At 42.7% G+C, this 71,199-nt stretch overlaps 1 protein-coding gene and 1 long non-coding RNA gene across 8 annotated transcripts; one reads left to right on the forward strand and one right to left on the reverse strand.

The window, feature by feature from the left end:
• Window positions 1-5,753: 5,753 nt before the first annotated feature.
• On the reverse strand, window positions 5,754-9,901 carry LOC138921479 (uncharacterized). Of its 2 annotated transcripts, none has more exons than XR_011434095.1 (3): window positions 9,777-9,851; window positions 8,643-8,782; window positions 5,754-6,277 (listed from the first exon to the last, which is right to left on the reverse strand). It is a non-coding gene; the product is annotated as an uncharacterized lncRNA (long non-coding RNA). The 2 variants fall into 2 exon arrangements; XR_011434096.1 differs by lacking the exon at window positions 5,754-6,277 and adding an exon at window positions 8,017-8,160 and having other exon boundaries at window positions 9,777-9,901.
• Window positions 9,201-48,439, forward strand: ACBD3 (acyl-CoA binding domain containing 3). Of its 6 annotated transcripts, none has more exons than XM_070255628.1 (9): window positions 9,910-10,190; window positions 17,664-17,849; window positions 30,527-30,668; window positions 31,305-31,445; window positions 34,189-34,347; window positions 36,118-36,292; window positions 39,978-40,164; window positions 42,090-42,374; window positions 46,289-48,439. In XM_070255628.1, the coding sequence occupies exons 1-9, from the start codon at window positions 10,142-10,144 to the stop codon at window positions 46,498-46,500; spliced, it is 1,536 nt and encodes a 511-aa protein (XP_070111729.1). In that variant the 5' UTR covers window positions 9,910-10,141; the 3' UTR covers window positions 46,501-48,439. The 6 variants fall into 6 exon arrangements, with proteins under 6 accessions (XP_023488447.1, XP_023488448.1, XP_070111729.1 ...); XM_070255627.1 differs by having other exon boundaries at window positions 9,942-10,190; window positions 42,090-42,386; XM_070255629.1 differs by lacking the exons at window positions 9,910-10,190; window positions 17,664-17,849 and adding exons at window positions 26,326-26,370; window positions 26,582-26,821.
• The last annotated feature ends 22,760 nt before the right edge of the window (window positions 48,440-71,199 follow it).

Consider the following 71,199-nt stretch of genomic DNA (forward strand, 5'->3'; position numbering starts at 1 on the left):
CCAGGCTCTTCCCAAAGCGGGAATCTGTCTTTCTCTGACGGAAAGCCCGGATGCTGGGGCGTGATGGGGGGAGGGCCTGATCCCCGAGGGAGGGCTGGCTGGTCTGCTGAGCTGGGGCACTTGGGTCAAGGATGGGTTCTTCCACCAGCTGACGGGGACTTGGGCCAACCCTTACCGCTTCAGCTTCCTCACCGCTATGGTGTGGGCACTGGACTCCTGGGTGCCTTTCAGTTCCATGACTCAAGCCCTTCTCCAGCCGGCACAGAAGGGACCATCGCTCAGCAGGGCAGCCTGCTGGAAAGTGGCGCTGCCCGCTCCATGGGCCGAGAGTGTGTGTGTCCCGCCCCCCCCACACCCCACCGCCAAGGTTCCAGAGGGCCCCTGCTCCCCGGTTAAATAAACGGGGGGACATTGGTTCAAAGGAAATCTAGACCCAACAAAAAGCATGTGTAGCTCTAAATGTGCTATCGTGGAAAGAAGTCCCCCAAGGTATTGTGAAATGAGAAAAGCAAATTGCCAAACAAGATGTATACTCTGAGCACATTTGTATGTCTTTAAAAAGGCTCCAGGGACCGGCCGTGGCTGAGTGGTTATGTTTGAGCTCCGCTTCGGCGGGCCAGGGTTTCGCCTGTTCGGATCCTGGGTGCAGACATGGCACCGCTTGTCAGGCCATGCTGAGGTGGCATCCCGCATGCCACAACTAGAAGGAGCCACAACTAAAATATACAACTATGTACTGGGGGCATTTGGGAAGAAAAAGAAGAAAAAGAAAAAGAAGATTGGCAACAGTTCTTAGGCCAGGTGCCAATCTTTAAAAAAAAAAAAAAGGCTCTATACGGTACGTACATGTATATATTTGCATATGCAGAGAACAAATTCAGGGAAAGACACACGAGAAACTCACACCTCTGGGCAGTGGGAGCTTCAGGATGAAGGAGGGGAATTTTACTTTTCACCTTATAACTTTCAGTGCTGTGTGAATATTTTTTAACAGCAGATATGTTATTTTGTGATTAATTAAAAACTAAATATATTAGAAAGAAGTTAATAAAGAATATACCATGTATTGAAATCTATTACTTATAATTAATATTAGTAAGGCTTAATAAATAAAATTCACAAGGAATAACAATAATAAGAAGAAAATATTGGGGGCTGGCCTGGTGGTGTAGTCGTTAAGTTCGCATGCTCCAACTTGGTGGCCTGGGGTTCATGGGTTCAGATCCCAGACACGGACTGACACACCACTCATCAAGCCATGCTGTGGCAGCATCCCACATACAAAATAGAGGAAGATTGGCACAGATGTTAGCTCAGGGCCAATCTTCCCCACCAAAAATATATATATATATATTGTCTGGTCCCCTTGTCTGGCTTTTGACTATCAGTATGTTCTCTGGGGCTCTCACCCTCTCCCACACTCTGACACAAGAGCTGCGGTGGCCCTGCTGCCCAGGCAGCTTTAAAAATGTCGTTGTTGTTTGTAGATAAATAGATGTAGCCTGGCACCCAGCCCTGTGGTGGGGGGGAGGCAGAGCTGGCGCACCCTTCGTGCTTGTTTTAAGGTTCTCTATAAAGGAGGTTTTGTTTGATTGTCACCTTCATGTCTCCCTCAGCCAGAAGCCAGATGTCTGACACCTGGAAAGTCAACACCCTGGTCCCGCTCTGGGGCTTGCACACCACATTTTTCCCAGGTGTCAGGCCCTCCTGCTGTTTGCAGATATGCGGTGTGACTGGGCTGCTTCTGGAACTTCAGAGTTACTGCCTCTGAAGCCTCACCTGGGAGTCTCTGCATCCCTGGCCAAGAGACTGGATTCAAATCTTGTCCTCGCCCGGCCAACCCCAGGCAGAGGGAGGGGAAGGAGGTGGAGAGTTTGCCTCTCAAATAGCAACCTCTGCTGGGCCAGGAGAGCGAGCCATTATGAAACAATGCTAATACCGTTAATAGAACCTGTGTTCATAGTGGCTCTCTGGGTGGCAGAATCCTGCATGATTCTTTTTCTTTATGTTATTCTATGTCGATGAAATTTTCTACAACAAACATACTTTTATAGGAAAAAAAAAGGCAACCTAGAGATGATCTTAACTAGTTTTACAGCACGGTCTAGGAAGGTTGCGTTGCATGAGCGTGTGCGTGCTGGAGCTGGAAGGAACCATGGCTGGTTGCAGGACCAGTGGGTGACCGAGTCATCCCAGAGGTCGGGTCTCTCCACTTCAGTTCTATGTTCCTTTGAGAGCAGCCCTCAAATATACCCAAGCAGGGGCGCATCGAGACTTTGTGGGACCCGAAGCTGATTCAGTTATGGGGGAGAAAGGGCATTCTTTAAAATAGAAAATTAGGTACAAAAATGAATGTTTATTTAGAATGAGAAAAGAAACCACAATGAATCACAAATGTTAATGCTAACTAGCATGACAAAATTCAAATAGCTTAGTAATAATAACAATTATTATTATTATTATTTGACTTCCTGACACATCTCTATACTTATTTTTCTTCCTACAATTTTTTGGCTGCATATTTCCTGGTCTCCATATGATAATAGCTTCATCATTTAATTTTCTACTGAAAGAATGGAAAGATAATTCAGTCTCTCCTTAGCGTGACTGATTAAACTTCGGTTTTTGTATCATCATTTAGAAAAGTTTCATCATCCGCGCTGTCTTGGCTCGGGCAGCCATGCCCAGAGCTCCAGTCTTTGCCCTGGCTCTGCAAGTCCCAAGCGAGGCCACAGCGGCTGCCCCTCTCCGCCCCTCAGTCGCTCTTGCTGTGGCCGCCGAGCCGAATCTGGCAGCTCCGGCAGCTCCGGCAGCTCCGGGTGTAGAGAAATAAGCCTATCTGGGGCAGCACTACCGCCTCCGGCCAGCAGGTGGGGCTGAGGGGCCCTGAAGCTTAAGGGTCAGTCGCTGAGCATCTTTTCCACAGATCCTTGCAATCAGGGACCTCCCTCCTTTCCTAAACTTTTCACTTCTTCTCTCTGTAGGTTGAGGACATTATTGGACAATAATTATCAGTATTATTATTATATCAATATTAGTATTTGCAAGACGAGTGGAAGACTGTGCCCCACATTGCTAATGTTGGTTAGATCTCAGTAATAGGATCATGGGAGACTTGTTTTCTCAAATACAAATTTCTATGTCTTTGATTTCTTTTGTTAGAATAATTTTAACTCTTTTTCTTTTTGAGGAAGATTAGCCCAGAGCTAACTGCTGCCAATCCTCCTCTTTTTGCTGAGGAAGACTGGTCCTGAGCTAACATCCATGCCCATCTTCCTCTACTTTATATGTGGGACACCTACCACAGCATGGCATGCCAAACGGTGCCATGTCCTCACCCGGGATGCAAACCGGCGGACCCCGGGCCGCCAAAGTGGAACGTGCCCGCTTAACCACTGTGACATCGGGCCAGCCCCTAACTTTTGAATCTGAAAAAATATACATAATTTCATAGTGGCTGTTAAGAGTGTTTGGACACGAAGGCCAGAGAGGAATGGTGACAGCAGCTGTATGAATCGTACCTTAGCTGTTCACGGTATTTGATGGTTTCTAAAGCACTTTCTCAGACATAACTTAATTTAGGCCTATCAACATCTTGTGAAGGAACCAGGGCAGAAACAATTTCTACTTTTACACATAAAGAGACAACGGTCCAGAAAGTGGGCCTAAGGTCACGGCAGTTTCACAGTCCCTTCCCTCACCCACACCTGCTGGCTATGGGCTCTGTCGCACATCTCTTTGGAATCCGTCTCTTCCTTGTCATCGCTCTGTGCTCTCCTCTTCAGGGTCTCATCATCTTCGCCTGGGCTGTAACAGCAGCTTCCATTCTGAGTTCCCTACTGCCAGCCTCCCCTCCAGATTCTCCTTCCACCCTGCCCGAGTTACTCATGACCTTCCCTTGTGTAAAATCCTCCAGTGGCCCCCACCACCTTCAGGACAATCTCTGGTCTAGGCTTCTAGGCCCTGCACTTCCGTGCCCTGCCTGCCTCTTCGGGCTCATCTCCCGTCACTCCTCCCCTTCCAGTTCCTGCTAGACCAAGGCTAACTAAACATGCTGGGTTCTCTTAACCCTCAGGGCTTTTGCAAATGGTATTCTCTTTGCCTAGAATGTCGTTTCCATGTTATTTAAACCTAAAGATGCACAGTGATCAATCAGGATGATCTCCTCTCTGAAGTCATCCCCAAGCCTTCCAGGCAGTATGCTGTTCTCTTTCTTCTATATCAGGGGGTCATGAACACAGATGCCTACTGTGGCCAGGCAGGTAGCAATATAAATAGATGGAGTTGGTGTAAAAGGAGAAATAGCACCAGATACAGGCCTGTGATAAATAGCAACAACAGTGTCTGTCACAGAGGGCCGGGGGTAGGGGGATTGTCACCAACCTGAGAGCCCACGTCCCTCCTCAAGCAGGCAGCCTCTACACAGCTCCAGCTCGTTGCTGTCTAGCACCAAGGCCAGGCCAAGTGTCACCAAATTTCTTAATTTTTTAAGGTAAGTCAGAAATCTGGATTTTTACATTAAAATTCCAGATTTTAAGATGCTAGCAACCAGTTCAAATTTCCAGCACTGTAAGGGGCCAACTCTTACAAGCCAAGTCAGAGACATCAGTGGGCAGGCTTTATCCAGTGAGCCGCAGTGCGCAATCTCCCTTCTACTTTTTGATGGAACGTGGTGCATAATGGTGGCCCAAATTTATTAAAAGCTCACTATGCACCAGGCAGATCCTTTTCTAAGTGCTTTACGTGTATTCACGTATCCAGTCTTTTCAGCAGCCTAAGAGGTGGATGCTATTATTATCTCCTTTTTACAAAGGAGGAGACAGAAGTTAAGCAAGCTGCTCAAGGTCACAGAGTCGGTAAGTGCATTCCAGCACTGGCGGCCCGGCCCTAACATAGTGCTCCTTGCATGGTCTTACCTATGGGACCACAAGTCCTTTGTTTAGATACCACAGCCACTCACCTTGGTATTTCCTGCAGTGTCTGGCGTACGAGGCACTTCTTACATGCACAGTGAGCTGCCTTGATATTGCATGTAATACATGTCATTACACTTTCATTCATTCACTCAGTGAAACATTCTGAGTGTCCACCACAGTTCCCGTCGGGTGTTAGGGACTCTGGGAGTCCAGGGACATGGCCTTCGCCCTCCAGGTGCTCGCAGTTAAGGAGCAGAAAATAACTATCGCTACTAAAGTGTACTGCATTGCTACATATGACCAACCGCAAAACGTTGAGTACGGATTATTCATTCACCAGATAAAGCAGGAAACGGACAACTGAACGAAATCTCTGTCTGGTGATCTAACAATATTTCACAGAGAAGATGAAGATACGTGGAGAGAACAAAGGGGAAGGTTGATTTTAGGGAAAGCGTTTGGGAAATGGTAATACTTCTCTGGCCAATGACTGAACAGAATGGAGCATGCCTGAGTGCACACAGAAAGTTGGTTGGTTGAAAAGTACCCTCTTTTGTCTAAGAACAGACGGGGAGAATATTTGAAAGGTTTCAGAAAATGCACCATTTTGCTAACTCTGTGTGTGCACTCACACATAAAAGACAGGAGTATGGAAATGCAGGTCGTTTCTCTGACCTGTTTACAGAAGTCAGATTCTATTGTGACGAGCATGTTATAACAAATGTCTATCAAAGTCTCGGGGCAGGAGGGATTACAGAAGGGGTGATGGATATGTTTGTAATCCTGATTGTGGTGATGGTTTTACAAGTATATGAGAATGTCAAAACTCATCAAATTGTAAATATTGAATATTTTCAGTTTATTGGACATCAGTTATATCTCAGTAGAGCCGTGAAAAAAGCTTCTTGGTTTTCAAAATGTGGTCTGCAGACAGCAGCAGCGGCCAGAAGCTTATTAGAAATGCCGGCTCTCAGGCCTCTCGTGAGTCAGAATCTGCAGTTTAACGAGACCCTCAGGTGACGCTCATGCACGTAAAAGTTTGACCTCTTATTACGGTGAACGTCTGGAACTCATTTCCCACAACAAGTTGTTAAAGGGAAGTTACATTCTCCAGTCTTCTTTAGGTCACTAAAAGCAGCTCCCTGTAGGACATTCCTTGATGGCTCTATTAGAAAGAGGTTTAGGGGCCCGCCCTGTGGCCGAGGGCTTAAGTTCGTGCGCTCTGCTTCAGCGGCCCAGGATTTTGCCGGTTCGGATCTTGGGCACAGACATGGCACTACTCATCAGGCCATGCTGAGGCAGCATCCCACACAGAAGAACTAGAACGACCTACAACTAGGATATACAACAATGTGCTCGGGCTTTGAGGAGAAAAAATAAGAAAGAAATAGGTTTAAATGTTTGATCTAGAGGATGGGCAGGTTTTTCAAGAATATTCAATATGTTAAATTCCAAAACGATAAAAAAAGTCAGTAATGATTAGTTTATCATATTTACCTACCCATCTTCTTAAGTGTATTCTATAGGTTTTAATATTTATACTGTTTGATGAATAAGTAAAAAGTAAAAGGATATATTGGAGTATAGGAGGAAGCCATTTGGTTTAAAGCTAATTTGGCCTGGCCTTGTTTTTCTAGAAAGGGCTGATGTGGCCTACTGAGCATGCCTTGTACATCCGCTTTGAACAATTATGACGTCGCAAAGTCAAGAAAGATGCCCTTAAAGATAGGGATGTTGCCTCCCCCATATCAGCGTTTCTTTAAGGATAAGCGTTTCTTCCCAGAAACTCAGGATTAGTTACTGACCTGCTGACCACTGACCTGCTGTGCTAGGAAAACATCCTGAGACTGTAGTAAAAGAGATATTCCCGTCACACGTGATGCATGCTCTTTGTTCTAAGACGGCACATAACTGCTCTGTGCACCCCACTTCTTCAGAGAGCTTCCTTCCCTGGCGTGGGCTACAGTCCTCACTCTGGCTCATATAATAAACTCACCCCAGTTTTGATTTATAGGTTGATTATGGATTATTTGTGTTGACACTTTTAAAATTTTTTTCTGATTACAAAAGAAATGCTTTTTGTAGAAAACTCGGAAAACAGAATTTATAATTCCATGAAATAGAGTTATATTTACGCATCTCATTACCACCCTCAAAGGTTATTGAATACCAAAGGCACACTGAGCTAGACCCAATAACGTAATATATTTATCATGTCTGGGAGGTTAGGTCTTGTAATACACATATTTTTTAAGTAATTAAAGCTAAATCTAAAGATCCAGGCTAAGTGGAAAAACCACTGCACCTGGACTAGTAGAATTAGTTGTGAATCCCCTACAACTAGAAGCGGGTTTGCCATAAGTGAATGAAGCTTAAGCTTCAGGCCCCTCGCTTACACAGGCCCCTTCCAAGACGCTTGGAGGAGTCCTAGCAGTACATTCACCGGGTCAAATGTTTCTGTAAACGTTTCTAAAGCAAGATATTTAAGACCACCGTCTCGCTGCATTCTGACTTCCTTCCATCGCTCCTCCTTCATGCTAGGAGGTATAGGTATGGACGTGGGTCTTCCTGGGATCTGGCTAATGGGACAACGATTGAATAAGGAATACATTTAATTTGGCTTTAGTGACATGCATTTATAGGGTTTGCAGTCACTTCCGCATATTGTTAAATGAATGCTCACTGTGGGTGTAGGAACGGCTTTCTAGAACACACCTACGGCCCATTATGCCAACTCAGCACCATGTCCCAAAGGTGTAGGGCCACAGGGCAAAGGAGCTCTGTGATGCCTGGCACAAGAAATACATGGGTAGTGGAGGAGAAAAAAGATTGGAAAGAAAAGGAGAAACTAGGGTGTAGAAAATCCTTCCAACCATCAGAAGTAAAATACTATAAGTGGAGGGATCCATTCTTTCAAGGCCTAATCTAAAATGCCTGACCTAGGATGGAGGTTGTCACTCGTCAGGAATCTACTAAGTAATGTCATACACAATTATAAATGCATCATACTTATTTTTGTGTTTATGTGAATCATGCAAAAGGGGATATATTAGAATTCCTGTGTTTATGGGACACAAACTTTTAGTTGTACTACAGTGAGTCTGTGTGTATGTGAAGTCACATGTTTTATTCATCTTAATGGATTAGATTGTGCCTTAATGTAGCCAGCAAATCTCGTCCTGAAGAACACTGGGGATCCAGTAAAAACCAGACACAAAATTGCCATTCCAGTAGCCAAACAGCCCTGAAATAGTATAGCTCATATGAGAAAAACTTTATACGGGTTTTCCCAAACTTGACAATAATCTTAAAAAAGTACACACCAATATTAGTAATAAGTTGTGAAGCCGAAACTCATAAACAACACACACAAAACATTTTTGATCATCATGCTAAAAAAAGGCTGATCTGTTTTCTTTACGGAAAATATTACAAAAATTATCATAGGAAAAGGCGATCAAAAGTATGCAGCCAAAAAATGTGGGGAAAATGATCATAAATGGTGCCCATACAGTCTGGAAACACAGGTGAATATACACAATGTCATTAAGGGCATTTTCAATCTTAAAGAAAATAAAATAATTGTGTTTCTGGACTTTGGACATCCTGGAGAAGTGTGTCAGGCAGTTAACAAAAATTTTATGGTTACGTGTGTGATATTTGTGGGTTAACTTTTCCAAATGTCATTTGTGACTTCTTTCTCATTCTAGATATTCACTCTCCTACCTTTCTGCTCATAATGTTTCGTACTTTTTTCTTAATGAGGGCCCCACAAACTGTACGAGCTTCATTCAGTTCCCGCAAAACGAGGATCTGCCCGTTGATCTCAGAGAAGCCACTGAATTTCTCTGCAACCTCAGTTCCCTCTTAAGAAAAAAAAAAGGCATTTGCCCTGTATTTGCTGAGTTACTGTGAAAACCAAACAACTGTGATGGGCAATAGAGTCCTGCCAACTACACGACTCTACGAAAGGGAGGGTCTCCGACTGGGGGCGGGGGAACCTGTCCTGTCACCCTCCCTGCAGACCACCCGCGGGGCTCGCCCGACCCCGCCCCGCCGGACCGAGCGGAGCGGCGACGACTGCGGGGACGGCGGGGGCGCGGACCCGCCCACCCGGTAGAACTCGGGCTGGAGGGGAATGGAGTGGGGGTGGGGCAAGGCGCTGGGGACCCTGGGGGAGGGGGAGGCGGGGCGGGTGGTCCCGGAGGGGCGGGGCCCCCGGCCTCAGCCGCTCTCCAGGAGCCTTAGACCCTCCTCCGCGGCGGAAGTTCCGGTGTCGGGACGCGGAGGTCAGAGGTCAGCAGGAAGTCGATACGTGGCCGCCGCCTGTCCCCGCCGAGGAGGCGCAGCAGGGGGAGATGGCGGCGGTGCTGAACGCAGAGCGCCTGGAGGTCTCCGTCGACGGCCTCACGCTCAGCCCGGACCCGGAGGAGCGGCCCGGCGCGGAGGGCGCCCCGCTGCTGCCGCCGCCGCTGCCGCCGCCTTCGCCTCCCGGGGCGGGCCGGGGCCCGGGCGCCGCCGGGGAGCAGCCGGAGCTCGGGGAGGCGGCGGCCGGGGGCGCGGCGGAGGAGGCGCGGCGGCTGGAGCAGCGCTGGGGCTTCGGCCTGGAGGAGCTGTACGGCCTGGCGCTGCGCTTCTTCAAAGGTGAGCCGCGCCGCCCGCCCCGCCGCCTCGGGCCGGGGTCTCGGGGGGACCGGACCCGCCTCGCCCGCACCCACCCGTGTAGGGACGCGGCGACCGGAGCACAGCGCCGTCCTTGGGGGCACCCGAAGTTGTCACTACCCGCTTGGCCTGGGTCACACCCCTGCAGGGCCTGGAGCCTCCGAGTCCCGCCTCCCCGAGGTGACCAGGGCGTTGTACCTGATTCAGCTTCTCTGTTTCCACGAGCCGGGGTGGGAGAAGGAGCCCTCTCCCTCCCGGAGTGTCACGTTTTGGGATTGGTTCCCCCCCCCCCCCCCCGTCATATTCCTTTTCCTGTTTCCTGTGTCTTGGCACATCAGACCCCAACGATTTTAACCGTCTTCCATCGTGGAAGAAATCTTTCCATCGCTTCCCTACAAACCCTTTCCGGTCATTCTGGGGAGCCATAAACTCGAATAGGACCTCATCCACCGGGCAGTATTGATTGGCAGAGACGAGGACATAAAGTCTTAAGCTAATACATTCCCTCTGACTTGTCAAACAGGAAGGAGAAGGGATGTCCACTATGTTCTAGCAACTTCTAGATGGTTATATTTTTACCCTATGAGCAACGTGCAAGACTGAATTCTCAGAGTAAGGCCTAAAAGAACCCTCTGTGCTTCTGGCAGAATTAATCGTAAAATGTCTCTTAGAGCAAGATTGTGGCGTGTGGGTTTTTATTGAGTGATTCATTTAGTCAGATGGTGGTGATACCGGTCACATGATCTTGTCAGTGGGAAAGACTGATAAGCCCGTTGGTTTGATTCTTAGAGCTATTTAGATCTCGTGGGGTGGTTGGGCAAGGAGAGAGACTTCGGAAAAGGAAAGTTTAAAAGTGGTTGCTAGGTTCCGTGTACATTACAGAACAGCATATTTATGACACTTCTCCCAGAGGGAGTACCTTTTGGAGTACATATTTTACTAGCTGAAGTTGAGCAGTGCACTGTAGTGATACATGCAAAAGCTACTTGTTTTCTTTCAAAATAACTTTAATTATGCAAACTAATGAAAGTCTTGACTTTTAAAAATTTTCCAGAACATTGGATTATTCCACATTCATTGCATTTTTTATGAAAAAGTTAACCCTTGAGATATTCATCATCATTGTGCAATGAGTTCAGCACTCTGTGCACTAGCTAGCTTGGGGAGTTGGTCATGGCTAATGGGTTTTGGATCAGTTGACCCTTAGGTCACTGGCTTGAATTTAGAGTTTCCTTGGTGACAATATAGGACGACTGATGTAAAAATCTGGTGGTTTCTGTACAAGTCATGTAACTACGTTGTACCTTAAGTTTTTATTCTGGGAACTTAATTTTCCAGTGTTCAATAAGATTAAAGTATATCGTAGCAGAAGAACGTATTAGAATAGAAAAGAACCAACTTCTAATCCTAGCTTTTGCCACATGACTAACAACAAAAAAATGGGTAGTTTCATCTTCTGAGCCTGTCTTATTTGAAAATAGTAGTAATATCTTCTTTGAAAGAGTAAAACACTGTATAATATTCAGTATACTTAGAATTGCTTTGGGAGTCAGAAAGCCCTGGATTCTGTTTACTGTGTAAACTCTTAGACAATTAACTTTTCTCTCCCAAGTTCAATTTCCATATAGACGCATATGGAGCCGGATCAGGTGAAACTTGTCTCTTATTTAAGATTTAGTCGTCTAAATCTAACATTATTTTAACATGTTTATTGAGTAGTAGGACTCTTAGGGGAACCTGTCATTTGGGGGGCTAGTTATCAGTCACCTTAGAGAAAAAAGCTACATTGATAGGCATGGTTCTCTCACTTTCTAAGTTCAGCTCTCAAAGCGCTATCGACATACCTAAAATGAGACATGGCATGTAGCAATTAAAGGCTGCCTTTCTGCACGGATCGTTTCATAGTTAGCAATGAAGAGGCTGCCGGCATATGAGATGCCTAATTGGGCAGAACAAAAAAAGGAAGGCTCTAAAAGCAGTCAGAAGAATTATGGAAAGTGGGATGAGTCAAGTGTTGCTGCCTTTGTTTTTTTTTTTTTTTTCTGCTTTATCTCCCCAACCCCCCCCTGTACACAGTTGTATATCTTAGTTGCAGGTCCTTCTAGTTGTGGGATGTGGGATGCCGCTTCAACGTGGCCTGACGAGCGGTGCCATGTCCGCACCCAGGATCCGAACCCTGGGCCGCCGCAGCGGAGCGCGCGAACTTAACCACTCGGCCACGGAGCCGGCCCCCGCTGCCTTTGTTTTAATGTGAGTTTTTGCAGGGTAATACTTGACATTTTTATCAGTCCTGCATGGACTTCTAATAGATCAGTGTTTTGTGGTTTTTGCACTAACTAGTATCTCACAAGAATTAGAAATAATACTACATTTTATCTTCTGCTGTAGAATAAATAAGAATCTTGAAAACGTGGATATCTTTTCCATTGAAAATAACTTGGCTTGGCAGTCAGGAACCTTGTTTCTCATTGCGTCCCTGGGACGTGGTCATGGGCCAGTGACTGAACCCATTATGTCAACTACCTACCCTCTTAAATTTATGAAGGTAAAAGTAAAATAATCGATGAAGATATGGGTAAATGTAAGTTAGCGTTTGACCATCTAAACCCAGACATTGTTGAATCCTTGTTATGGATCAAGTTTTATATCAGGTTACCACTGCAAGTGAGTAGTACATTCCCTTTTGCTAGTAAGGAACTTGGAGTCCAAAAGAGGAGTTAAAGACCCATGACAAATGCAGTACAATGTGGAGGATCCAGGGAGCAGATGCCGTTCCAGAGAGGCAGGAGGGCCAAGAGCCATAAAGGGCAAGGCCCATGTGTCTGGGAAATGGCAAATGGGGAGTGAGTAGTTTGATGGAGGGAGCTAGGAAGGTAAGTTGGTGTGAGATCAGTGGAAGGATTTGAATGCCATTGTAAACAGCCTTTTTGTCAGTAGACAGTGAGGAACCATTGAAGGTTTTTAAACGGAGGGTCCAAGTTACCCAATTCTAGATTAGCAAGATTAAGCTGGTCTTCTTACCTCCTTGGGTAAGAACTAAACTGGTTGGCTTTATTGTGGCCTTTATACCTCTTGGATAGAGTTAACCTGGGGAATTGTATTTTGGTTTTTAGAGTTCTTGAGGGTGACTTTTTCCGTCTCCAATACCTGATTACCTCATTACATTAAGCTGGTGGATGGTTGCTTTCACTTAAAATTCCAGAGTAATAATCGCCACCAGTTATTGAGCAGATGTTCACTAAATGTCAGGACTGTTTTGAGAGCTGTACATTCACACTATTTTGTTTCATCCTCCGCAAGCCCTCCAGAGAGGGTGCTATCCTGGTTTCTTGGTTGGAGGACTTGCCTAAGGCCGCTCAGTTATTATTAGTAAGAGGTAGGGTTGGTTCTCTGTCTGATTCCAAAGACAGTTCTTCCCACCACAGGAGATGAAAAGCAAATCAGAACCCTGCTGATAGCGTTCTGAGGAAAATACTCAAAACTACCTACCGTGTTGCCTTACCACAATTTGGAACTTCTTTAATATATTTGCTTGAAAATATTAAGGGCTAATAGAAAGACTCATATTATTTTTCTACATTTGATTACTTTATTAAGAGTCTCTTCAGATATCTGGAAAAGTGAGAGAGAACCATCTACTCTGAGTTCCTGCATAACATTGCTGTCAGGTTTGAAATTTTGGATGTAATGGGGGAAAAGTTGCCTTCAAAGGAATTAATAAGTATGCCCATCAAAAATACGGATATGCTAAATCCCATTGCTACTGCTGCAATATTAGACCTTTTGGGAGGCCTGTGTTTAGCTAATATAATGATTTTTTTTTTACTCTTGTAAATTGAAAATGGACATATTAATTCATTAAGTATTGAAAAATGGTGATAATCTAATTGTCTTTCCTTCACTGGAACAGTTGTCTTCTTATACTATTTGGTTTGGGGTACAAGTTCACATAGGGAAAAAAAGATCAATGTGTCTTGCCCTTTATGTATTAGTTTTCAAAATAATGAATTGTTTCCCTAGCAGCCTCAAAAGGTGATAATTTTTTTAAATGTCATTATGTACTCATATTTTTAAACATACTTGATTAAAAAATTTTTTTTTTTTTTTTAGCTATTACTATTATTGATGTACCATCTCATCGCATTGGCTCCTAACTTTCTTTGACATGACTTCCATAGCTTCCTTGCTGCCTGGTGTGATGAGATATTCCAGGTTCACCTTATACAGTTTCTGCCTCGGCCAGAATCATCATTTCTCTGAGACATGGTTCCTTTTGGTGGGAAATGGCATTTGAAGAGCCATAATCTAGGTGGTAGAAGTAGGTGCTCATTGCTGCTGGATTGGTCATTATTTCTAGGTCTTTGCAGTAGACAGATCTAGGGTGTGTACGTGTGAGGGGGTTATTTTTGAGGGAGTGATATGTAAAAGGAAGCTGTGGTTGAATTTGGGGGAACTTAAGTCTTGGACTCAGTTTCTTTATGGAATTGTTAATCATTTCCACTAGTGTTGATGTTGATTACACTCAATTATATTACTGATAACAGAGACGTATGTATGGACATGCTGAAATGGTTCCATCTCCTTTTGTTTTGTTTCTTTTTTTTTGAGGAAGATTAGCCCTGAGCTAACCATCCTCCTCTTTTTGCTGAGGAAGCCTGGCCCTGAGCTAGCATCTGTGCCCATCTTCCTCTACTTTATATATGGGACACCTCCCACAGCATGGTGTGCCAAGCGGTGCCATGTCTGCACCTGGGATCCGAACCGACAAACCCTGGGCCACCTCTCGGGCCGCCGAGAATCAGAACGTGAGAACTTAACCGCTGCGCCACCGGGCCAGCCCCCTCCTTTTGTTCTCTTTAAACATATGCATCTACAAGAACTTTTATAAATAGCCCTATTAATGTTTTAAAATACTGTACAGCTGTAATTTATTCTTTGGTAACATACATAATTAGTGTGTGCCTTGTGGACTTAAGTGGTCTAGCCTCAGATAATTTCAAGTTTAATTGTTACTATTAAACATCTGTTACATTTTGAGTTTATTTTTCCTTTATTGTCTTTACCTTTAGACATAAGTGTCTAATAATATAGAAGGACGGGGGGCCTGCCCCGTGGCGCAGCAGTTAAGTTTGCATGTTCCGCTTCTCGGCGGCCCGGGGTTCACCAATTCGGATCCCAGGTGCAGACAAGGCACCACTTGGCATGCCATGCTGTGCTAGCCATCCCACATATAAAACAGGAAAATGGGCACCGATGTTAGCTCAGGGCCAGTCTTCCTCAGCAAAAAGAGGAGGATTGGCAGCAGTTAGCTCAGAGCTAATCTTCCTCACAAAAACAATAAGTAATATAGGAGGACATATAGACCTAAGAGACCGTTGTAAGAAAGAAAATTATAGCCACTAAGAATAGGAATACCTCTCAAACATTTGATTTTTTTATTTGCTGGTTCATAGTTTTGAGCTGAACTAAAATTTTCCTTTGAAGATTGGATTCAAGGATATGTATATATATTATAAATATATGTATACACATATGTAAATAATGTGTGATGTGTATGTGTATATATCTATATGTATATGTTTTAATGTAAGTGAAGTTCGGTACCTGAGGGTTTCTGTAAGTATTCAGTAAGATTACCTTTTGGCCTTGTTCCCAACACACATGAAAAAAAAGTTAACCTTGTCAATTTGCTATTTTCTTGTTTAACCTGAGGGGTGACTAAAGGGTCACAAGGATTTATGAGCTTGTTTTAGAGAAGAAAGAGAATGCCTTCAAGGAAGTTATGCTCACCAGGTAACCAGCCCCCAGCTGCCTAGATGCTCAGAAGTCAAATTGCCCAAGGGCTTCTCTGGATTACCCCTTGTTTCTCTGAAACTCCTTCTGCGAGCCCCTTAGCTCTACAAGACCAGCTGCTGTGAGCCCTGACACACCCCCCCCCCCCCCCCCCCCCCCCCGTTTTCTTCTCTTGTTAAGGCTATTTGAGAGAACCTGTCCTCTCACCTTCTCATTTGAGCCAGTGATAGACTTGCTGCCCATCAGGCACATGAAACTTGAGATAAAGAGGTTCAGTATCAATTTTGGCTTGCCAGCCAGGAGTCTTGTGCCCGTGGCAGGATGGGCCTGGTGGGGGTTCCAGCAGTTGGCAGTCTCCAGCAGCTGCCCAGGGGTCTTTGCCTAGGGGACTCCCTCTGCCGCTCCCTGCTTCCCACCAGTGTCAGCCCTCTAGGTGCAGTGCTCACTTGGAGTGGAGGAGTGCGTTGGACCTCCCACTAATTTCTGTTTTGCATTTGCTGGGAGTTGGGTTTTGTCCTTGCGTGGATGCGTTTGTCTTGCATGTGAGTATTTTCCCTTTTGCACTTGCTGAGTGAGTCGCCATGACATGCGCAGTCATGAATTCTCTGTGTCTCCATTTGCACTTTGTGTGATTGGACAGGAGGGCCCCTTGTTTGAGATCTAGGGGATTGTTGGACTTCACCTTTCGTTTTTGTCCTGCAGGGAGTCAGATTGTGTCTTTGGATGCATTTGTCTTGTGTGTGAGTCAGCTGTGGGGAACACTAATTTGATCCCCACCTGTAGCCCCCTGGGCTACATTCTCCAGAATTGGGCAACTTTTAGCTATAAGCCCATGAAAAGGGGAAAAAATGATATTCTTTTTTCTTTTTTTAATATCTTTTTTTTTAAGTTTTTATTTTATTGAAGTCATAATAGTTTATAACATTGTGAAATTTCACTTGTACATTATTGTTTGTCAGTCACCATATATATGTGCCCCTTCACCCCTTATACCCACCCTACAACCCCCTTCCCCTCTGGTAAGCACTAATCTGTTCTCTTTGTCCATGTGTTTGTTTAGGGGAAAAAGATGATATTCTTTTGTAACACCACATGGCCACAGTATTCTTTAGACTCTGTATAGAAAATGGCCAGACAGTGGATCCTTAAATTGGAAGAACTTCTAAATTGGAAAAGTTTTTAGAGAGCTCTATCATAATTGTTTTATTGATACATATGAAATGACCACTAAGTATAGGTTTGTTCACCCTTGTCTTCTTATTACAGAGAAACCAAAACATGTTTGGGTCTATTAGTAAACATGTCTTGTGTTTTATTAAAAAGATTGTACTATGAAGTAGCATGTTTCTAGAAATTATAAAAAGTACTTATCAATTTGCCAAGCCACAGAATGCTTATATAAAAGTTTGTAACTGCTTACTTCTTAGTTTTCACCAGAAATTAAGGTTTCTAAGGGTTAAGAATTCTAATTAATATATGTGATTGAACCCGCTAAAATTAATAGGAGAAACATCTTTGTATTCAAGGAAAGTGAGATGTATGTTTTCAGTAAAGAAGGTATAAGAAATAAAGATATTTTTGTTTGTTAAAGTTAAGAAGGTTTTTGGGAGAAAAAGTGAGCAAAGGATTTTGTACATGGTCCAGTTGGCTAAGATTAAAATGAATTCAATTAAGTGAATTAATTTTAATATCAAAAGTAAGCTGGTGCAAAATCAGAATTTGTTTCTCTCTCTCTTTTTCTCTATCTCTCTCATTTTTTTGGTGAGGAAGATTGGCCCTGAGCTAACATCTCTCACCAGTCTTTCTCTATTTTGTGTATGGGATACCACCACAGTATGGCTTGATGAGTGGTGTGTAGGTCTGCTGCTGGCATCCACACCCGTGAACCCCGGGCTGCTGAAGTGGTGTGCAGGAACTTAACCACTAAGGCACCAGGCTGGCCCTTTTTTCCCCCCCTTAAAAGGATAGTTTTCTTAAACTTTGTCTGCTCTTGATAAAGAGATTATGAAAGATTTTTGTGATTATAATTTTTATGACTTTTTGTTTGAAGTGTTGCTGGTTTTTTTAAATGTCTTGTTTTTCCAGATTTAAGGAAACCTTTTTCTCTTTTCTCTTAAGCTAACTATGACTTATAGCAATTTGGTAAATTATACCTTTGGAAGCAGAATTTATCTCTTTTTCTCCCCACCTGGTCCCCCTAGAATTTTGAAACTCATAGTGAATAATTATTATTTTACATGGCAATATAGTTATTTGCGTAAGTTCAGTAAGACTCTATTTGCCTTGTAACAGGACACAATTGGAAACATTGGTTATATTACCAAAGCTGTGACTGGAATGTCGTATTTGAGAGAAACATGCATAGGCTCAGATATGACCAAACAGCTTTTGAGGAGCAAAGGTTGACTTTATGGAGTAAAGCCACTGGAAAACATTGGCCTGGTACCTTGCCTGCAGGGTTCCAAGCAATCTTATCAGGTGAGTAAAGAAGGTCCCTTCCCTGGCAGGAGCAAAGAACTTCTGGATATTTTGGGGAGCCTCAAGAGAAGAGAGGAATTCACCCAAATCTATAGGTATTGCAGGCAGAGTCCTATGACAAGCCCTTGACTTGGCCTGACCTGGCCTTGAGAGGCCTTGAACTTTAAAGTTCAATCTGAGATTCCTTATAAAATGTTCCAGCAAAGCAGATTTAAAAGAGGTTATATGATCAATTGCTATTCTTGCTGTACTTATGTAAATAATTGGGTCAAACCAACCAATTAGTCTTAATTTGGCTATCCTTGGTAAAAATGAGGGTGATGCATTTTTTTTTTTTTTTTTTTTTTTTTTTTTTAGCATTTAAAAAGTTACTTATTGAGGTCACATTGGTTTATAACTGTGTAATTTCAGGTCTATGTTCTTATATGTCAGTTTCTGTGTATACTGCATTGTTCACCACCAATAATGTAGTTTTTATCCATAGCTATATGTATGTGCCCCTTTATTCCTTTCACCCTGCCCCGCTCTGGTAACCACTAATCTCGTCTCTTTATCTATGTGTTTATCTTCCACATACGAGTGAAATCATTCAGAGTTTGTCTTTGTCTGGCTTATTTCGCTTAACGTAATACTCCTAATGAGAGTGATTTTATTTTATTTTATTTTATTTTATTTTTAGAAAACTGGCTAATATGCTTCCTTGTTGACTTTGACCCCCAAGCCTGGAAGAACAATTGGATTATTAAAATTTTTCAGATGTTGGCATAGGCAAGTAATCTTTCTAGAGGTTAAATATGTCATCCCAAGCCTTATTCAGTGCATGACCATGAGGACACCTTGATAATTTCTGTTCATGATGTCTGGATTGGTTTTCAGGAATGTTCTCTTGGATTCCCCAAGGGATTAGACCTATTTTTCAGGGACTATTAAAATTTGGATTGTCCATACCTTTTATCTTTCTGGCCTGATATTCCATGATAAAGTGTGCTTTTAGATATTGTACTAAAACTGTTGAATGAGGTGCAGAAATTCTAATGCAAAATATAACCTGGTACCCAAGAATATTTTCAGTCTCATGTTGAAAAATTTCATTCCGCAGTTTCCCCATCTTTGCCCCCTTTCAGAAGGAAGTAGCCAGAACCGATTGATGCCCCACCTCCTACAAGAATGAGGAAGGGATAAAAGACATTGGGAATTGAGGCCGGGTACTTGAGGGTTACTGTAAATATTCAATAATATTACCTTTCAACTTTGTTGTCCGTGGACATAGTTGGAAAGAAGTTAGTCTTGTCAATTTGCTGTTTTCTTGTTTAACCTGAGGGGTGACTCAAGGGTCACAAGGATTTATGAGCTTGTTTTACAGAAGAAAGAGAATGCCTTCAAGGAAGTTAAGATCACCAGATAACCAGCCCCTAGTTGCCACTGATGCCCAGAAGTCAGCTTGCCCAGAGGCTTATCTGGAGTGAAAGAAACACCATTCCCCTTGTTTCTTGGAAACTCCTCCTGCCAAGCCCCTTAGCTCTGTAAAGACTCCCTGCTTTCTTCTTTTGTAAGGTGGATTTGAGAGAACCCATCCTCCCACCTTCACATTTTGGTCAATTTGAATTTTCTCCAAGCACCAATGTCTCAGTAATTGGCTTGCTGTGCATCAGGGATGAACTTGAGATTAAGAGGTTCGGTATCATAAGTGCTTTGCCTGAGGCCTCCCTTTTATTTACCACATGCAGAGAAAAGTACACAAATCCTCAGTGTATAGCTCGATGAATTTTCACATAGTGAACACCCTGGCAACCAACACCCAGGAGGAGATAATGTGTACTTTTATCAGTTAACTAAAATGAGAGCTACCTTGGCTCAGTATTTAGGGAGTTGAGCTCTGGAGTCAACACTGCCTGGAGTACTTTTTCCTAGTTCTGCCACTCAGTTATTTAAAATCTATGCCTTCCTTTTACTCAAAGGGTTGCTGTAAGAATTATAAGGAATTATGTATATAAACTCCTTGCAGAATACCTGGCAATTGGTGTTCTGTGGCTGCTTATGTTGTTGAGGAGGAGAAGTTTCCAAGAATATATCATGGGATATGTTGAATTAATGGGGGGAGAATGTCAACTTTTATTGAGCACTTAATACATGCCAGGCAGTTTCCGTAATGTTTTACATTTCTTGCCTCAGAAACACTGCAATGTATTATACTGTCTAATAAGTAGTATAAGAACTATCATTTGGATTTTTTCTCAGTCCAACATGGGAGAGATATAGTTTTAATTTTAATGTTTCTAAAAGATGGATTTTATTCAAAGTATATTCTCTGTGAGGCAACAGTGTGATAGGGCCATGAAAGACAACAGATTTGATATTAGGCTGCTTTGGTGGAAATATGGTATCTAGGATGAAGGTAGGGAGAGATGGCCCTGCCCTCTTCTGCACAGATCGGACAACACTGGATAGATAGTGGTTTTAGTTTGAGGCATCATCCTTTAGGGTTAAAGACAAAGTGGAGCTCATTCAGAAGAGAGCAACTTTCATAACGTGGGGAGTCACATCCCTGCCCTCATCACCATAGTAGGTGCCCCTTGGTCGGCATCTGCTCTGTCCAGTCCCTGTACCGAGACTTTGGAACACACTATTTCCAACCCTCACGAGAGCCCTAAGGAGAAGTTAGCTCCATTTTCTTGAGAACAGAACTGATGCTCAGAAAATATATAACATTGCCCATGTTACGTATTTAGTAAATAGCAGAGCTGGGATTTAAAAGTAGGTCTTTGGGAGGTATGAGTGAGTAAGCCGGGGATGTTTAGCCTAGAGAATAGAGAACTCAGGGCAAACATGATGAGTATTTTGAGTTTTTTTGAGGTCTGATCTGTTAGATACGTTTTAATTAAAGCTGAGGACTAGAAATAGACTCTCTGGACAGAAATGAGAGAGATCAACTCAATAAAGAACTAAAAATCAGTTATCCAGAGATGGAATAGACTGCTTTGGGACAGTGTGTTCCCATCACCAAGAAGTATTCATGCATAGGTTAGAATTGCTAGGTGGGGGGCCGGCCCGGTGGCACAGTGGTTAAGTGCACACGTTCCTCTTCGGCGGCCTGGGGTTCGCCGGTTCAGATCCCGGGTGCGGACATGGCACCGCTTGGCAAGCCATGCTGTGGTAGGTGTCCCACATATAAAGTAGAGGAAGATGGGCATGGATGTTATCTCAGGGCCAGTCTTCCTCAGCAAAAAGAGGAGGATTGGTAGCAGATGTTACCTCAGGGCTAATCTTCCTCAAAAAAAAAAATTAGAATTGCTACGTGGATATGCTTTGATTCCTTTATCATAATCTTTTGTGTGTCTGCTACAGGTTTTTTCTCTGTGGTTACCATGAGGCTTCTGTAAAATATTTTATAGTTTTACTAGTTTAAGGTGATAACTTCCATAGCATACAGAAACTCTATTCTTTTACTTCCTCCCTCACATTTTGGGTTCTTGATGTTGCCATTTACATCTTTCTTATTTGTGTATCCAATAACAAATTATTGTAGGCCAAGTGGATATGTAGAGGGGATTTGAGCTTTGCTTGTACATTTCAGTCACCTGTCTTTAATATCCTTTCCAACCCATAGATCTTATGGCTTTCATTTCATCAACTAAAGGCTGGAAGACATCGAAATAATTTGTTCCATCTCTCTAACTTTAGCTCCAGAGAGAAGAGAAATGTATGATTTCTCTGCAAGTTTGTTCTAGCAATTGAGATGTGAGACTAATTACCTTTTGTGTAACTAAATTAAGGTGGAAGGGACTTAATCTTTCAGAGCTTTGGGCTTGGTAACTGTGATTATAAAGATGTTATCAATTATTTATGCTGTCTTATTAGAACTGTAAAGTTAAATACTTATGAATTTAATAACATAATCTAGAAGCCATTTCTCTTTTTAGTTGCTTAGGAAAATGTGCTTTGTGTATACTAGTTTCTTATTTCCTGTTAGTTTTCTATTAGTTTCCCTATTTCTCCTGTAACAAATTTAATGGCTTAAAACAACACAGACTGTCTTATAGTTCTGGAGGTCAGAAGTTCAAAATAGGTCTCACTGGGCTAAAGTCACGGTGTCAGCAGAGCTGCCTTCCTTCTGGAGGCTCTAGGGAAGAACCTGTTGCCTTGCCTTTTCCAGCTTCTAGAGGCCACCTGCGTGCTTTAGCTCGTGTCTATTTTTTCCCATCTCCAAGCCCCTCTCCTCCGAGACAGCCACTTTCCACTATTTTAACTATTTCTTCTGGCATTTATCTCCATTTTCCTGCTGCTGCTTTAACTTTTTTTTTTTTTTGAGGACAATTAGCCCTGAGCTAACATCTGCGGCCAATCCTCTTTTTGCTGAGGAAGATTGGCCCTGAGCTGACATCTGTGCCCATCTTTTCTACTTTATATGTGAGATGCCTGCCATAGCATGGCTTGACAAGCGGTGTGTAGGTCCACACCTAGGACCCGAACCGGGGAACCCTGGGCCACTGAAGCAGAACGTGCAAACTTTAACTACCGTGCCACCAGGGCAGCCCCTGCTTTAACTTTTAAAGAAAAATTCTAACTTACATACATGTTTTTTTCTTCCTCCTTCCCTCTTCCTAAACTCCTAATTTTATGATACCACGTTTCGTGATTAAATCCCTGGTGGTGGTTTAGATTTGTTTTTGTAACCGAGAGAGATCGCGTACTTTGATTATATTTTGGTTCTTCTGCAAGCTCTTTGAAGGAGATGATTACTATTTGTTTTATTTGTCCTCAGGTAAACTTTTTTTTAAAGACATCTCTCCTCGATGTCCTTAAGTTCTTGATCCAGTGTTCTTTTTCTGTCTTCTGAGTCTCCTGCCCAGCTGTCCTCCTGGAATCACCTTCATCTCTCTATGGTGTTGAATCCCTTTTACTTCCTTTGTTGTTGTTGTTTGTTCTCTTACTTTGGAAATGCACCCCCCCCCCCCCAGTAGCTTCTTGAGAAAAGAGTGCATGGGAAGTAAAATTTTTGAGATCTTGCCTTTCCAAAAATGTGTCTATTTTTACCGTTACATGTGATTGGGCATAAAAATCTATGTTGCAAATAACTCTCCCCCCAGAATTTCAAGGTAGTGTTCCATTGTTTTCTCGCTTTCATTAATCATCCTCTTAAGTCTGTAGTTCTTTCTTTCTTGATCCTGTATATGACCTGTTTTTCTAGAAGTTTTTGTAGTTTTCTCTTTATCTCCAGTGTTCAGAAATTTCTCAGTTGTCTTTTTGTGTGTGTGTGGCTTGAGGAAGATTAGCCTGGAGCTAACATCTGTACCAGTCCTCATCTGTTATTTGTATATGGGACACCACCACAGCCTGGCTGGTGAGTGGAGTAGGTCCACGCTCAGGATCTGAACCTGTGACCTTGGGCTGCTGAAGTGGAGCATGGAACTTTAACCACTCTGCCACAGGGCCAGGCCCTCAGTTGTTGCCTTTTTGTTTGTTTGTTTATTATTTCAGTGCTTGTGCTGAACATTTCATAGTCCTTTCAGTCTGTAAGCCTGTAATCTTTGTTTTTGGGAAATTTTCTTATATTATTTCTTTGATTTCCTCTCTTTTTGTTTTCACTCTGGTACTGTTAATATTCAGATATTGGATCTTCCTCTCTTTTTGTTTTCACTCTGGTACTGTTAATATTCAGATATTGGATCTTCTGGACTGAACTTCTAATTCTCTTATCTTTTCCATCTTTGTCTTTTTGCTCTGTTTTCTACGAGATAGCCTCAAGTCTATTTTCCAGCCTATGAAAGATTATTTTGGTAATTCTGTTTTTGCGTTTTTAGTTTTCGAGAGTTTTTATTCTCTGAGTGGTCTTTCTTTCTAGTACTTTACTTTGCTTCATGGACACATTAGCTTGCATCTCTGAGGTTATTAAATAAAAATTTTTATTTTTAAAAAATTTTTTGGACTTTATTCCCATGTTGGCGGCTTTTTCAAATGTCTGGTGATCCTTGGGTGTTCATTCATGTTAAAGGATAGGCACTGAACAGCTTATTGTAACCTTGAGTAGAGCCTTTCTTGTAGGTTGCTCAGGCAGAGGTTTCAGCGGGGAACTCTCAGGTGTCAGTATCTTTCAGATATTTGTAGGTCTTTTCTTTGGGGCCAGTTTTTCACGAAAAATACTCCTGACTCCTGCCTGGAATGTATGAACCTAGTTGCCAGCATTCAGGAGCTAGGCAGGAGAAGGGAGGTGTGTGGGCATAGTTTACCATTTACTAGGAACACTTTGATTTTCATTTCTCTGTTTTCAGTTCTGCAGTTCACGCCTAGCCTGGTGTCGTCCCATCCAGAGCCCCTGTGGTTGGTGTTCTCTAGTAAACATCTCCAGACCTCTGCTGAAGCTGGGGCACATCTGCTGCTTGGTGTTGCCAAACACAATGGGAAGGGAGGGTTACCTGCTTCTCAGATAGATTGGAAACCAAAGCTCCTGTGTTTATCTAGACTCTAGCTTTTGAAGACCCTGGGGCCTTCAATTTCTGAGCCTTTCCACGGTTCTCTAAGTTGGCTCCCTTATTCCTTTTAGTGAGGTTGCACTGAGGATCAGAGGTAGTTGTGTGTGCTCAGTCCACCATGTTTAACTGGAAGTTTATATGTTTTCTATCCTTTTCGTTATATTTGAATTTTTTTAAATAGCTGGAAATCATTTGGCTTTTGAGTTAACTTCTTCATCTACTCCAGGGTTAGCAAACTTTCCCTATACAGGACCAGATAGTAAGTATTTTAGGCTTTAAGGCCACATATGGTCTGTGTTCGTACTGTTTTTTTTGGTCTGTTTTTCTTTTTGTTGTTGTTTTACAACCCTTAAGATATATAAAAATCATTCTTAGTGTGCAGGTCTTATAAAAACAGCTGTGGGCAGGCTTGGTCTGGTTTGCCAATCCTTGCTTTAGTCTGTCTCTTTTAGGTAAAATAGATTTTTAATCTGACTTTGATTGGTCTTCCATTTGTAGAAAATGAACCTTTTTTATAATTGTTGCTGAACACATGTCAACAAGTGATCCCTTTCAGTCCATTCGATTGAGAAGGGCCAGCTTTGTAGTCATGCTTCTCTAGGTAGGAGACCTCATTCTTTTCTACTTCTCGTTGATGTGTTTCCACACTTGCACCAAAAAAATACTCTGCAGCTTTTTTCCAAGCATAATTTATGTTTCTTTCTTTGGTTGTCATAAAAAACAAAATTCCAAAATTCACTGAATTAAATTACTTCGTAATAATTAACGCTATGAGTGCAGAAACCTCGGGTGATGCCTTTGTTCCTTTCTGGCGGGACTGAAATAGAACTTTCCTTTAGCAATAGGGTCCTGGTTAAAGATTTTTGAGTTTTAGCAAGGCTTTTTTTGTCTATGCAGTTAATAGTAGTTATAACTTCTTTCCTGCTAACTATGTTTGATGCCCATAGAACCAGAAATAATTTAGAAAGAAGTTATTCTCATCTAACTCAAAAAACTAAAAACAAACCCTCGTGATATAAGAACCTGAGCCACCTGAAGAGTAGAAGAGAAGTTACTTTTTTTATACTAATAACAGTCTGCCTAACAACGAAGGTTGTGATGGGTTTTCGTTTTTTGTGTTTTCTTTGAAGTGTAGAACGTCAACACGATGTGGGCTGTCCTGTCCTAAACGTGGTTGGGATTATTAGCACATCCTCCTGGGTGTTGTCTGTTCCTCAGGGGAGATTGAGCTGTTAACCTCATCCCAAAAGCTGAAAGATAAGTTGCCTTCACTCTTTCAAAACGTTTGTTAGAAAAGAAAACAGCGTATGTGTGTTTGATATAAAAGTGCGTTATGCATATTGAAGAAAACTTGGGAAAATCAAAAATGAATAAAGAAAAAACTAATCTGTAATCCAGTCTTTCAGAAATAATTATTAGTATTAACATTTTGGTATGTTTCCTTTGTTTTGATTTTTTTTGAGACAAATTTGGTCCCCAGCTAGAGTAATGATTAATTTTTGAAGATTTAGTAATAGGACTTAAAGGAAGGATTATAGAGCGATTCTTCAAACTAACATGTGCGTAGAAGATTCTATGGAAATACCAGTACAGTTTGCGAGGGTGGAGGTACTGTTTCGCCATTCTCACACAGATTGACGCGGACCGCCTGTTTCTTCTTTGGTGAGATTTGTTGGGTGTGGTGTTGGCGGTGAGTGCCTGTGGACAAGCCTGCTGCTGAGTGCTGGGGTTCATGGTGGTGGACAGATCTGTTTGACTGCGTGGCCAGAACTAACACTTAAGAAACATATTCTCCTTTTGAAAAATCCTTTACATTTTGGCAATATATTCGTAATCCTGTCAGGCATAAAAGGGCTGAGGTTTAAAATGACATCCCCAAATCCTGAAACTCACCCTGCCTATCGAGGAGTCACTTTTGAGGGCTAGGGGTTAGACTCACCCCGTGCTGAAGGAGGAGAACAGTGTCCTTGTTGACTCGCTCTCTGCCCTTGTCCCCTGCAGCTCGTCTGCACTAAGGAGTGTTCGAAACAAACAGGCTCGTGGACCACCTGGTAAGAAAGGGCCCCTCCCTCCACTGAAATAACTTGTAGACATAGTAGAAAGAAATTTTCATACCCACTAGTCCTCTTAGCTTCACTTCATCTCCTTGAAGCAAATAAGAATGTGTGTGTGTCTGTTTGAAAATGGCTCTATTAAGCAATTAATCAGAAAAGTGTTTGGTCTTCCAGTGGCCATCAGTTTTTTATCTTTGTTGACGTTTAGGTCAAAGCAACCGCTTTCATAGAATTCAGACTTTCTTGAAAATAAACAAGGGAAAAAGCAAAACAAAATCCTGGGAGTCCTGACTGAGCAGAACAGGGACGTTTCCTTCTACTCAGCACTCCAGGGACGTTTCCTTCTACTCAGCACTCCGCCCGTTTCTCAGGCTCACCACCCCTTTCTCTGCGGCCGCCGGGAGCATGTTTTCCTTTCGTGAGGCTGAAGATAAAATGACATGGTTAGGTTGGTGCCTTTTTGGTTTTAAAAAACAAAAACTTTCTAAATAATAATAATCTTTAACTAATAGGCCAGGATCAGAAGTTGAAGTTTTTCAAATCATCACAATTTGGTGAAGTGAGAAGAAAGTTTTTCTGGACTGTGTTTCTCTAATAATTACCTGTGACGTAATTAGCATAAGAAAACTTGTAGTGATTAATATGTGTAAAATTAAGGTAGATGGTGAAGGAAGGTTACAGGCACTTTCAAATTGGGGAAAGATTTCTTGGTAACTAGTAACCAAAAAGTAGCTACTATTGATTTACATATTTTAACTACCTAATGTTTTAGAATTCAGAGTTCTAGCTAGCTGACTTCGTAAGAAAAATCTTCACTGTAATTTTTTAAAAGAAAGATCTAAATGTGTAATCACTTGACCAAATTCTTAAAATTTTATTTTTCTACGTTCTCTTTGGGTCTTGGGTCACATGCGTCATAAACCTGTTCTTTGAAATGCTGTGTAGCCCTTGTAATTGTCGTTTGAATAGCTGTGTAATCCAGTCAGTGGGTTACTGTAATTTAAGCAGTGTGTTATTGTTGAATGGTTGGATTCCTTTTTTAATTTTAAATAATGCAGCAGTGAACAGGTGTAACACTGTTTTTCTTGCTAAGATAATTTTTCAAGGTTGTATTTCAGAGAGATTTCATTGGGAATGGAATGAAATGAAGGAAAGAGCAGTTCTTTTAGGCTTGTTGGTTTTTACGTGAAAGATAACGTAAAGCTGTATTTTGGTTTTGTAAACTTGAATCCATTTTGCTTTATTTTAATTATATGCTATGTTGGAATTTAAGGCAACTATTGGCCCATCCGAAGGAGTTGGAACAATTCTACTTCGTTACCTTTTTGACCTAATTTTATTTTTTCCCTAGGTCAGAAGTAAAGTCTCTCTTTTCTTTATCTCGATATAATTTTGTTATAATTTATTTGCGCTATATGTAATATGTATACCTGAAATATGCATCTAGACACAATTATTTGCTCCATTCCCAAGTTACAATTTTTCAGTTGAACTCAATAGTTTGTAAGCTCCATGAGAACAGTGAATCCCTAGCATCTAGCACAGTGATTTACAAACAGCGGCTTAATAAACATTTATAAAGTTGTAGGAATGAATATTAAGAGAAGATCTTAGGTGGTGTCCATCGTTGATTAAAATAGCATTCTAAGAGATTTTAAAATGAAAATTGCCTTTTAGTTGGTAAATACAGAACTATGATAATACTGTTCTAAAAGCTTATTTAAAGGAAGTTGCTCTTGTTGCTGATTGCCTAGTGATACTGTTTGCTCAGTAGCAAAAACAGATGGCAGATTCACAACTTACTGAGTTTCGATTTTTATTAAACAAATAAGGTCAGTGCCACAGTTTTGTCTTGTCTTTTCTTTTTTTTTTTTTTTTGAAGTATGGTTTGTTTGTTTTGCTGGGAAAGATTCGCTTTGAGCTAACATCTGTTGCCAGTCTTCCTCTCTTTTTTTTCCTCCCAAAGCCCCAGGACCTAGTTGTGGATTCTAGTGGTCCTTCTGGTTCTTCTGTGTGAGCCACTGCTGCAGCATGGCCACCGACAGACGAGTGGTGTGGTTCTGCGCCCGGGAACCGAACCTGGGCTGCCAAAGCGGAGCACGCTGAACTTAACCACTAGGCCATTGGGCTGGCTCGGTTTTGTCTTTTTTTACTTTTTGTTTTTTCCAGGTATTACTTGAGTTTGTTGTTGTTGAAAAAATTTCGGATATATACAAGTATGTGTAAATGGGACACTCTTCGTCAGTCCTCGCCCACAGTTTTGCCAATCCCCAGAGGCAGGTGCTCTTAACGGTTCAGTTTGGTCTTCCACACATTTTCCTTTGAAAGATTAAAATGTTGCAAGTAAGGTTTAAATTCCCTTCTGTCTCCTCCTAATCCTAGCCCCCTCTCACTTTCTCCTTCTCATCTTCTCTCATTTCTCCTTCTAGGTCTTGTCCTTTGTATTTACATTTGTATAAATATAGCTGTAGAATATGTGGGTGTGTCTGCATGCTGTATTTCATCAATTCTAAGACTTAACTATTATCTTACATACTATTAAGAAAGAAAAACTGCCAGTTACAACTGTAAAATATAGATGGTAAAACCCATCTCTGATTTTAGAGATGTTAAAGTGTGTGTTGGTGGGAGTGCTTAGAATCGATGAAATTTATTGTGCACTGTGATTGTATATAGTTTCCTGCAGCTTGCTTTTTTCACTTAACAATATTTCCTGTACTTGCTTCATTTATACCACGGTCTGAATATACCGCATTATTTAGCCATTCCCTTATCAGTGAACTTTTAAATTGTTTATCGTAACAAGAAAACAGTGCTGTAATGAACATCTCTGTATCCGCCTCGTTCAATGTATTTGAGAGTGCTTATCAAGGGTAGATAATGAGAATTGGAGTTACTCGATCACAGGACAGGCACATGTATAATTTTGAAATATATTGCCAAATTGCCTTCTAAGATAACTGTAATAGTTTATACTTTCAACGTTAGTGTGTGAGAGTGGGTACCTGGTTATCTATTCTTGGCAACTCTTGGTGTTATCTTTTTTTGACCTATCTGCTGGCGGGGGCGGGCGTGGGGTGGCTCTTGGTATCTAATGGTTTCAATTTCCATTTCCTTGACTAGTGAGATTGACTATCTTGGGAAACTTATTGACAGCTTCTATTCTTTTTTCTCCTCTGAGTTTCCTGCTCATAACCTTTAACTCATATTCTTCTCTTATCATCAGAGATTTTATTTTGGTGACCACTATGTACATGGATAAAATTTGTAGGCAATATATACTTTCTACTTCCTTTTTTTCTTTTTTTGAAATTTTGCAATCTCTTATTATCATTAGAATCAACTGATAAATAATGCTACTGTTTATTGAAGAAGCAGAACTATTCTCTGAGGATTTCCTATTTTACCAGCACCCAATTTCGTACTACTTTTGAACGTTGATCGTAAAGTCTTTGCAGGTCAAATGGGCTTCACTCTTAATTGCCCACTGGAAACCTGCCAGAGCCAAGCATAATATGAGGGAAGGAAAAGGACCTAACAGTTACTATTATTAATAATATCCTGTTAACCTCTGAAGGAGCAGTGGACTCCTCACTTTATCGATGAACGAACGGAGGGGTTAAATGGTCCTATAGCTGGGAGCGTCTGAGATGCAGTTTAAACCTATGCTGTTCCAGAGCCCCTTCCGCCACGTCATACTGCTGCCGTGGAATGGATATGCTTTGAATGTAGCTTTTCTAAATACATGTAATCTCTTATGCATGATCGTATTAAGAGTGACTGATATAAAATTATTTTTAAAAACTTTTAAAAAGTGATTGTTGAACATTTTTAATATGTATAAAAGATGTCCAGTGGTACACCTGTATGTGTGTGCCTGACTGTAGCTTGACAGATTGGTTTCTCTGTAGTAGTCTTAGAATAAACATTAGTACTTGGCTTCATTTTAAAAAATTAATTCAGCATAAAGGGTTTCTGTCTTAGGATCTGACTATTAAAATTTGCTGTTTAAAATTAAAATCTCACCATGATAGTGTTTGTGTCTGTCACAGGAACTTTGGTAACATACCTTATAGCAAAACTTTAGCATACGATGCTGAAAATTATGTATTTTGCCAGTGCTGATTGTTTTCTTCATTTCTTTTTCTTGTAGAAAAAGATGGCAAAGCATTTCATCCAACTTACGAAGAAAAACTGAAGCTTGTGGCACTGCATAAGCAGGTTCTTCTGGGTCCATATAATCCAGACACTTGTCCTGAGGTTGGATTTTTTGACGTGTTGGGGAATGACAGGAGGTAAGTATTTTGTTGTATAATGCATATAATGAGAATAATATTGAAAAGGGTATAAAGTAAATTGGTTAAGATGTAAAGAGCTGGTTCATTGGCTCAGAATAAGAACTGAAACATTTTTGCTTACAGCTTCTGGAAACTCCGGATGTTTATCTGTTTTTGGCTTGGAGATGTTTATGACTAAATATTGTGGAAGAAGTTTACTCCTCTGATTATGAACATAAGGACAGCTTTATTTGATTCTTCCTAAGTAATATTAAAAGCAGCCATTTAAAATATATAGTAATTGATTCTCTTATTGGGACATATAGAGAGTTGTGACAAAAGAGAATTGAGTACTTTATTTAGTTAAGGCTAAAATATGATAGAAGGAAAGTAACACTCTGATACTCTTTTGCTAGTATGGAAATTATGGGCAGTGGAGTTCCATTCTAGTTTACAGTAGTGAGTTTGGATTGCGTGTGGCGTATCTAATTTAGGAAATCAATACATGCCGTTGAAACTGGACGTTTTGAGCCTTTTGTTTATAGTAGAATCATTCTTCATTTTAGTTATAATTGAGAATTGTTCATGTTTGGGATTAATCAAATTCTCATTCTCTTGAGAAGAGGAGGTAACTTTTCTTGTTATTCCTTACAGGAGAGAGTGGGCAGCCCTGGGAAACATGTCTAAAGAGGACGCCATGGTAGAGTTTGTCAAGCTCCTAAACAGGTGTTGCCATCTCTTCTCGACATATGTTGCATCCCACAAAATAGAGAAGGAAGAGCAAGAGAAAAAAAGGTGAAGTTTGAGGGCACGGAGTGCTCTGTCCTTATGCAGCCCAGTGTACTGATGCTTTTGCTTTACGGGGTGTCTATTCTAGATCAGGTGTCCTACTTCCCTTGGATGCCCACTTCTTATGGCAGTTGCTCAAACTTCCTGATGTGAGCAGGTGTTTATATTACTAGTTTTGGGGGGACAGGGCTTGCTGCTTCCATCTGACTATACTTTTAAAAGGAACTACCCATCCAGCATGGCAGCATTCCTCTTGTGTTACTACCCTTAAGTTTTTGAGCAAGCACCATGAACTCAGCCGCCCCTCCTCCTTGCCCTCTGGTCTGACACACCCTTTGCTGCTGTCTCCCTTGAGTTTCTAGAATATTCATACTCCATGTCATGGTTACCAGCTGTGCTGCACATAGGCCTTAAGTAGCCATTTCGTATTGGCTTTGTCTTCCAGGTGGCTTCTTACTGATTTCCAGGGGTTGGAGCGGGATCTGCTGAATGCGCTGTTCTCTTTGCGGGATTCTCTGTCATGATTGTGAACTCAACAGAATTATAGTTAGCACCTTATCTTATTTATCGAAGAGGTTATATTTTCAATAACTGACTATCTAAAATTTCTAGGCAATGAGAATGATGCCATAAAACCAGTTTTTCCTCAGATTATGTTATACTTACTTTAGAAACAGTTGGTTCTCTGATTTCCCACCTTAACCTGGATTGGACATAACAGGTTAGAAGAGAAAATAGCCTGATAGTGAGGGATAAGACAGAAACTATGAAAACTAGACACAAGAATTATAAAGTGTGGCAGTCAGGGGCCATTTAATATGAAGATAAACTTCTCCATCACTGTATTATGACATATATGATTTTTATGTTTGTGGTTATAACTCCTGAGTCATCGTGAGAGAGAGCACTAGATATAATTTATTCTGTTTAAGGGAATAAGAAATAGCTTAATACATTTTCGGAAGATATTTATCCAAAGGAAGTTTTGATTCTTATCAGAGTGGAATGAGATTCCTTTACTGGAAAATTGATTTATGTACTACAGTCCACATGTAGTGATGTTGAACCAATGAGGTGTAGCTATAAAGTCTTTGGAAGTATGTAAACATTGCTTTCTAAGTTCTTTTTTTAATGATAAATTGAATATTTAAGTTACTGCTAAGCATTATAAGCTGCGTTTTTCCTTGCAAAAATATACTCTGTCATGAGGTGAAGCCCATATAGAATCCTTCCAAAGCATTTAAAGACTAGACTTCCTCTATCCTGAAGCCTGAGCTCTGGCTTGTGGAACATTTTGGCCTGTGTACCAGCTGAGACACATTACAAGTAGGTCATGTTATTGCTATATTTTGAGCCTTGACTGTGGCTCGGGTGTGTTGTTAATCACTTATAGGAGTTTGGGGAGGAAAATAGGGTAACCCAGACAGTTCTCACGGTAGGACCAAGAGATGGTGTGTTCTTTGAGAATCCTCAGCAGCTTGTCTTTCATCCTGTCTCCAGCCTCCCTGTACTCCACAGCACTCTTAGACCCGTGTGCATCCATTCCTAGTGCAAGAGTCCGTGCTCCCTTGTGGTTGAGGGGGGAGCTAGGTGAGGTCTGCACCTAGGTTTACAACTGTTGTTTTCTGTTTTAAATTAAAAAACTTTAAATTTATTTATTTATTTTGAGGGGGGTGGAGATTAGCCCTGAGCTAAAATCTGCAGCCAATCCTTCTCTTTTTGCTGAGGAAGACTAGCCCTGAGCTAACATCTGCAGCCAATCCTTCTCTTTTTGCTGAGGAAGACTAGTCCTGAGGTAACATCCGTGCCCATCTTCCTCTACTTTATATGTGGGACGCCTGCCACAGCATGGCTTGCCAAGCGGTGCGTAGGTCCACACCCGGGATCCTAACCAGTGAACCCCGGGCTGCCAAAGCAGAACGTGTGAACTTAACTGCTGCACCACCAGGCTGGCCCCTAAATTTTTTTAAATTTCAGAAATAATATACAAATATATGCAATATAAATGATTTTCCATTTGTGACAGTTTATGAAGCACAAACTGAAAACCTTCCTTCCCACCTTTCTTTTTAATACCACTCTTCTCTCTATAGCTAACAAATGACAAGTTTAAGGTATGTCTTTCCAGACCTTTTTCTGTGTATTTACCTGGATTTTTCATTAAACAAATATAGTAAATGTCTTTACATATTTGGCCATGTAGTTCTGTCCTTTGTTTATGCCTGTTTGGCATTTCAGGGTGGATTATTCATTTCTGTACACATTCGTTGAGTGCTTGTTCTTTCCAGCACTGTGCTAAATCCTGAGGATGTAGCAGTGTGAGACAGGCAGTGTCTGCCCTTACACAGCATGCATTTTAATGATTGACGGATATATTGGTAAATTTATCACACGAATTTAATTGCAACTACATCGAGTAGTGTGAAGGAAGAGCTTGTGCTGTGAGTATATATAGAGGGCAATCTTCAGGGTATGGGTATATTACAGTGATTTAAGTAGTAGTATCTTACTGACAGACATCTTTTTCTATTGCTGTGCAGCAGTATTTCTTGCTGTGATCCTGTATACTGTGAGATTGACTCCATATGATAAATTTGTACTAGTGGAGTGTATGCTTTGCAAATTTTAATAATATTACCACATTGTTCTCTAAAAAGGTTGTGTTGATTTTCACTGGAAAATAAAGTCTTAAATTGTTTTTAGACGGGATTCCTTGTCTGAGGTTCATTGTCTGTCCTCAACCGTGTAGGAGGGAGGAGGAGGAGCGAAGGCGGCGTGAAGAGGAAGAAAGAGAGCGTCTGCAAAAGGAGGAAGAGAAACGCAGAAGAGAAGAAGAAGAAAGGCTTCGGCGGGAGGAGGAAGAGAGGAGGCGGATAGAAGAAGAGAGGCTTCGGTTGGAGCAGCAAAAGTAAGCTTGTTTTCTGGCTTATGATTAAGCAGGAGAAGTGGACTGCCACACTGTTGTCATCGACCTTTTAGCATTGTGTGCCTTAGAGTCATTCTGTGGTTTGTATGACTGGGAGGTAGACCGATGTTAGCTGCTTGCCGTTTGTACCAATGATGTGTTAGCAAAGAAGGCCTCATCTTAAGCATCATTTGGTTGCAAAAAGGGGACTGTATTGGAAGGATTTGGGATTCGTTCCCAGAACTCATGACTAGAACAGGAGCTAAGGTTTCTCGCTTTCTCTCTGTCTCTGGGTTCACATGATTTCTTGTCTTTGCTTCTCAGCTTTTGTCTCTGTTTCATTCTTCCTGTTCTCTGCAAGTTGTCACACTCTGCTTTGGCATGTGCAAGGCTGTCCCAGCCTGCGTTTATGTGGTCTTTGTTTCCATGCATCTGACAGACTGGCTGGGATCTCAGAGACCCAGTTACAGATCCCCAGGACAGAGAAGCTAGTTGGTCCAGCCTGTCAGATATCTATTCCTAAGTCCCCTAGTACGGAACTTGGGAGCTGAAGCCATTTCTTATTCAGTAAGGGCGATGAGAGCACCTGTTTCAGAAGGGACTGGTTCTTCAAGAGGGAGCCAAGGGCCCAAGGAGGAAGGGATTACCAGCCATAAAACACTGTGAGAAGAAGGCCTGGGGTCCAAGAGGTGGCACAGCATATAGATTAAACCAGAGAACAAGAGAGTCCATTGATTTTTCTTGATTATTTGTTCCTCAAAAGCTTCAAACTGACCCAGAGCCTCATTCTTCTCTGGAGAGAGACTATGAATACTACTCTGTTGAGGGGTGGGGGGCGGGAGAGGCATGCCCTAGGTGGACCCAGTGTCCTGTTTTATTCAGCAGTTTGTGAGGTTTTGCTTTGTTATTTATCTGTTTATCTATTAATAGATGGCTTTGAGGTCTTTGTTAAGTTGGTCACATAACTGAGTTAAGAAGCATGTGGTTCCTCTGAAAAAAGGTAAAAGAGAATTGTAATAGTTTACAGAAATTAGTATCTCTAAACCTAGTGTGCCCAGATATTATTTTCAGTGTTCTCTTTAAGACAGACTTTAAATGAAATGCTAAGGATCCTCACATTTTCACTGGTTTTATTTATACTTACACAGGGCCACCTGTAACATCTTTTAGCTATTCTTCTGCCTCTTACTGCTTTTCATGTATTTAGGTAGAGAAGCCATGGCCACCACTGAAATATCTCATCTTGCCATCGATGACAACCCGTCCTCTTAGAGCATCATGGTTAGAGATATAGGCTGGAGCCAAACAGCCTAGCCTTGAAGCCTGGCTCTGGCATCTACTAGCAGTGTAATCATGGACAAGTTACTGAGCACCCTCACTCCCTCCTCCCTGGAACCCTGCCTCAGAGCATGGTGTGAGGACCGAGTGGCTTAGTATGTGGAAGTGCTGTGAACACTCATGGCTCATATACAGGTGCAATAAATGCTAGCAGTGACGATGGTGGTGGTGGTGATGATGATGACAACGACAATGACAATGACATGCTTATTCTTCCTCTCCATCCCAGATCTTCCTTGAAAAACCCAAGTGAAAAATTAGAGGCCAAGTTTATTTTCTTAAGTCTTCCTTTTGGGCCTGGGACACATGCTGATTGATATATATTACTAGCTTAGTCAATTTTAAGAGTTATACATTATAAATGACAAGGACATTTTATTTTGTCGTGAATGATCTCCTGTAGTCAGACTAGTATATATTTTTTAATGTTTCTAGGCAGCAGATAATGGCAGCCTTAAACTCCCAGACTGCCGTGCAGTTCCAGCAGTACGCAGCCCAGCAGTATCCAGGGAACTACGAGCAGCAGCAGATTCTCATCCGCCAGTTGCAGGAGCAGCACTATCAGCAGTATATGCAGCAGTTGTATCAAGTCCAGCTTGCACAGCAACAGGTACGATAGACAAGCCCAGAATTCAGCCTCAGAGAGGGTTTTTAGTTTCGTTGGAACTCAAGTTCTTTAACACTTGCTAATGAATTTTGCATTAGTTAGCTCCTGAGGTATAAAGTAACTTTTAGCTGACCTTCCTTAGGGGAGACTTTAGAGTTTCACTGGCAGTTATGAAAGATAGTATATGATAGTGAAGCAATAAATGATGGGGCCACTGTCCTATTGTCGTAAGGGTGTTTGGGAGTTGCATGGACCGAGTGTCATTCTCGTGAGTCTGACGTAGACTCTGATAGTGGTCCTGGAACCGTGAGGACTCACTGGCGTTAGCTCAAGGATGTCCTTCAGGCAGTGCACTGTCACAGGCCCGGATAGCTTCCAGTAGGAGCGCCCTGTCCCCTGAGGCTGTCAGTTGGTTCTGCAGAGCTGGGTGGGTCTATCTTGATGTTTGTGCTAAGTACAGCAGCTAGACAGTGCTCATCCACAACACAGTGGTAGTCCTCCATCTCCCTACCCCCACATTTTGCTTCCACACAGGAGTAGGTGGTTTAGGAGGGAAAAACAAGGGTTTGAGTTGGGGGCGGGGGCAGATAACCCTTGGATTCTGTGCTGGCTTTGGCGCTCTTGTTTAAGCTCAGACAAGTTACCTGCTACTCTGATTGTTCTGCCTTTTCTCCCAGTCAGTAAGAATGGGATATAAAATCCTGGTACCTGTTTTGTTAACCTCACAGGACTACCAGAGGAGTACCATGAGAAAATAGTTACTCTCTAGGAGTGTTTGGTACATATGGAAAATAACCAACTTTACTTTCTTTTTTCTTTTTTCTTTTTTTTTTTGGTGAGTAAGATTAGCCTTGAGCTAACATCTCTTGCTAATCTTCCTCTTTTTTTGCTTGAGGAAGATTAGACCTGAGCTAACATCTGTGCCAGTCCTCCTCTACTTTGTATGTGGGTCACAGCCACAGCATGGCTGATGAATGGTGTAGGTCTGTGCCTGGGATCTGAACCTGTAAACACAGGCCGCTGAAGCAGAGCATGCTGGACTTAACCACTGTGCCACGTGGCTGGCCCCTTACATTCATTTTTCGCATCTTGCACAAGTCTAAAATGCCTCCTTGATCTTAACCTAGCTAAGTTTTACTTATTTAATTTTCACTTATAAAGCAGTTACCACCTGTCAAAAAATCTGAGTGAAGAAAAGTGTTACGTTAGTGTTGCTCAACATTTCTTGTTAGATGAAGTAATGCTTTGTTCTTTTGCCAAGCTCTTTAAAGTCCTTGAAAATTATTCTTACCTAAAATACGTTTTCGCCTGAGTCTTTACCATTAGTGAACAGTTAAAAAGCAGTGCAGGTTTTGTGCAATCCATGAGAGGAGGAAAAGGATGTCAAACAAGAGTTCCTTCAAGATAACAAGCGGTATTTTTGAGGAATTTCTTTTCTGTCCTCTAAAGCCTGTTTCTACTTTAGCGTATCACTCCCCTTTTCCTGCTTCTTTGATAGGCTTGGAGATAATTTTTCAGTGGGATAGCTCACACACACACTGTCCTGTTTGTAGACTGCTCTCACTTAATGAGAACACAGTCAATAGGGCAAAACCAAGAATATTTGAAACAGAGCTAGAAAGCTGTAATTTAGATTATAGCGATCAAATTTGGTTTATCAAATTGATCAGTTGTCTCTGGGAAGAGAAAAGGAAAGGGACTGAGGAAGAAACACAGGGAACGTCAGCCCCAGAAAGTATTGATTTTTATATAAATACTGAGCAAAATGACAAAATGCGAACACTTGTTAATTTGGGTGTATAGTTACAGGGTGTTTGTTACATTGTTGCTGTATCTTTCTGTGCTTTTAAAACTTAAAAGTATGGAAGAGGATTATGAAAATAATTTCAGTCTATTACATACAATAGTTGTATATTCATGGGCAGTGGATCCCGGGGAAGGAGTTGTTTATTCTGCTAGAGAGTTTCAAGAAAGGCTCACTGGACGGAGGGGCTGTGCGCTGGACCTGCTGATCATCAACAGAAATGCTTCTTTTGCTTTCCTTCATGTAGTGAATGTTCTGAGTGTGCTGGCTTGTTTTTGTTGTATGCGCTTTTTCTGGAAGCTGGTACTTTCTAGAAAACGAATTCGGAAATTATTGAGAATCTAGGCCTTGGAAGAAGGCATTTAAAAATCTTAAGTGTTACTAGCCTGCGCTAGCTGCAGAGAGGTATTGCCATTTGTTTAAGTAAGTGGTTTGTAAATGATATGTCAAATGAAATGTTTATACAGATATGCCAAAATACGTCACTGTCCCTAAACCATGAGATTATAACAGCTTTTTCCTCTAAATTTTCTCTTTCTTTTTTACTATTGTAAACACATGCTTACTTATAAATTAGTGTTTTAGTTTAAAAAGTTACTTAGATGCTCGTCAGCAGTAAAATGGATAAGTAAATTTTGTATTTTCACAATGGAATATCCTATAACAATGCAAACAAACTAAATACAATTACTTGTGACCCTGGAGATGAACCTCACAAAAATAATGTTGTGAAAGAAGCCAGACACAGAAAAGAGCATATGTTGTACAATTCCATTTATATAAACTTCAAAGACGGGCAAAGCAAATCTGTAGTCTCACAAGTCAGAATAGGTGTTACCCTTGGGGAGTGTGTGGGAAGGGGCGCCAGGGAGGGTCCTGAGATGCAGAGAGTCTGGATCTGGGTGTTGGTTACATGTATGTTTGATTTATGAAAAATGATCAAGCTGTGCGTTTATGATTTAGATACTTCTCTATATGTAATAATTCAATTTAAAGTTCCCCCAAAAGTTACTTAAGTAATACTTAGGTATTTCTACTAGTAATAACTATCCATCTTAATGTAAGAGAAGAACGTCCCAAAATAGTTGTCCTTTGGGTTTAAGGTGTATTTACTCTCCAATTTTGACTCAGAAGACATTTTTATTTCATATTTATGAATATACATATTTTAATCATAATTATGTAAACAGTGACGAATTTTCATTGAGAAAGTGTTTTGACCTCAAACTCCATTTTATAAGCCTATTTAATTCATTTTACAACGTGATTAATAGTTTTCAATTTAATTGTGATAAGAATTTTTTGTATATAGTTTACAGTGAAGATTTAATTTATTGATTTTTTTGGTCCATATTAGAATAATTGTATTTTATTTGTTGGTTACTTTGGGGGCCCACATCAGATTTTTACCAATTACAGCTTCTGCCTTTGTGAATTTTCTTCTGTGACCATTTATTTCTACCAGGTTTAATTTTCCTGATTCAAATTTTTTGTATCTGAATTGTATCAAGAAGATTTTCTTCTTTCAATATTAAGAACAAATGTTACAATGTTCAGTTTTTGCCCTTAATTTTATTTTGGGTTGATTATTTCTACCTACTTTAATTTTTCCTAGTTTTTCTGGTGATCCTCAAGTCACAGAAATGTGATCCTCAGTTGTAGATTTTTGGACATGTTGATTTTTTTTATCATTTTCAGCTGTTGGTTTGATATTGTACTAAAATTCATTATAGATAGGATAAAAACTGATAAAGTTTATTAGTAATTTCTTGAAGGAGAGTGCTTTGGTAGGGCAAAAACTGGGGGTCAGAATGCATTCCAAGGCGAATGTCCCATTTGTTAGCCTTCCTGGTCAGCGTATCTTCACTTTGTCTCGACTTGTAGGCAGCATTGCAGAAGCAACAGGAAGTAGCAGTAGCTGGGGCTTCTTTGCCTGCATCATCAAAAGTGAATGCAGCTGCACCGAGTGATATACTGTCAGTTAATGGACAGGCCAAAACCCACACTGACAACTCTGAAAAAGATCTTGAACCAGAAGCTGCAGAAGAAGCCCTGGAGAATGGACCAAAAGGTACAGTTTGGCGTATGTGTTCGTCCACCCAGATGTCATAATTGAGACTTCATGAAAAGCACAAGTCAGGAAGACAGGTTAACTAGATTTTGATAGTAGTTACATATTTGTGAGAATTGAATGCTTTTTCACTCATTTTAGTCTGAATCTCATGCTTCTGGTGACCCTTCCAATAGTATAGAAGAGCAAATCAGATATCCTGTGGACACTTTGGGTTGTCTTATTATATATATTGGTTATCTATTGCTGTGTGACAAATAACACCCAAATTTAGCAGCTTAAAATAATAATAAACATTTATTATCTCACACGGTTTCTGTGGGTCAGGAATTCAGGAGCAGCTTAGCTGAGTGCCGGTGGTTCTGGTCTCTCATGAGGTTGCAGTCAAGCTAGTGTCTGGGACTGTAATCATGTGATGGCTTGCCTGGGACTAGAGGCTGTGCTTCCAGAATGGTTCCCTCATACGGCTGGCAAGTTGGCGCTGGCGCTTGGCAGGAGGCCTCAGTTCTTGTGCTGGGAAGTCTCTCCTTAGAGCTGCTTCAGTGTCCTCAGCACAGTGGCTGGCTTCCTCCAGAGCACGTGATCCAAAAGAGAACAAGGCAGAAGTGGCCGTGTCTTGTGCCCTTCCTTGGGAAGTAGCACATCAGCACTTCTGCTGCATCCTATTGGTCACACACACCAACCCTGATACGTTTTGGGTGGTGACCTCAGTGCATGAATACCCAGAGGTGGATTACTGGGGGCCATCTTGGAGGCTGGCTGCCATATTACAATGTATTTTTTGAGACTAAAGTACCGTTTTACCTATGAGATAACTTGGGATTTTCAAAGGTCTGCTCTCTTTTCATGGGCAGCTCATTCATTTAACAATTGGTTGAAGATTTTCTGAGTGCTAGGGGTACAGTGGTGAGACAAAGTAACATACATAAAATATAAACTGTAGCCGTGGTAAGTACTGTGATGGAGTGAGAGGTATATTTTAGTTTGAGAGCATGTAATATGGGGCCTGTGACCTAGTCAGAGAAGTCACTGGAGGCTTTCCTGGGGAAGGGACAATGGAGCTGAGAGATCTGAAGCAAGAATAGGAGTTAACTGAGTAGGAAGAGAAGAGCATTTCAGTGACAGTGACCAGGGACAGTGGTAAGGTTCATAAGGAAGCTGGTTTCAGAAATCTTCCTTGCCTTTTTAGAACAAGTAATACAAAATAGCTTCAGGAAAGAGTTTGAAATCCCTTGGTTTACACCTCTCCTCCTTTTTTTTCCTTTTTCCTGTTATAAGAGTTTACCAGTATTTTCTAATGAATCTTTTGTCAAAGGCTCTGTTTTCCCTCAAAGGGAAGACCCGTTGAGTAGTCCAGCACACCTGGATACTGCTCGGTAACAAGCCCTTACCCCTTTTGACTCAGTGCCCAGCGGTTCTAGTCCTGTCCCAGTGTCTCTGTTTCTTTGAGCTCCTAGAATAGCCCCTAGAACTTTGGAATATTCAGAGGTCAAGACGTTTTTTCAAGAGAGAGACTGAAGTCAAGGCCCAGCTTTCTTTGTCCACATCCAAAAGTGAGTTTATTCCTAAGTCCACATCTCTCTTGTTTGTTAGAACGATTCTCTGGCTCCAGGTAGGGAGTTTCCAGGGTCATTCTTAAATCCCCATATGTAAATAGGGCGTTGGGAAAAATCACTTCTAAGATTGTGGATTGCTCTGTCACCTGAAGTGGTGTGACGCCCTCTGCATACCTGTGACACTGTGAAATGTAGTAACTTAGGGGGAGACTGAATGGGGAGGCTCTTACACTCCTGAGTCCCTGGTCCGAGGTGGACCGTATTGCACTTGGTGCCTAAGTACAGCTGGGCAGGTGGTCCTCTGCTGATGTTGCTGCCTGCAGGTGAAGGCTCATCCTCTGTAGCTTTTGTAATTCCTGTTGCCTTTAGAATCTCTTCCAGTAATAGCAGCTCCATCCATGTGGACACGACCCCAGATCAAAGACTTTAAAGAGAAGATTCGGCAGGACGCGGATTCCGTGATTACGGTGGGCCGAGGAGAAGTGGTCACTGTTCGAGTACCCACCCATGAAGAAGGATCGTATCTCTTTTGGGAATTTGCTACAGACAATTATGACATTGGGTTTGGGGTATATTTTGAATGGACAGACTCTCCAAACACTGCTGTCAGCGTGCATGTCAGTGAGTCCAGCGATGACGACGAGGACGAGGAAGGTAGAACCATGGGTCTGTATTCGGTAGCTGCTGGGTTGTATGCTGGCAAAAGTGGCAGTGGTTCAGATGTCAGCCAGCCTTATGCTTGCTGATTAACACTTCCTGGACGGGGGTCAGTCTCTTCATTAGTGGGACCTTGGGCTGAAAAGGTTGTGAGAGAAGCCAGCCTCCTGTAGGGGACTGGGGCCAGACATGAATCTTTTTTTGAATGATAATGAGGTCTGTTTGGCTATTTATTTTACTGCTTTCTGAATATTATTTTACTTCCAGCCTTGTGTGTTGAAAAGCTAAATGCAGAAGGTCATTTTGAAAATTTTTAAAGGAGCAAGCAAGAAATTCTGCCAACTCTGGAATTTATTTAAATTTATATTTCTGATATTGGCTTTTTACTAAGATTTTTTGATGTAAATACAGAAACTCACCAGAACATCCTACCTAAAAAACTTTAAATCATTCTTTCCTATTTTACTGGAGTGTAATTTTTTCTTTTCTCTAAGTAGACAAACTTGAGTGTTTCCAAGGACAGCCTGAAGTACGTTGGTCTAGGAAGTGTGTTATCGAATGTATTGCTTATTGATTGAGAAGATAGACTCTTTAATTGTTATCCAGAAAAGTTAGAACTCAGGACTTTTGTACACTGTTCGTAAGCACTTAAATATTCGTTGGCTTGATTGAGAGTGGTGTGGCAGGAGCCCCAACTGCGAGGGTGGGGCGGCACCTTCTCAGTTCTTGGCCGTCCCTCTCCTTTCCGGTGACGTGCAGGCAGACCGTGTGTTCTTGAAGAGGGCTGGGAACGTTGTTTCCCGGAGCGATGCTGGAGTGAGTTTCAGGAGGTGGTGGTGGAGGTGCGTGGAGGGAGGCTCACGCTCACGCGGCTTTTGAGGTACACAGGTGAATCGCATCGCCACACTGTGCCGCACTGCGCGCCCTCTGGGCTACAGTGGTATGGAGACACACACACTTGTCTTACATGGCATTTTGTTTTCAGCAATCTTTATTTCTGAGTTCCACTAGCAAGGTAATGCGTTGCCCATGGATACTACTGACTAAATGAGAAAGAAAAAAACCACCAGGAGGTGAGAGAGAGACTGAGCAGGCTGCAGGGTGGGTGCCGCTGCCATCGTCTCAGGTGCCCGCCGCAACATCGGGACCAGGGACTGAGCCCTGTGCTGGCCCTTCTGATGCACAGGGACTCGTTAAAATCAGACTGTTTGCAGATGTCTGGGAAGGAAAGTTTTTGTGTGTGTGTGCAAATTATTGTACTTACAAAGAGCTTTGTGAATAATGTGGAAGAATTTTGTGTTCAGAAATAGGTTGAGGTAATGTATTTCTCCTACTTGGCTGCCACAGAGCTTCTAAAAGGAGGGTACCTCCTAGTTGAGCCCTCCACCTATTATCGTTTGGGGGTTATTGATGTTGGGAAGAGCACTGGTAACAATGGCCGGGGTCTAGTCCCTCTAGAGCTGGGAACCTTGATGTCCTTGACCTTTGCTCTAATAGATGATATCCTCAAATGGAAAGTGGCATTGCCTGTCCTTGTGCCGTTCCTAATCATAAAATGATTTACAAGTAAAACGAATCCGTTAAAACCTCTGTATCAACAGTAAGAACAGTGAGGATTTATTGCTCCCGAGAATTGTGTGCTCAGAGTGAGCATCTTTCTCCCGCCTGAAGATGTGGCTCACAGACTGCGTTTGTCCATGTGCCTCATGCCTCCTTCGGAGGGCTGCTGCTGTGCTGCCATGTCTGTCCTCGTTGTGTGGTTTATGGGGGGAGTCCTTTCTAGCTCAGTTGAAGGGGGAAGAGGAGTCCAGGTTTTTTGTTGGTTTGTTGCTTTGGTTTATCTTAGTTCTTGAAAGATAGAGGAGTTTGTTTTCTTGGAAGAAGCGTGGGTGGTAACCCATCCTACTGCTCTCATTCTCCACTTTCTTTATTGTTTCCAGGTCCCAAGTCTGCTTAAAGTGATGAAAGATGCATTGTTCATCCATCCCAGTAACTTTTAGCTTTACAAATTTTGTACAAAATTTACATCTTGACTTTGTGGACCAATAATCGGTTTCATGGATATCGTTATAGGCAATAGTATACATTTTAAATGGCTCTGTATTTCTCATTTGTAAATGAAGGACATTTAATTTTAAGTATTGCTATGACAAAGCAAATCTGATTTGGGCCTATTTATAAGAGTGTCATCTGCTTTTTTAAAAAATAGACTTTTTTTTTTTAAAGATTGGCGCCTGTGCTAACATCTGTTGCCAATCTTTTTTTTTACCCCCTTTTTCTCCCCAAAGCGCCCCAGTACATAGTTGTATATTCTAGTTGTGAGTGCCTCTGGTTGTGCTATGTGGGACGCCCCTCAGCGTGGCCTGATGAGCGGTACTGTGTCCATGCCCGGGATCCAAACCAGCGAAACCCGGGCCACCGAAGTGGAGAGCACGAACTTAACCACTTGGCCAAGGGGCCGGCCCCTACAAATAAACTTTTTGTTTTAGAATAGTTTTAGATTTACAGACAAGTTTCAAAGATAGTGCAGAGTTCCCATATACTCTGCATCCAGTTTCCCCTATGGTTAACATCTTATATTGTACTATGGTGCATTCATCAAACTAGTGAAACAATAGTGATACATTATTAACTGAAGTTCATATTTATTCAAATTTCCTTAGTTTTTACCTGATGTTAGTGGATCCCATCCGGGATGCCACGTTATAGTTAGTTGTCATATCTCCTTGAGCTCCTCTAGGCTGTGAGAGTTTCTCAGACTTTCCTTGTTTAAGTTCCTAGTGGTGGCCATTGACAGTCGTCATGCTTTTAACTCCTGTTGCCGAAATTCACTCTGCCATGTTATAAACCTGAAAGTCGTCTTCTTTTCTGTGCTGAATATTCTCTTGACCTGTTTTTCTTGGGGCTGTTTATATTTAATATGTGAAACAGACTTTGAAGCTGGTTCATAATTTTCTCTTTCCTGCAGGTTTATAGAGGTATTTTTTTCCTAACCTTGTATCAGTACAGTTCAGAAAACTATTAACCAGGGCAAACCTAGAATCAGAACTCATTTTTTGCCTCTGGGATCATCCCTGAGCAACACAGGCCTAGTGAAAATAATTGAGTTTTCACTGTCTCTAAATGCCTACCTCTCTACTGTGGTTTTTCTTGTTTTACTCTTTATATTTAAGACATAAAGAAAATAATAGTCCACATAAGCTCCCTTTCCAGAAACTTCCTAAAGCAGAGTGGACTTACGTATTGTTGAAAAGGAGGATCAGAGCAACATTTTCCTTGGTCTTTTTTTTTTTAAGGAAGTTTAGCCGTGAGCTAACATGTGCCGCCACTCCTCCTCTTTTGCCTGAGGAAGACTGGCCCTGAGCCAGCATCCATGCCCATCTCCCTCTGCTTTATATGTGGGATGCCTGCCACAGCATGGCTTGCCAAGTGGTGCCATGTGCACACCCAGGATCTGAATCGGCGAACCCCGAGCTGCCAAAGCAGAATGTGGGAACTTAACCGCTGCGCCACCGGGCTGGTCCCTTCCTTGGTCTTACTCAGATGAGTGAGATTCCTTCTGTTGGGAGGAATTAGGAATTGAATGGATGTGGAAGGGAAGAAGTGGGGCTTAGAAATAGCAGCAGTGGTCAGAGTACAGAGAGAGAGAGGATACTGACTGCTACCACCACCAGATGTTTACCACTGGGCTCCCAGGGCCCAGGCAGTGCTTGGCGCGTGGCAGTTGCTCAGATATAGGAGTAAATGAATGAGGGAGTGAACCAGTGTATGCTCGCATGCACATGAGTTGTAGAACGGATTGAGAGAATTCTCCTGAGCAATTTCTCAAAGAAAGGATAGGGTTTAAATGCTTGATGCAAACAGGGTTTTTTTGGATCTCTGCACTGACTTGTCTTTATTCTTTCTCATAGAAAACATCAGTTCTGAAGAGAAAGCCAAAAAAAATGCCAACAAGCCTCTGCTGGATGAGATTGTGCCTGTGTACCGACGGGACTGTCATGAAGAAGTGTATGCTGGCAGCCACCAATATCCAGGGAGAGGAGTCTATCTCCTCAAGTTTGACAACTCCTATTCTTTGTGGAGGTCAAAATCAGTCTACTACAGAGTCTATTATACTAGATAAAGATGTTGTTACAGAGTCTGGAGTCTAGGGTTGGGCAGACAATGGCATTTAATTTGGAATTTCTTTTGACTTTGTAGAGCGTTGCAGTCAGTGTTTACCCTGTTGATTTTGGTCTGATGGTTTGTGAACTCTTGCTGGGAATCAGGATTTCCTTGAGACTCTTAGGAGTTAATGCTTTGGGGTTAACGGGATTCCTCAGACTCAGCTGGCCCTTGGGTGCTGACCAGCAGAGTCACTAGTGGATGCTGACGTTACACGAGCTGTGTGTTAAATCTTTAAAGTCTCCGAAATAAAACCTCCCAACGTTGACCCCACCTGGCTGATGGCTAGTCCGTTGCTGCCTGCTCCACGTGTCTTATTGAGAGCCCGTAGTTACCCTGCCCTCTCATTGGAAATCCTTTTGTTAATAGTCTACATGAGGTGCAGCTGACTTTGACTGAAGGTCGTCATTTTTAAAACTTAAAAACTTAAGACCTCACAGATGATAATAGAAAATGAAATTGTCTCAATTTGATCTTGTTCTGAATGACCCAGATTGTTTTTGCTTTGGGCGTGGCTGTTTAGTTCAGTTATATTACAGGGAATTATTTTTGAGATAATCTTAAGATAGAATGTTCCAACCTGATTGATAATTTGAGGTATCAATATGCATAGAACCTCAGACATCTGTGTAAGCAAGCCTTCACAAACTCTCAGTCCTTTTTCTTCATCTGACATTCATAGTACCGTAGCAAAGCAAAATTAGTTCATTTTTGTCTTGATTTTGCTTTTTAGAGCTTCTCAAATCGAAACTGTTTTCTACACAAGCATATAGCTAACTATATTTTGTAAACTCAAATTGGCACCTACTGAATTAAAATGTTTGAAATCATTTAAATATAATTCAGTGTGTGGGGAATAACATTGCACTAATATGGAAATCACTGCCGGAGAGAGTCCGTTTTTTTTTTTTAATTTGTTGCTACTTAGGCACAAACCCTACATGATTCCAGTTTGGAATTACTTATTAGAGAGAATTGGAAATGCATATGTCCATGCTTAAATTTTTTATAGCTTTAATCTGTATTATATCTTTATTGATGGGAAGAGGTACATCTTTGTTTTCCTAAAAACAAATATGGATTAATTGCCTCAAATTTGTCTAAGTGATTGACTAGTGTAGAGATTCTTGTTTTCAGAAGGGAGGGCGGTATAGATAGAAAGGGACAAAGATGGCAGTATACACGTGATATTATTATATGTTGTTACTGAAATACTTAGATTTTTAAAATTTCAAATAATAAATCACTCCTTGTCGGAGGGTTTCCATCGATTAGCTGCAGTATATCCAGTTCACTACATAAGGGGCTGTTTATTTTTTGTGTGTGTTGTATTTCTGTTTTTTTTACCTGTTTTGTTTACCTGACGTTAGATGGTAAATCTAACTCTGTTCTCTTTTGGTTGTTCAGAAACTGGATTATTTTCTCCTAAGCAGTGCTTAATTTGTGTTTTCTAATTTTGATTCAGTAGTCCCAGCTCATAGGTGTCTACACTGTTACATCCAGAACATTTGTCAGGCTGTCCATCAACTCTCATGTATATATGGTCTAGAAACCACGGGGTTAGGCACTTCCTGGCTTTTTTTTAAATGAGAAAATATTGTATTTAAAATGTAAAATAAACTTTTAAAAAGCAGGCACTAATATATATTTCTTCCAGCCTTTGATTACAGATTTGTCCTTGCACATGTTAAGATGAATTATCTTCTAAAAATATAATTGTTCTTGGGAGCAGTGTATGTTACTTTACATAGCAGCAATTCCTGTCACGTGTTCATGTCGGAACGTTTTTGGTTTTAAACTTTTTTATTGCCTTTGGCTGTTGATTAGTACAGTACAAGTGCAATTTCAAAAAGATCCTGAAAATAATATATTTAATCAATTAAAATGTTGATCCGTAATTTGTTGACGTTTCATTGATATAGTTACTCTTTGAAGCACTAGTTCTGTATCTCATCATTTGGGTAGGACAAGAAGAAATGTTTTAAGTGATCTTCTCTGTTTAAAAAGTTAAAACACAACAGCAGACTATTTCTGGCTGATTATTTAGTTTTGGCGTGAATTACCCTAGAGGGTTGAAATAGATTTAAAATGTTTCAGACTTCTTGGTGGAAAGGAAGCCACTGACCTTTCTTATTGAAAGTGACTTAGTATAGAATTATTTCCCCTGCACAACCGTATGCTTACCATGTTTGCAGTATATGGAGAGGGCCTACTTTACAAAGAGCTCCTGAGGTGTGGCCCCTGCAAAGCAGTGGTGAGGGGGGTGCCCAGTCAGTGTGAGGGGGAGTGCCAGAGATGGTTCTAAAAATGACACCCCTGAAATGCAGAGTGACGTGGACATTAAAGTTGTTTTTCCTTTTGAAATGTGGAGAGAGAGAGAATGAGGTGATCATCTTGGTTTTTTCTGTGTTGGGGTATCATGAAGCCAAACCAGAGAACAGTTAGGGAGAGCTGCCGACATGCGAGCACACGATGGAAACCAGGCTGCTGAGTCTGACCGTCTGTCGTACGGAAGAGGAGGAGCAAGCAGTTCAAAATGAGAAATGGGAGCCAGTCGTTCCGTGGGACCCAGAGTAGAGCAGTCTACAGCCAAAGCCGGCTCTCCGTCTGTCCCCAGCTCCTTCTCAGTTCAGCACTTCCGTCGGCACCCTAAAATAGAAGCATGTGTATCTACCTGGGGCAGAGCAGATCTTAACGTCCATTCACTAACTTTTCAAAATGTGTTACTCAGTATTGCACTTTCATCTCTCATTATTTGCCTAGGATTTTTCAGCTTGCTTATTGAAAGTTTTTTAAGACCAGGTTGATTATTGTCCTTTTCACCACCCTTATTTTGAATTTATTACATCGTCATTATTTCAGGTGCTTATTATTTTGCTTGATTTGTTCTGTAATGAAAGACGGAAGCGCTAGCTCCATTTTTATTAGTTGACGTGCCACTTATGGGTTGTGATTTGATTAGGGTACTTAATTCAGTACCAGGAAACTAAGAGGCTGACTTTTCCAGAATTGACATTGGCATTTGGACTCAGGTAGTTAAACATGGGGTAAAAGTATAAAATAGCAGTTAACTTACCTGTTGTAGCTGTAACGAACGCTTGTGTGTGATTGCTCAGTTCGGCCAGACGACGACCTGGTGACTTGCAAGGCTGTATCTGAAAAGAGCAAGTACAAATTCGATAATAAGTGCTGATTTTTTATTGACCTTTCCTTAATGGTATATCTATACAATTATAACAATTTTTGCCCTTTTCTGAGATAATGAATTTAAATGTCTCCAGTTGAAGGTGATATAACTTTTTTGGGGTGGGGCATGGTAAAATATGGAAAACATAAACATGTCTTTTTCATAAAGTCTACAATTTTGCAACTTTTAAAATTCCAGGTCGTGTTTGGAGAATTTTTCTTGTTAGTGAGTCTGGGTCTCCTGTGTTCTTATCTGCTGTGTGTTTTTCCATAGAGTGGCTCTCTGGCCCTTTTTCTGTGATTGAACGTTTTAGGTTACTTCGATTTCTTATTGTGAATGGTTTTCCAGTGAACATCCTTTTATATGTCTTACTGCAAACCTGCGTGAGTTTTTCAAGAGTATATATACCAAAAAATGGAACTGCTGGATCATAAGTTCTGTGCATTTTTTATTTTAATGGACCCTGCCAGGTTGTCCTCCAGAGTGGCTAAACCAATTTCCCTGGTAGTATGAGAATACTGCTTTTTTTAAAGATTTTGTTTTTTTCCTTTTTCTCCCCAAAGCACCCCTGGTACATAGTTGTGTATTTTCAGTTGTGGGTCCTTCTAGTTGTGGCATGTGGGGTGCCACCTCAGCATGGCCTGATGAGGGTGCCGTGTCTACCCCCAGGATCCGAACAGGCAAAACCCTGGGCCACCGAAGTGGAGTACGCAAACTTAACCACTCGGCCACGGGGCCAGCCCCAAAAGAATACTGCTTTTTTTCCGTCAACACTTGATAGTTATTATCAGTGTTGGTCAATCTGATGGGTGAAAAATAAAACTTCATTTTTATGTGTGTTTCCCTGATAACTAGAAAGATGAAACACCCATTTTTATTGGTCACTTGTATTTCCTCTCCTCTAAGACCTGTTTATGTCCTTTACCCATTTTTCAGGTGGGTAATTTTTTATATTGATTATTAGCATTTAAAAATATAGTTTGTGTACTAATCATACATTATATATAAGTGCTTTCTCCCATTTTGTTGCTAGTCTGTTAGTTTGGTTTAGTGTTTTGTGTGTGTATGTGTCTGTTTGGTCACAGATGTTATAAACTGTGTTGTCAGTTTTATTCAGTTTTTTCCTTTATGGCTTTTACTTATATCCATATATATATATGAGTCTGATTCTGAACTCTGTTCCATTTATCTATTTGACCTTTTATGTGCTAATATTACACTTAAATTGCTATAGTTTTAAAATATATTCTGATACAAGGCAAATCTCCCCTTTTTCTTGGCTTTCTTCCATATGAATTTAATCATTCGCTTGTCAGATTTCATGAAAAATCTTAATGGGATTTACATTGGAATATTGCATTGAATTTATAGATTAATTGGTGGAGATTTGGCCTACTGATTTTTAATGTGAGCTTAGATTGCCTTTTTAAAAGATTGATCATTCTTTGTTCTTAAATGGTATCTTTAGTAGACGAGATGGAAGATACAACCCTTAAGAGGTCTTTCCTGCCATTATTGGTTAGAATACTGGCTAATCTGGAACAACAGAGACTCAAAAATGAAATGGTTCAAATAAAACAGTTTGCTCTCCTGTATAGGCCAAAGGAGGTCATGAAGGGATTGACAGCCGCACGTTTCTTTGATTTTGTTGCTCCACCATCCTAAGGGTTGGTATTTGATTTTGTGTGCATAGTTAGAGGCAGGCTTGCCAGGATCGCATCACCGCTTAAAGTAGGATAAGGGGAGGGTTGGTCCATGCCCAGTTTTGAAGGGAAAAACCCTTGCTTCTGTTGGCTTTCCGTTAGCAAGTACTTAGCTGTGTGGCCTCCTCCGGCTGCAGTGTCTCTAACTGGGCAGTCATCTGCCCAGCCAACACTCAGAGAGGGGCAAGGGTCTGTTATGGAGTGGAAGTGGATTCTGGGGACAGTTAGCAGACTGCATTTATCAGGTGACTTTTAAAATATCTAACTTTTCATTGATTTTTTCTATTATAAAACCCTTCTGCAGTTCATTCATTTTAGAAAATTTAGACAGGATCTATAGGTGAAATGAATAAAACTAAAGTTATAAACCTACCACTGGGAGATCATAGTTATCATTTGGGAACTTTCCTTCTGTTTTTTTTCTAGTTTTCGATTATGATACAATCCTGGCATACTCATGGAGCGTAAATGAGTGCTCACGTGCCACCACGCACACTGGTCACATTAGCCCTTTTGCCTTATTTGCTTCAGCTCTTGTCTCCATGATGAAACGTCAATGATAGTTTGAGCCCTGTGTGCCTTCCCCGATCACCATTCCTCTCCGTTCCTCCCAAAGACAGTCGTCATCCTGATTTTCATGTTTATCATTCCATGTGGTCTTTATAACAATGTATGTTGCCAGAAAAAGGAGATAGTATAGTTTTGCAGAATGCTTTGAATTTTATAGAAAATAATATCATTTGACACTTTTTCCTGATCTACAGTGATTTTAGTGGGTGGCTGCATATAGCTCTACTCTTAGAGTAATCCACCGTGTGGGTACCGTATATCTCCATGTGGTCACTGTCCTGCTGTTGGAATTCAGGGTTTTCCTCAGGTTCCCACTGTTGTAGACGTTCTTGCACGTGTCTGCTTATGTAGAAGTGCAGGAGTTTCTCCCGTGTGTACCAAGAAATAAACCTAAGCCAGAAGCCATGTAGATCTTCACCTGTTCTCGATAATGCGAAACTGCTCTGTAAATGATGGCGCCAACTTCAACTCCCAGAAGCAATTTCACCAATTTGATGGGTGTAAAACAGAATTTCGTCTGTGGTTTAATTTGCATTTCCTTGATAACCAGTGAGAATAAGCATCTTTCCGTGTTACTAGTCTTCTGTATTTTAAAATGTTCTTTGCATTTAAGTGTTAAGTACACCTGAGATTTATTTTGGGCGTGAGGTAGGAGTTTGATGTTATTTTTCTATAGAAATAACTAAAATTATTCCAGTATCGTTCATAGACTAGTTATCCTTTGTATATTTTTATGTATTTATTTATGAGTCTGCTATATAGATACAAAGTGTATACACACACACACACACACTTTGTGTGTGTATATCTGTGGGCTTTTTATTCTGATGTTATTTTTTTGTCTACTTTTGTACTAGTATCACACTCTTAATTACTTTAGCTTTAAAATAAGTCTTACTATCTGGGAGAGTGAAATGCCTTTCCCTTCCGCTTTATTTTTCAAGATTGTTTTGGATAGTTTTGGTACTTTGCTGTATGAATTTTATTTTTTTTTTCCTTTTAACTTTTTGAATATTAATACATTTACATGATTCAAAATTCAAAAGGCTTTTGTGAAAAAGAGTTTCCCACCCTGTCCCCAGCCACCCGAGGACTCAGCCTTTGCTCCTTAGAGGCAACCAGTATTACCGGTTTCATATATATCATTCATATCCAAGTAAATAGGTACATATTTATACATTCTCCCTTACCTAGTGTGTTCTACAACTTTTTTCGCTTAAAAATTTATTTTGGTAATCTTCCTATATCAATACATACATAAGAGCCTCATTCTTTTTCTGAATATATGGTATGTCATTTGGCCAGTTAACTTTTTTTCTCATTTATTTTTTTTGAGGAAGATTAGCCCTGAGCTAACATCTGGCTCCAATCCTCCTCTTTCTGCTGAGGAAGACTGGCCCTGAGCTAACATCCATGCCCATCTTCCTCTACTTTATATGTGGAATGCCTGCCATAGCATGGCTTGATAAGTGGTGTATAGGTCTGCAGCTGGGATCCAAACCGGCAAACCCCAGACCGCTAAAGTGGAAGGTGGAAACTTAACCACTGTGCCACCAGGCCGGCCCCAAGATTTACCTCTGTTTGCTTCTAATAGTTTTATAGTTTGGGATCTTATTAAATTTAGGTCATTGGTCCATTTGGAGTCCTTTTTTGTATATGGAGTGAGGTAGGGGTCCAGCTTCATTCCTTGGCATGTGGTTGTCCCAGCACCATTTGTTGGAGACAAAACCATTTTCCACTGAATGGTTTTGGAATCCTTGTTGAAAATCAGTTGGCCATAGATGTTTCTGTTTATTTTTGGCCTCTCAATCAATGAATTTTACAGCTTCACTAATAAAAGATATTTAGGTTGTTTCCAATCTTTTGCCATTAGAATTTTGCAGTAAATGATCATTTCATTTATACTATATCATTATAGTATCATTTATACTATGTCATTTTGCATATGTACCTCAGTGGAGTTTCCTTTGTTTTATAAGTAAATCTTTAAATCTTTCTTGTTGCTATTATAGATTATCTTTGTTTTTTAAACAATCAGGTTTATATTGAGGGTTATTGAGTTATAATTTTCATACAAATGTAGTCTTTTTAGTTACACCGCTAGATGTCATGATGCCAGAAATTGTTGCCTTGTCCCATTGGAGTCAGTCTCCTTTTCATGCCTCCTGGCAACCAGTGACCTGATTTCTGACCCTGTAGATTTGCCTTTGCCAGAGTGTCGTATAAGTAGTCGTGTAGCATGGGGCTTTCTGTGTCTGGCTCCTTTCACTTAGCATAATGCTTTCGAGACTCATCTGGTGGTGGTGGTGTATCTGGTCCATTCACTACTGAGAAGTGCTCCATTGTATGGATGTACCACACTTTGTTTCTCCTTTCCCTTGGTGGTGATGTTTGGGTTTTCCCACTTTTAGGTAGTTAGGCATAAAGCTGTTGTACTCATTCACGTGTAGGTATCTTTGTGGACGTGTGTTCTCGTTTCTCGTGGGGTAATATCTAGGAGTGGGTTTGCTAAGTCATCTAGTAAGTATAGGTTTAAATTTTTTAACAAACTGCCAAAGTTTTTCAAAGTAGCTGTGCCAGTTTTGCATTCCCACCAACACTATTTGAGAGTTCTGGTTGCTTCATATCCTCACCAGTACATTATAGGTCAGTTTTAAAATTTTAGCCACTTAATAGGAGGTACCTTATTGTGGTTTTAATCTCCAGTTCCCTAATGACTAAGATGTTGACCATCTGTTCATGGGCTTATTTGTCATCGATATTTGGTGAAATAGCAAATTCAAAGCTTCTGCCCTTTTTTGACTGGGCTCTTACTATTTAAACTATTTGTAAGAGTTCCTTATATTTCAGGATACAAGCCCTTAATCAGGAATATGTTTTGCAAATATTTTCTCCCATCTTTTGGCTTGTCTTTTCCTTTTTTTAATGGTGCCTCTTGATGAGCAGATATTTTAATTTAATGAAGTTCAATTTTCAGTTTTTGTTTTTGGTGAGGAAGATTGGCCCTGAGCTAACATCCGTTACCAATCTTCCTCTTTTTCTTGAGGAAGATTTGCCCTCAGCTAACATCTGTGCTAATCTTCCTCTATTTTGTACATGGGATGCTGCCACAGCATGGCTTGATGAGCAGTGTGTAGGTCTATGCCCAGGTTCTGAACCCGTGAACCCCAGGCCACTGAAGCAGAGCATGTGAACTTAACCACTATGCCACCAGACCAGCCCCAATTATCAGCTTCTTTTTCCTTTTATGATTTATGGTTTTTGTGTTCTGAGAAACCTTGGCCTAACTCAACGTTTTCTGCTCTATTTCCTTCTAGAAGTTTTATAGTTTGTTTTACATTTTAGCTGTATGATCCATTTCAAGTTGATTTTGTATATAATGTGAGGTAACAAAGTTTTTCTAATTTGTCCCCTTATTTTACCACCATTTATTAAAAAGATTGTCTTTACAGGGCCAGCCCCATGGCCGAGTGGTTAAGTTCATGCGCTCTGCTTCAGTGGCCCAGGGTATTGCTGGTTTGAATCCTGGGCGTGGATGTGGCACTGCTTGTCAGGCCACACTGAGGCTGCATCCCACATGCTACAACTAGAAGGACCCACAACTGAAATATACAACTATGTACTGGAGGGATTTGGGGAGAAAAAGCAGAAAAAAATAAGATGGGCAACAGTTGTTAGCTCAGGTGCCAATCTTAAAAAAAATAGACTGGCTTTCCTCTTGAATTACCTTGGCACCTTTGCCAAGAATTAGTTGACCATATTTGTGGGATTGCATAATGTACAGATCAGTTTGGGGAAAATTGACATCTTAATATTGGGTCTTCCAATTTGTGAATGTGGTATATATATCCATTTATTAAGTCTTTAATTTCCTCAGCCGTGTGTTATAGTTTACACTGTGCAAGTTTTGTACATACTTTGGTAGATTTATTCTTACGTATTTCACATTTTTTTGATAACATTATAAATGGTACTTTTTTCCCTATAATTTCAATTTCCAATTTCTCACTTAACTTTTATATGGAACTTGTACTTGTGACCTTGCTAAACTTTTTTGGTTATGGTTACTTTTTTGTAGATTCTTTAAGACTTTTTGTGCAGAAGATCATGTCTTCTACAAAGAAGGTTTCAGTTGTTTATTTCCAGTCGGTATGCCTTTTATTTGTTTTTCTTTCCTAGTGCACAGGGTGGGACTTCCAGTACAATGTTTAAAAGAAGTAGTAAGAGTGGACATCCTTTCTTGATTCCATCTTTTTTTTTTTCCTGCTCAGGAAGGTTAGCCCTGAGCTAACGTCTGTGCCAGTCTTGCTCTATTTTGTATGTGGGTCACTGCCACAGCATGGCTGCTGACAAGTGGTGTAGGTCCACACCTGGGAACTGAACCCAGGCTGCCAAAGTGGACCACACTGAACTTAACCACTAGGCCATGGGGCTGGCCCCTCTTTATTCTATCTTAAAGGGAAGACGTTCAGTCTTTAACCATTAAGGATGACTATAGCTGTAGGTTTTTCTTTATCAGGTTGAGGAAGTTCCCTTCTGTTCTTAGTTTGCTGAGAGTTTTTATTATTATATGTTGAATATGCCAAATGCTTCTTTTGCATCTATGGAAATGAGATCATGTGAGTTGACTGGCCTAGTGATATGTAGTGAATTATGTTGATTGCTTTTTGAATGTTTAACCAACTTTGCATTTCTAGGATAAACCCAACTTGGTAGTGATCCTTTCTGTATATTGCTGGATTCGATTTGCTAACACCTTGTTAAGGAGTTTTATGTCTGCGTTCATGAGGGATATTAATATGCAGGGGTTTTTTTCTGGTAGTATCTTTGTCTGGTTTTGGTATCAGAGTAATGAAGACCTCATAAAATGAATTGGGAAGTATACCTTCTCTATTTTCTGGAAGAGTATTGTAGGATTGTTACTATGTCTTCCTTAAATCTTGATAGAATTCTTCAGAGAAGCTATCTAGGCCTGGAATTGTCTCTTTTTTAGCTGTGAACTCAGTTTCTTTGATAGATATCTAGGGCTGTTCAGGCTTTCTGTTTCTTCTTGAATGAGCTGTGGTAGTTTGTCCCTTTTGAGGAATTTGTCCATTTTATCAAGCTATCATTTATTAGCATAAATTTCTTCATATTTCGTATTGTTCACTTAGTGTCTGGGGCTCTGTAGTGTCTGTTGTCTCCTCCTTCATTCCCTTTGTTAGTTTGTACCTTCTCTTCCTTGATCTGATTGCCTAGACACTTAACAATTCATTGATCTTTTCAAGGAAGAAGCTTTTGGTTTCCTTGGGTTTTTTCTACTGTTTCTGTATTTTAAATTTAATTGATTTGATCTCTTATTATTACTTCTTTCCTTTTGCTTGTTTTGGGTTTAATTTGGTTTTGTTTCTTTCCCCCTAATTTCTTAAGGTAGAAGCTTAGATTATTAATTGGAGATCTTTCTTTGTCTAATCTAATCATTGAAAGCTATAAATTTCCCTCTAAACACTGCTTTATCTGCACCCCATAAATTTGGTATGTTGGGTTTTTTTCATACTTAGTTTAAAATATTTTCTAATTTCCTTTGTGGTTTCTTTTTTGATGCATGAGTTATTTAGAAGTGCATTGTTTCATTTCCAACTATTTAGAGATCGCCCGAGTGTTTTTTTATTGTTGATTTCTAATTTAATTCCGTATGGTCAAAGAACATATTTTGTATGATTTCAATCCTTTTGAATTTAATGAGACTTGTGTTATGTCCCAGAATGATCTCTGCTCGTGGACGTTCTGCATTCACTTAAATAGGACATGTAGTTTCCTGTTGTTGGGTGGAATGTTCTGTGACTGTCAAGCAGGTCAAGGTTTTGATAGTGGTGTTGGTCTTTTACAGCCTTACTGATTTTATATCTGCTTGTTCTGTCAGCTGCCAAAGAGGAGTGTTGAAGTCTTCGACTAAATTGTGGGTTTGTCTATTTCTTGTCTTTTGTGTGTGTGTCAGTTGTTTCTCCATGTATTTTGAAGCTCTGTTATTGGGTGTCTATACATTTATGATTATGTCTTGAGGGATTGACCCCTTTTTTATTATGTAATGTATCTCTTCATCCCTAAGTTACATGCCTTGTTCCCAAGTCTGTTTCATCTGGTGTTAATGTTGCCCCTCCAGCTTTCTTTTGATTGACATTTACGGGGTATGTCTTATTCCATCTTTTTTCTTTTAACCTATCTATGTCTTACTGTTTAAAGTAGGTTTCTAGTTAATAGCATATAGTTGGATCTTTTTTAAAAATCCAATCTGATAGTCATTTGCTCTTAATTGGAGTGTTTAGATAATTTACATTTAATATAATTATTGATAGGGTTGGATCTAAAATCTGTAGTCTTGCTCTTTTCTCTTGTCTTATCTGTGCTTTGGATTATTTTTCCCTTCTTTTATTGCCTTCTTTTGGATTGAGTGTTTTGTTTTGTTTTTTGGTGAGGAAGATTCACTCTGAGCTAACATCTGTGCCGATCTTCCTTTATTTCATATGTGGGTCACCGCCACAGCATAGCTTGATGAGTGGTGTAGGTCTGCGCCTGGGATCCTAACCTGTGAATCTGGGCTGCCGGAGCGGAGCACGCAGGACTTAACCACTATGCCACAGGGCCAGCCCCCTGGATTGAGTATTTTTTATGGTGCCATTTTCTCTCTCCCATATTGACTTATTCTTTTGTTTGTTTTGTTTGTTTGTTCAGTGTTTGTGCTGGAGTTTACAATATATGTCTTTAACATATCACAGTCTGCCTCCAAATATACCATTTTGTGTACTGTATAAGAACATCACAGCAGTATATACTTCATTTCCTTTCTAGTGGCTTTTCAATAGGTTTTTTCCTGGGCTGCAGAGGTTTGCTTCCTTTATCCAGCAGCTTAAGGTTTTTGCTTCATAAACCTTATGAAAAGAAGGGCTCCGGGGGAGCTGGTTCGTCTTCCTGCCTGTCTCTAAGAGCAGCCGATCACCCCTGTGTGGCTGTGCTGCCGGGGGCACTCAGCCTCCTGCCCTGGACCACTGGAGGCCCCACCTGGAAGGGCTTCCGAGTGAGCACGAGTGTCCTTGTCTGGGCCTCCACTGTCTGAACTGATGCACTAGCCCACACTTGACCGTTAGGAAACTCGTTACGGTTTTAGCTCATTTCTTCTTCGCTGTCTCTGGCAGCATCCACCTTTTTCCTCCGTGCTCAGCATGGCGCACTGTGCTCAGTGCATCTTCTCTCAGGGTGGGCTGGTTCGCCCGCTGGTGCTCAGTGTGCTTGATCACTTTGTGATAGCTCCCGAGTGGGCCCAAGGAAAGGTACAATTGGGAATATTATTTGGGTTCTTTTTTCCTCATTGTTAATGTATATTAAAATAGCTTTTCTCATGGTTGTTGCTAATTGTTTTACGTACTGATCCTGTATCGAGGAGGCTTTTAGAGTAAGTTATTCCATCCTGAAAGGATTTCACCTTTCTTCTCTCCACCCTAGAACTGGACCTCCTGATACTGGCTTTGAGACATGGCAATTCTACCAATCTGGCGACAGGTGGATTTTTTAAATGTATTTTTATTGTAGTAAAATATACATAACATAAAATTTACCGCATTAACCATTTTTAAGTGTGCATTTCAGTGGCGTTAAATATATGCACGTGTTGTGCAGCCATCTCCAGTATCCATCTCCAGAACTTTGTCATCCCAAACTGGAACTCTGTCCCCATTGAACAATAACTTCCCACACCCCTTCCCCAGCCCCTGGTGGTCACCATTCTCCTTTCTGTCTCTCTGAATCTCCACTCCAGGTGCCTCATATGAGTGGCATCATACAGTGTTTGTCTTTTTTGTTTCTGGCTTATTTCAGTTAGCATAATGTCTTCCAGGTTCCTCCACGTTACAGCCTGCATCAGAATCTCATTCCTTTTTAAGGCTGAATAACATTCCTTTGTGTGTGTCTGCCCCATCTTGTTCATCTCTTCGTCCATTGATGGACACTGGGTGGTTTGTACCTCTTGGCTGTTGTGAATAATGCTGCCATGAACATGAGTGTGCAGACCCCACTTTTCATCTTTTGGATATATACTCAGCAATGGGATATGGATCAGATGGTAGTTCTATTTTTAACTTTTTTTTTTTTTAAGATTTTATTTTTCCTTTTTTTCTCCCCAAAGCCCCCTGGTACATAGTTGTATATTTTTAGTTGTGGGTTCTTCAACCTGTGCCATGTGGGACCACCACATCAGCGTGGCCTGACGAGCAGTGCCATGTCCGCACTCAGGATCTGAACCGGCAAGACCCTGGGCCACTGAAGTGGAGTGCACGAACTTAACCACTTGGCCATGGGGCCAGTCCCTATTATTAACTTTTTGAGGAATTGCCATATTATTTTCCACAGTGGCTGTGCCATTTGACATTCCCACTAGCAATGCACAAGAGTTCCAGTTTCTCTCCAGAGTTGTTTTTAATGTTTGTGTATGAAACAGCCATCCTAATGGTTGTGAAGTGGTGTCATATTTTTTTGGATTTGCATTTCCCTAATAATTAGTGATATTGAGCATCTTTTCTTGTGCCTGTATCTTCTTTGGAGAAATGTCTATTCAAGTCTTTTGCCCATTTTTTAATTTGGTTGTTTTGTTATTGTTGAATTGTAGTTCTTTATATATTCTGGATATCAGTCCTTAACTGATAGATGATTTGCAAATATTTTCTCTCATTCTGTGCATTAGACACATTAATTTTTTTTATTGAGTTATTGATAGGTTACAATCTTGTGAAATTTCAATTGTACATTAATGTTTGTCAGTCATGTTGTAGGTGCACCCCTTCACCCTTTGGGCCCACCCCCCACCCCTCCTTTCCCCTGGTATCCACTAAACTGTTCTTAGTCCATAATTTTAAATTCCTCATATGAGTGGAGTCATACACAGATTATCCTTCTCTCTCTGGCTTATTTCACTTAACATAATTCTCTCAAGGTCCATCCATGGTATTGCAAATGGAATGATTTTGTTCTGTTTTGCAGCTGAGTAGTATTCCATTGTATATATGTACCACATCTTCTTTATCCAATCATCTGTTGATGGGCACTTAGGTTGCTTCCATGTCTTGGCTATTGTAAACAGTGCTGCAATGAACATTGGGGTGCATAGGACTTTTGGGATTGCTGACTTCAGGCTCTTTGGATAAATACCCAGTAGTGGGATGGCTGGATCATATGGTAGTTCTATTTTTAATTTTTTGAGGAATCTCCATACTGTTTTCCATAGTGGCTGCACCAGTTTGCATTCCCACCAGCAGTGTATGAGGGTTCCTTTTTCTCCGCAACCTCTCCAACATTTGTTGCTATTAGTTTTAGATATTTTTGTCATTCTAACGGGTGTAAGGTGATATCTTAGTGTAGTTTTGATTTGCATTTCCCTGATGATCAGCGATGATGAGCATCTTTTCATGTGCCTATTAGCCATCAGTATATCTTCTTTGGAGAAATGTCTGTTCATGTCTCCAGCCCATTTTTTGATTGGGTTGTTTGATGTTTTGTTGTTGAGTTGCGAGAGTTCTTTATATATTGTGGATATTAAGCCTTTGTCAGATATATGACTTGTAAATATTTTTTCCCAGTTAGTGGGTTGTTTTTTTGTTTCAATCCTGTTTTCATTTGCCTTGAAGAAGCTCTTTAATCTGATGAAGTCCCATTTGTTTATTCTTTCTATTGTTTCCCTTCTCTGAGAAGGCATGGTGTCCGAAAAGATCCTTTTAATATTGATGTCAAAGAGTGTACTGCCTACGTTTTATTCCAGCAGCCTTATGGTTTCCGGTCTCACCTTTAGGTCTTTAATCCATTTTGAGTTTATTTTGGTGAATGGTGAAAAAGAATGGTCAATTTTCATTCTTTTACATGTGGCTTTCCAGTTTTCCCAGCACCATTTGTTGAAAAGACTTTGTTTTCTCCATTGTATGCCCTCAGCTCCTTTGTCAAAGATAAGCTGTCCATAGATGTGTGGTTTTATTTCTGGGCTTTCAATTCTGTTCCATTGATCTGTGCACCTGTTTTTGTACCAGTACCATGCTGTTTTGATTACTGTAGCTTTGTAGTACATTTTGAAGTCAGGGATTGTGATGCCTCCCGTTTTGTTCTTTTTTCTCAGGATTGCTTTAGAAATTCGGGGTCTTTTGGTGCCCCATATGAATTTTAGGATTCTTTGTTCTAATTCTGTAAAGAATGTCATTGGGATTCTGATTGGGATGGCGTTGAATCTGTAGATTGCTTTAGGTAGAACGGACATTTTAACTATGTTTATTCTTCCAATCCATGTACATGGAATGTCTTTCCATCTCCTTATGTCATCATCCAGTTCTCTCAGAAAGGCCGTGTAATTTTCATTATATAGGTCCTTCACTTCCTTAGTTAAATTTACCCCAAGGTATTTTATTCTTTTTGTTGCGATTGTGAATGGTATTGTATTCTTGAGTTCTTTTTCTTTTGGTTCATTACTGGAGTATAGAAATGCTACTGATTTATGCAAATTGATTTTATACCGTGCAACTGTGCTGTAGTTGTTGATTACTTCTAAGAATTTTCCAATGGATTCTTTGGGGTTTTCTATATATAAGATCATGTCGTCTGCAAACAGCGAGAGTTTCACGTCTTCCCTCCCTATTTGGATTCCTTTTATTCCTTTTTCTTGCCTGATTGCTCTGGCCAAAACCTCCAGTACTATGTTAAATAAGAGTGGTGATAGAGGGCATCCTTGTCTCATTCCTGTTTTCAGGGGGATGGGGTTCAGTTTTTGCCCATTGAGTATGATGTTGGCTATGGGTTTGTCGTATATGGCCTTTATTATGTTGAGGTAGTTTCCTTCTATGCCCATTTTGTTCAGAGTTTTTATCATAAATGGCTGTTGGATCTTGTCAAATGCCTTCTCTGCATCTATTGAGATGATCATGTGGTTTTTATTCCTCGGTTTGTTGATGTGGTGTATCACGTTGATTGATTTGCGGATGTTGAACCATCCCTGTAGACACATTAATTTTTTGAAGGCTGTTGCTTTTTTACCCAGTAGCGTGAGCAGGATTGTTGAACCTTTTAAAGAACAGGTGCAGAGGGGGCTAGAGGATAGAGAGTGGACGGTGCTGTCCGCACCCATCCTGGGGCGAGAGGATGGAGAGTGGACGGTGCTGTCCGCACCCATCCTGGGGCGAGAGGATGGAGAGTGGACGGTGCTGTCCGCACCCATCCTGGGGCGAGAGGATGGAGAGTGGACGGTGCTGTCCGCACCCATCCTGGGGCGAGAGGATGGAGAGTGGACGGTGCTGTCCGCACCCATCCTGGGGCGAGAGGATGGAGAGTGGACGGTGCTGTCCGCACCCATCCTGGGGCGAGAGGATGGAGAGTGGACGGAGCTGTCCGCACCCATCCTGGATCCTGGAGCGAGAGGATAGAGAGTGAACGGTGCCATCTGCACCCATCCCCTGGGTTTCAGGGTTATATTGAGAACGAGCTTCAGAGTCCAGGGTCTGGAGGACAAAGATCTGTCACAGCCAGTTGGGGATTGTCCTTTGAGGTGTGCATTCAGTAAGCATCATCTTCGTCTTCTCAAAAGACCTTTACTTGACTTTTTGGGGGCTTCTCTCTGCCTTGTTTTCAGGTCCTTTTCTGAGCAGTCTGTGAGGAGACTGAGGGGTTTTGGACTGCATTGTCCCCCACAGTGACTGTCAGGGACTCCTCAGTTCAGCCTTTTCTAGATAAGGCAGCCAGCAGTAGCCCGAAACCTCAATTCCTTGTCTTTGAGGGAGATGCCTGTCCCCAGAAACCTTTCAAGGGGAGCTGGCTGGGAGAGGGGGACAGGATCTCCTGGAACACATTCATTTTGCTGTTTAGTAAGTAAATCCCTTTAAAAATGCTGTGGCAAACACTGTTTTTATGTCCCTGTGTGTTTAATATCCTCTGAATACTGTTTCTGCCTAAAGGACCGTTCTCCTCCCTTGAGTCTTGGGGAAGTCTTTATATTATACAGCAAAGCACTGAGTGCACAGACGGACGGCCAATCCTGGGGGGTTACATAAAATGAAAGTGAAGGTTTTTCTTTCTTCTGGCTCCAAAATGGGTGTCCCAGAGAGTCTCTGGAATACTCTCTGGTTTCATGTACTAACTGCTGGTGTCTGAACAGGCTGCTTCCCTCTTTTCTCAGTTTCCCTGTCTTCCTGGGATAGTGTGTGTGTGTGTGTGTGTGTGTGTGTGTCTCCCCACTCTGCAGGTAGAGCACACACTGCCACCAACTGTGAGGTTGACGAGACAACTTCTCTGGGCTGCACTTGGATTTCTTACCTGTGAAATGGGAGGATTGGACAAGATGAGCTGATCTCTGACAAGTTTTGTGACAGTTTCTTCCCTCCTGGGCAGTTCTTTTGTGCTCAGAACAGACATCATTCCTTCTGGTACCCCCACTACACTGGTCTCCATCCTGGTCAGAAACAGCCCCAAATTCTGCAGACAGAATTAAACAGAAAGGAAGAATGAGTGGCTAAAGCAGCTCCCCCGCAGGAGGGGAGCAGCCCCACTCCCAGTAGCGCCTGCTGGGACCGTCCACTGTCAGGGCGAGGGCAACAGGGCTGGGGGCAGTCACTTCGCCAGGCTGAGCCCGAGGCTGTGCCTAGGGTCGCTGCCTGCCTGCAGCTATCTAGTTCCACTCCCTTTTAACCGTAAGTTTGAGAAAACAAGGAAACGCCGCACCGCCCTGAAAGCCCCGAGCCATTTGCAGCAGAAGCAAAGCTGGATTGGGGGCTACCCGTCATCTTAGATGGAAACCTTTCCCTGAATTCTCTGGTCTCCAGTCCTGTGGGGCCTTGGTCCGTGCACCTCCGTGGGACTGTGCTATTTTACCTGTAGGTGGAGGCTATGACCCTTTTCATTTGTTGCCCAGTTCTCGTTGGCTTTTATGGAACAGTTTTCTTCTGTGATCCATGTGTCTCGTTGAAACTGGCCCTCGGGGAGCCACGCTACTAACAAAGTGGGGACGGGACTGCTGCCTCCAGAAAAGGAGGGTCTGCGGGATGAGGAGGAACACAGTCACTGAGTCTGCACGCTTGGGCTGTCGGGTGCTGCTGCAGAGGTCTCCCTGCTCCCTCCCGAGGGGCTGCTCCAGGTCCTGTGGCCCCAGGCTTCTGGGTCCTTCTGCAGCCTTGCCCGCCCTCGCTCCCCTCCAACTGCCATCGGGCCCAATTCGAACAAGCGAGAGGCCCTTATCTCCGCCCTGCGTCCTGCTCCCCTCCGCTGGCCTTGCTTCCCCCAATGCCCTCCCATCCCTTGTCTCAGAGTCCCCCCGCGCCATTTAGGGCCTCTTCCTAGCCTGGCCACCTGCACCCTTCAGATGTGAGCGTGCTCAAGTTTCATCTCAAAAAGGAGAAAGCTCACGTCCCCTGAGCCCGGCCTCCATTAGCTTTTGCCCCATCTTTCCATTACACATGCCAGCTGCTTAGGAAAAGGTCCTAGGCTTGTCTCTACTGTCCCAACACTACTCTGGCTTCTGTCCCACCGAAGGTCACCAGCAGTCTCTGTGGTTAAAGCCATCAACACCTTTGCGTCCTGGGCTGCCTTGTGCTATTGGACCCTGTTTACTAGTTCCTTCTTGAGATTCTCTGCTCCGCTGGCCTCCAGCATCCTCTCCTGGTCTCCTGCTGCACCTCTGGGCACCCCTCCCCTCTCCATCTGTCTCCTAAAGGCCAGGGTTCCCAGTTCCTCTCTCACCCTGCGCCAGGGGAGGCACCCACCCTGGCATCCGGCTTCCTCTTGTAACCTAGGACTCGGGGCTCCCTGTCAGGTTTAATGAGGTCACGTGTATAAAACGCCTTTGGCAACCAGGAAGCAGTAAACGGCGTTAGCAGTTGAGAGCATGGGCTGGAGGGAGGCTCCCAACTTGGTCTGTGCACGCCATGGATAGGCTGCAGTGACGCGGGGCCTTTTCAGCTTTCACCCTATTCTCAGAGGACTCTCTAACCGAAGTTAGTGCTCGCTGCTCTGTGCTCCGCGTGACCTCTCCCCTCCTCCAGCTCCCCTCAGCTCCTGTCTTCACCGCCAGCTCAGCTCCAACCAGAGTCGGGTGGGTGGCTCTCTAAAAGGAGTGTCATTTCCCCAGAGCAGGGAGTGGAGGGGACTTTGGCACTGGCAGGGGGGAGAGGGGCTGGAGAGAGGCTAGCCCTAGTGCAGACTAGCTGGGAGGGCACAGACTGACCTGGCCCGGACTGTGCAGGAGGAGACTGGCTGCATGGGCACAGAGAGCACAGTGTGGGGAGTCAGTCCATCACTAAGGATGACACAGGATCCTCTCACTACCCCTCAGCCTGACATTGTCACTAGGTGCTGTCTTTAGGGGCAGGGATGTCACCAGGCTGCCCAGATGCCAGGGCTAGGAAGCAGTTTGGACCAGGGGCTCTATAGCATTCAGTAACAATTCATTGTTATTCCTGTGCACCTGCTCTCCTAGTACTAGACACTGGTGATACTGGGGCATCGAGGCCAGCAGGGCCCTGCTGTTGTCAGACACCTGACATCTTGCTGGGCAGAGACACTCCAAGTAAACAAGGAAAAGCAATATTGTCAGATAATGAAGGAGCAATGAAGAAAACAGAAGGTGTGACACTGCACCGGGGCCACCAACTTAGCTTGAGAATTCAAGAAAGCTGCTCTGAGGGGATATTGTGTCTGCGGCCTGAATGATCACTTAGCCTGCAGAGCCTTCTAGGGAGGGAACAGCAAGTGCAAAGGCCCTGCCACAGGAGCAGATTTTATGTGTTTGAAGAAAGATGGCCAGTGCAGCGAGAAGCAAGGGTAGGGGAGTAGTAGGCATGAGATCAGAGAAGAAGGCAGGGGCAAATCCCCTAGGGCTTTGTGGGCCAGACAAGAGTTTAGATTCTGTTCCAGGTGCATTGGGGAGCTGGCCGGAAGAATGTGAAAACGAGGAGAGACATGCTCTGGTTTATCTTCTGAAAAGATTTCTCTGGGTGGTGCATCGAGAGTGGAGGTTGTGGCGGCTTGAACTGGGTGGTGCAGTGAAGACAGGGGTTGAATTCAAGATAAATTTTGGAGAGGGTGCTGACAGGTGACAGGACCTGCCCTGAGCTGGGCCACAGTTCATACTGAGGGTCACCCCACCTGACGGGGAGGGGCCCTGAGCAGTGTTAGCAAGTCTTTTGGGGTTCTCCACGGGAGACCATGGACCCCACACCAACCAGCGTCACCCTTTAAACAGAGGGGGTTCCGGGGGTCTTAGGCACATGGGAGGGGACACCCATGGGAGGAGCGGGGGAAGGAGGGTTGAGTGACGTGCGTATTAACATAGCGGGCCTGCTACTCATGCACACAATGGTGAAGGGAGATGCCACACAACGCTGTCCTGGCACCCACTGGACTCTGCTGCGGAGTCCCCCTGGCATCTCCACTCTGAAGCTTCCCAAACCTGCCTCCTCCTGAATCCCCAGGTGGGCGTATGGTCCTCCCGGGCGCATAGTCCTCCATGGACTCCCTCTCGTCAGCCCCCAAGTCCTAGCGACTCTCCCCTCCCAACCATCACCCGCACTGGCTGCTCCCCCTCCGTCGGGCCAGCCCCGGCTCGCTCGGCTCTCCATCCTGGTTCTCCGCTGCCAGGCCTCCCCACTCATCCGTCCGTTCTCTGCAGCGCAGCCAGGGAGGTTTCCAAAAGGCAGATCTAATCGTGTCCCTCCTGTGGCTCCCCAGATAGATAAAATAAAATAGATAAAATAAAAAATTCTAGATAAAAGGCAAACTGCGAAAGCAGGGCTAGTGACGAAGCTCCCTGACACCCGGCCTGCCTCCCTCCCCACCCTCTCTCACTGTCCCCCACTCCCAGAACACACCCCCAGAACTCCTCAGAGTTACCCTTCAGGGCTTCTCCTCCGGGGAAAGCCCCTCCTGCCCCTGGCTGAGTCTTCACGACCTTCAGGACTCCGTCCTCCCTCCCTGCCCCTGCCCCTGCCCCCCATGGCCTCCCACCATGGCCCAGACATTGGAACCAAATGGGCTCATGCCTGTCCCTCTCCGCAGACGGGACCCAGAACCCAGGGAGGCCTGGAGGGCAGGGCCGTCTTCATCTGTGTGCCTCAGACAGTTTGTGTCACAGCACCGGGAGAGCCATGATGCGGCGAGCGCTGTCCCCTTCCCCAGAAGGGAGGGGGCAAAGGGCCGAGAAGAGAAGAGAGCATGTCTTCTCAGAAGACTTGACAGACTCTTGGGAAGCCGTGGTGTGTCGGATGGCCCGGCTGAACGGGCAGTAGCACCTGGCCGGAGCCATGCTCGCCGCCTGCACACCAGTGCACACACAGTCGGTGGGCCTCACCTGTGCCACGAGCTGCTGTGGAAAGTGACTAGGGAGGGAATGGGAAGAAAGGGCAGAGGTGGTTCCTCCATCCCCTCCAGCCAGCATCCCATGCAGGTCCCAGCCTGCCCCTGTTCCGTGGTCTTCAGCCCCACCTCGGAAGCCTCTGGGATCAGCCGGGTGGTGGCCTGCGCTCACCTGTACCTGCTCTGGAAGGTGGTCTCATGGGTCAAGGCCGGAGCCACAGGTGAGCTTGCTTGAGGCTCTCAGGGGATCCTAGCCCAGGGGGAATGTCCTGCACCAGGCCCACAGCCTCTCCTGGCCTGGCTCACTTCCCTGTTCCTCTCTCCCACCCGCCCCAGACTCTCCCCAGCATCTCTCCAATTTTCTGAGCTTCACTGTGAGAGGGGTGTGTGGGGAGTAGGTACAAGCCCATGAGAGGCCAAGGGGGCCCTGCTGAGTGAGGGCGGGTGGTTATCCAGGTCAGTGAGAAAGGAAGCAGACTAGAGGGAGTCTGTCCCTGAGTGGGAGCTACCATCTCGAGTTCATTTCCACCCAAAAGAAGAATAACCGCGGCTAATGCTGGCCGTTTATTTACTTTGTAACAAATACGGTGCTAAGTGCTTTAAACGGCTCCCATTTATTGTCCCCACCATGCAGAGGTGAAGACAGCCTTACAGAGGTCAGGCAGTTTCCCCAGTGCAGACAGCAAACACTTGCAGGACCAAGAGTCCCCTTCCAGGCTGGCTGACTCCCGATGCCAAAGGTGATGAGTCGTTTCTAGAGTCAGACTGCCTGAGTCAGCGCCCGACTCCACCGCTCACCCTCTGAACACTTCACTGGTGCTCTGTACTTCTGTTCCCTTATCTGTAAAACTGTGTAAACAGAACCCATCTCCCGAGTTGTTCTGAGGAGTGATTCCAAAAAGTACTTGGCAGAGGGCCCGGCACATGATAAGCATTCTGCAAATGGGGCTCCAATTACTCATTATCAGCGTCAGCCTGTAGACCCAGAGCTGGCCTGAGCGGACACGCCGGCTCGCCGCCCTTGTCCTGACACGGAGGGTAAGGCCCTGCTCGATTGCCTTCCTCCTGGAGACAGATGATCCAGATGACTCCACACGCGCATGCTTTTTCCTAACCAGTCACCTGGCAGGGGAGTGAGATCTTCAGCCGGGGAAGGGACAGAGACCTCCCACACTCCTGGCAGGCTCCTGCGCCCGGATCAGGACCAACAGCACGGAATTCTCCCTCTGCTTCAGGCTCCAATATGGTGCAGCATGGTACTGTGACTAAGCCTGTCTTTATTTAAAATTTTGATATTTTTTTATCGTGGATTTTTTTTTTGCATGAATTTAATTTTTTAAAATATTACATTAAAAGATTGAGATTACTGACTTTTGGGGCATTCCCTGAAATTCTGCACAGGAGGCAAGTGCCTCACCTCAGCCTCGTCCCAGCCCTGCTCCATAGGCTGATTAAGTGTCCTTACAACATGGCAGCTGGCTTCCCCCAGCCAGAGACCCAAGAGTGAGCAAGGCAGAAGCGGCAGTGTTTCTCAGGGCCTCACCTGGAAGACTATCCATCACTTCTGCACTATCTTCTTGCTTACACAGGTCAACCTTGTTCACCGTGGAAGGGGTACATAGGGACACGCATACCAGATAAGAATCATGGGGCCATCTTGGAGGCTGGCTACCCACCAGGTCTCCTGCCCAGAGACTCAGTGGTTGGCAGCAGCCTCCACAGACTGGAGTTAAGAATCTGTGTGGTCTTCCTCCCTCCTTCACCGCATTTCTCTCCCTTAGACCCCGAGACTGGGTTACTGGGGCCCATGTAGGCCCCACTCACCTGATCGCAGTTCACTCATCCAGGGAGAAGCACCCGACCCAGGCAGCCCTCCCCCAGACTTTCTTAATTTGGGAGAGAGTGAGTCAGTTCTCTGATGGAAGATGTTGCCTGTGGGTGATTATTTTCCAAGTGGGTGGAGAAATTAGCCAGCAGAGACAAGAGAACTCATTCCAGGCCTCGACTCCCCTTTGTCCATGAGGCCCAATGATATCCTTGCTCTGCTTTGTCCACTAGCTGGGTTTGGGGAACAATAAATTCCCCCTTCCTCCCAAGTCTGAGTTGGGCTTCTGTCAGTCCGTCACTTCTTCCTGGGTGGCTTCTGTGGAAGATGATGCCAGGCAGGTCTTTCTCAGGGTGTGGCCAATGCCACAGGCAGCAAAATCACCTAGGACTCTTGCTGAAAGTGTCGGTGCCTGGGCTGGTCTCAGACCCAGGGGGTGGGCCCGGGAATCTGCGATTGTAAGCTGAGGTTTGGCTACGACCGTGCTGGGTGTCCTCCAGTAAGCACACGCCACCTCTGCTTCTCCTGTGCTCAGGCCTGCAGTTCACAGTGGCCAGAGCTGCTGTGGACTGAGACACCCAAGATGTGGAGGGCCCGTGGGGAAATGAGGGCTCACAGGTGTGGGACGAAATGGAGTTAGGAGCTGTGGGGAGAGCGCTGTGGCATTCCAGGCTGAGCTGGGGGACCAGTCTGAGGTGGGAACCTTCTGACTGCGCCTCATTCTTGGTGGACGGTCTTGGCAAGTCACGTCAACTCACATTCCCCTCCTCCCCAGTTAAAAGAGGAGGTTGCCCAGTGTTGCACAGGTCCCTTCCAGCTCTCAACCTCAAGTGGGGGCCCTGGGAGGCAGGCGAGTCCCTTTCCCAGAGGGCTGGCTCCTGAGGTCGCTCTGGGTTGCTTCCTGAGGGGGCGGTGGCACGCGGGCGCCCCTCCAGGGCCAAGGGCTGATCTGCGCTCTGAGCGAGTGAGTTCACTTTGCTCCTCCCCTGGCGGCGAGTAGGCTGGGCACTTCTGGGCTTAGGCTTGTTTCCA

The sequence above is a fragment of the Equus caballus genome, chromosome 30, assembly GCF_041296265.1.
Source record: "Equus caballus isolate H_3958 breed thoroughbred chromosome 30, TB-T2T, whole genome shotgun sequence".
Taxonomy (NCBI): domain Eukaryota; kingdom Metazoa; phylum Chordata; class Mammalia; order Perissodactyla; family Equidae; genus Equus; species Equus caballus.

What these genes read in the sequence shown, in the direction of transcription:
- ACBD3 (XM_023632679.2), top strand. Translation starts at nt 9,275, where the DNA reads ATGGCGGCGGTGCTGAACGCAGAGCGCCTGGAGGTCTCCGTCGACGGC. An exon ending in TCCAGCTTGCACAGCAACAG is followed by an intron (nt 36,293 to 39,977) that starts GTACGATAGACA and finishes CTCGACTTGTAG; the next exon opens with GCAGCATTGCAGAAGCAACA. An exon ending in CGAGGAAGGTAGAACCATGG is followed by an intron (nt 42,387 to 46,288) that starts GTCTGTATTCGG and finishes TCTTTCTCATAG; the next exon opens with AAAACATCAGTTCTGAAGAG.